The sequence below is a fragment of the Nicotiana tomentosiformis genome, chromosome 7 (assembly GCF_000390325.3).
Source record: "Nicotiana tomentosiformis chromosome 7, ASM39032v3, whole genome shotgun sequence".
Taxonomy (NCBI): Eukaryota; Viridiplantae; Streptophyta; class Magnoliopsida; order Solanales; family Solanaceae; genus Nicotiana; species Nicotiana tomentosiformis.
Genome location: NC_090818.1, coordinates 33,028,125 through 33,100,213, shown reverse-complemented (window position 1 = coordinate 33,100,213; position 72,089 = coordinate 33,028,125). Strand labels below are relative to the sequence as shown.

Genomic DNA, 72,089 nt, shown 5'->3' with positions numbered 1-72,089 from the left:
GAACAATTATATAATGATCCCTATAATGAACAATTTTCAAGGGAAAAGAAACAATTTCGAAGGCCCAAACCAACAACAATGGAGACCTCAAAACAATCAAGGCAATTGGAATTCTAACAATCAAGGCAATTGGAGCGGATAAAACATCAAGGGAATTGACATAACAACAACAATCAAGGAAATTGGATTGAAAATAACCAAGGAAATTAGGGGGTAACAATCAAAGGCGGATGGAACAACAATCAAGGAAACTGGGGGTTGGGTTTTCTGTCACGACCCAACTGGAGGGTCATGACTAGCACCCGGGCCATACTTGCCGAGCACCAACGTACATTTTATCTAACCTTCCTTATTATCTTTAAGGGCCGACAAGATCAATATAAATGGTAGACATGGATCATGAACATCCAACAATGAAAGATAATGTCATGAACATACATAACATGGGACGACAAGACTGTCAAGAAACTATATATAAGGTACGAGCTACCATGAGTCGACACCTGTCTATGAGCCTCTAAAAGAACATAAGTGCTACAACATTGCCGGAACAGGGCCCCGACATACCCATAATGTCTATAACAAAAATGCATACCAAGACCACGGCAAGTCCGGAGAAAGGATCTTGCCAATAACGCTGAACCGGATAGCCTACTGTGATGGGGGAGCTGCGTCTACCCGTCTATCAGGACCTGCAGCACGACATGCAGCGTCCACAAATAAAAAGGACGTCAGTACGAATAAAGTACTGAGTATGTAAGGCAGAATAGCATAAGTAAGAACAATAATGTAAACAGTGATAGGGAATATACAACCTGTGACATCTGGGTACCTCTGAGGGCTACTGACATGAAATACATGATACATACATATATATATACATAAACGTTTAAAACATATGCCTTTGTGGGCATCATCATCATCATATCGTACCCGGCCATAATAGGCTCGGTAAAACGTACCCGGCCATCATAGGGCTCGGTAGAATCGTACCCGGCCACGTGGAGCTCGGTAAAACCCAACTGATCAGTGGTTGCACAATAGGTGCCATACCCGGCCAACTATAGCGCGGCTCGGTAGAGTAAAATAGATACATATATATGATGCATGCTGGACTCATTGGAATCACATTTTGAACCTTTCGGAGTGACGTAAGGTCGGTATCCTTCGTACACGTTATTAGGATTAACTCTTCATCAAGAAACTTATAAGAATCAGGAACTACCAACAACATTGATAATATAAGAATAAGAGAAGTAACATCAATACCAATCGTTTCATAAGAAGGGCAGCAATGTAAGTACTGCTAGCTTCTAAGAGTAGAGTATCTTTGGGAGCTCGTTCATTACATTATGTACAATTGGAGTCGTGCAAAAGAATGAAGGGGATAGCCTCACATACCTTGTATATACTGCCCAACCTCAAGCTATGCAAATGTCACGACTCCTTAGTCTACAATAAGAGAAATGACACTATCATTATCGTTTAAGCGTCGTAACTATTATGTATCGACCGCAACCTATTTTACGATGAAACGGACAGCACCTCCCCTATTTATATGACTTCACACAAGTCAATACAATCACCAAACAGCCCAAACAACATCATTAATAATCATATTGAGCCTCCCAAAACAGTCCACCAACCAACAACATTACTACCAAGCCTTTCGATATATATTTCACAAGTTCTAGCTTCAACGACTTAGCCGCAACTTGGATAATCTTAAATATATATATAGAGTAAGAGGTTCCTTACCTTTAAACAGAAATAAAAACTCCAATTTGACCTTAATTTTCCACGAAATATCTCTCCAATTCTGCCACAAGAACAAGGAAGCGAAACTAGCTATCAATTCGGGTTTTTCGGCACTAGAATTACTTTAGAAGACTTGAAATCACCTAGGGTTGATATTAAAAACTTGAAGGAGTATTTACAGAACATAAAACACTTAAAACAACCTCCCACACGAGCTGGAACAACACAAAAATCAGCAACAACAAGAAGAACAAGAAACTTACTAGCGCCACGGGATTCTCGACACTTGATTTGTGTTGTTTGCCCTTTGTTTGGGTCTTGGATCATGAGAGAACCTTGAGAGAGTGTTTTTAGGGTTCTAAGGTCTGAATATACTGAAATATAATGACTTAAAACGGGGTTGAGGTATCTTATATATATCCATATTTCTTAAACCGCCTATGTGGGTCCCATAGAGAGCTGCTTGCGCACTCTCACGAAAATGCGAATATCTCTCTATTTCGAGATCGTATCGATGAACGGTTTAATGCGTTGGAAACTAGACTCATAGATCTTCAATTTGATAGGTAGATCACCCCATAATTACAAGCACATTGGGAGTAAAATGCAGTAACATTTGACCTAAAGTTTAAGTAAAATTATAAACCTAAGTTGCGACAACTTTTATCGACTTTTATTTCATAACTCGCTTGACTTCAAGACTTATGATACGGATATTATATGATTCAAATACATTAAAACATGACCTCTTGGGACAATTAATCACCTCTAGTGTTACCCGAAAATACGGGTTACAACATTCTTGATTAGCTTAACTTCAAATACTTGTTAACCACTCTTATACACCCTTGTATCGTTTAAGACCAATAGGATTAACTTATTATCATCTCAAAGATAATCTCTTCTTGGATTTACGTCGACTACCTTACGGCGTGATCTATGATATGTGAATTTGGGTTGTAACATCCTCTCCCCCTTAGGAACATTCGTCCTCGAATGTAAGGGTTTATGGGGTGTCTAACTCATCGTGGATTCCGACGGAGATTTCCGGCTGAGTTTCCCTTATAAAATGGACACTAGCCAAACTTGCAAGCAGTTAAACCCAACCTATGGCCATACAAGACTATACAAAGCATTATGGATATGTACATTATCTGCATATCACCATTTTGTATTAAAAAAAGAGTATTCACAAGCTATTGCTTACCTCATAGAGCCGTTCCACCTTATAATGCGTCCTTCTTTCCCCCGGCATCCTCGTTATCTTCACTCTGGAATAGGTAAGGGTATTTAGACTTCATCTCCTCTTCTGCTTCCCATGTCATTTCTTCTATATTCTTGTTCCTCCATAATACTTTCACGGAAGCTACATCCTTTGTTCTCAGCTTGCGGACTTGTCGATCTAATATAGCCACTGGCAGTTCATCATATGATAGATCCTTTGTAACTTGTACATCTTTGATAGGGACAACCCGAGAAGGGTCTCCAATACATTTCCTCAACATAGATACATGGAATACCGGGTGGACAAATTCCAATTCAGATGGCAATTCTAACTCGTAAGCAACCTGTCCAATTCGTCGAAGAATTTTGTACGGCCCAATATACCGCGGACTCAACTTACCCTTTTTCCCAAAACGCATAACACCCTTCATCGGCGAGATCTTCAGGAAAACCCAATCACCAACCTCAAATTCCAGATCACGACGTCGGACATCGGAATAAGATTTTTGCCTGCTTTGTGCCGTCCTCAGCCGCTCTTGTATCAGTTTCACCTTCTCAATGGCTTGGTAAATCAAATCTGGCCCATATAATTCTGTCTCACCGACTTCGAACCATCCAACTGGTGATCTACATCTCCTCCCGTACAGTGCCTCATACGGGGCCATTTTAATACTGGAATGGTAGCTATTATTGTAGGCAAATTCTATAAGTGCCAGATGGTCATCCCAATTCCCCTTAAAATCTAGAACACATGCTCGTAGCATATCTTCCAGCGTCTGGATGGTACGTTCAGCCTGTCCGTCAGTCTGCGGATGGAATGCAGTGCTGAGATTTACTTGTGTGCCTAAACCCTTCTGAAAAGACCTCCAAAAGTTAGCTGTAAATTGAGCTCCTCGGTCTGATATAATAGATACCGGCACACCATGAAGCCTAACAATCTCCTTAATATACAACTTCGCATAATCTTCAGCCGTGTAAGTTGTCTTAACTGGTAGAAAATGGGCAGATTTTGTAAGTCGATCAACTATCACCCAGATGGAGTCAAACTTATGATAAGAGCGAGGTAATCCAATAATGAAGTCCATATTAATCACCTCCCATTTGTAGGTCGGAATCTCTATATTCTGAATCAATCCACTGGGTTTCTGATGCTCGATCTTTACTTGTTGATAATTAGGACACTGGGCTACAAATTCTGCAATAGACTTCTTCATGTTATCCCACCAATACTGCTCCTTAACGTCATGATACATCTTTGTCGAGCCAGGATGGATAGAATATCGGGACTGGTGAATCTCAATCATAATCTTCTCTCGCAACCCTGCCACACTAGGTACACATAATCGGCCCTGGTATCTTAGTGTCCCATCTCCTCCGATCTTGAAAGCTGTAATCTTACACTGCTGAATTCCCTCTCTCAATCTTACTAAGGTAGGATCTTCATATTGCCGTGCTTTTACCTCGGCTACCAAAGATGATTCTGCTGTATTCTGTACAGTAACACCTCCGTCATCAGAGTCCAACAATCTGATTCTCATATTGGCCAGCTGGTGAAGCTCTTTGGTCAACCCTTGTCTACCTGCCTCAATATGTATTAAGCTTCCCATTGACTTACGGCTGAGAGCGTCTGCCACAACATTGGCTTTACCAGGATGGTACAATATCTCGACGTCATAGTCTTTCAGTAATTCAAGCCACCTACACTGCCTCAAATTCAACTCCTTCTGCTTGAAGATGTATTGTAAACTTTTGTGATCTGTGTAGATGTCAACATGGACGCCGTATAAGTAGTGCCGCCATATCTTCAAAGCATATATTACTGTAGCCAATTCCAAATCATGAGTCGGGTAATTCTTTTCATGCTTCTTCAATTGTCGTGATGCATAAGCAATCACCTTCCCACGTTGCATCAATACGCACCCCAAACCTATACCTGAGGCATCACAATATACCACATAACCTTCTGTTCCTTCTGGGAGAGTGAGCACTGGCGCAGATGTCAATCGATTCTTTAGCTCCTGAAAACTATGTTCACAAGAATCAGACCACTGGAACTTGGTAGCTTTCTGTGTTAACTTAGTCAATGGTGCTGATATAGAGGAAAACCCTTCTACAAACCGCCTATAATATCCTGCTAGCCCCAGGAAGCTGCGGACTTCTGACGGTGTTGTAGGTCTCGGCCAATTCTTCACTGCATCGATCTTCTGAGTGTCGACACTAATACCCGCATCAGATATCACATGGCCAAGGAATGCTACTGAGTTCAGCAAGAATTCACATTTAGAGAGCTTAGCATATAACTTATGATCCTGAAGGGTCTGGGCATAAGCCTGAATACGGGAAATATCCATGCCCTCTACCAAGGAGGTTGTTGTGCACTCATTTATCAGATGTGGTCACCCTATCACTCATCTCGGCCACCATATGGGGAGTATACCTTGATAAAGAATCAAACTATATACTATACTCTCATGCACTCATATTACCCTGTCGAAGGTTCAAGAACTTATCAGCTCTAGCTCATCGTATCTCAGCTGGTAAGTAGTGATGAAGAAAGGCCTCAGAAAATTCCTTCCACACGGCTGGAGGAGCGTTCGGACCCCTAGATCTCTCCCAACTATCATACCATAAAATCGCTAAATCCCATAACCGATAAGAAGCCAACTCTACTGCCTCTGTATCACTAGCATGCATAACACGCAATGTACAATGAACCTGATCAATAAATGTTTGCGGGTCCTCCTTGGGGCTTGATCCGGTAAACACTGGAGGGTCTAGATTAATAAAATCACGAACTCCTGCACTAACCGGTTTATCAGCAGCACCGGTATTCTGCCTCTAAGCCTGAGCAGCTACTAAGCTACTCAACAACTGCACTGCACTGCGCATATCATGGTCTGTAGTGCCAGACGGAGGAACTGGATGTACTGGGTGCCTCCTAATATCCTCTGGAGGAGACAGAGAGGTATGAGACGGCATCTCACTCTGAGGCTCACTTTGGCCTGCTATGGCTGGAGGCACCTGAATGTTACCCTCTCCTACAGCTGTATCAAGCCGTTTACTAATCGCTTGCTTCCTAGTCGAAGGCATCGCTAAAAGAAAACAAGGTGAATATTAGATATGAACACTTACGACTCAACTCTATGCACGATCTAGATTCAGGAAGAAGGTAACAACCCTAGATGTCACGTAGCCTCCTGATTATAAATGTGGCGCGCTACACATCCATAATCAAAACTCTACTAGACACGGCTCATAGACAACCCCTAGGACAGACTTGCTCTGATACCAAGTTTGTCACGACCCAACTGGAGGGTCATGACTAGCACCCGGGCCATACTTGCCGAGCACCAACGTACATTTTATCTAACCTTCCTTATTATCTTTAAGGGCCGACAAGATCAATATAAATGGTAGACATGGATCATGAACATCCAACAATGAAAGATAATGTCATGAACATACATAACATGGGACGACAAGACTGTCAAGAAACTATATATAAGGTACGAGCTACCATGAGTCGACACCTGTCTATGAGCCTCTAAAAGAACATAAGTGCTACAACATTGCCGGAACAGGGCCCCGACATACCCATAATGTCTATAACAAAAATGCATACCAAGACCACGGCAAGTCCGGAGAAAGGATCTTGCCAATAACGCTGAACCGGATAGCCTACTGTGATGGGGGAGCTGCGTCTACCCGTCTATCAGGACCTGCAGCACGACATGCAGCGTCCACAAATAAAAAGGACGTCAGTACGAATAAAGTACTGAGTATGTAAGGCAGAATAGCATAAGTAAGAACAATAATGTAAACAGTGATAGGGAATATACAACCTGTGACATCTGGGTACCTCTGAGGGCTACTGACATGAAATACATGATACATACATATATATATACATAAACGTTTAAAACATATGCCTTTGTGGGCATCATCATCATCATATCGTACCCGGCCATAATAGGCTCGGTAAAACGTACCCGGCCATCATAGGGCTCGGTAGAATCGTACCCGGCCACGTGGAGCTCGGTAAAACCCAACTGATCAGTGGTTGCACAATAGGTGCCATACCCGGCCAACTATAGCGCGGCTCGGTAGAGTAAAATAGATACATATATATGATGCATGCTGGACTCATTGGAATCACATTTTGAACCTTTCGGAGTGACGTAAGGTCGGTATCCTTCGTACACGTTATTAGGATTAACTCTTCATCAAGAAACTTATAAGAATCAGGAACTACCAACAACATTGATAATATAAGAATAAGAGAAGTAACATCAATACCAATCGTTTCATAAGAAGGGCAGCAATGTAAGTACTGCTAGCTTCTAAGAGTAGAGTATCTTTGGGAGCTCGTTCATTACATTATGTACAATTGGAGTCGTGCAAAAGAATGAAGGGGATAGCCTCACATACCTTGTATATACTGCCCAACCTCAAGCTATGCAAATGTCACGACTCCTTAGTCTACAATAAGAGAAATGACACTATCATTATCGTTTAAGCGTCGTAACTATTATGTATCGACCGCAACCTATTTTACGATGAAACGGACAGCACCTCCCCTATTTATATGACTTCACACAAGTCAATACAATCACCAAACAGCCCAAACAACATCATTAATAATCATATTGAGCCTCCCAAAACAGTCCACCAACCAACAACATTACTACCAAACCTTTCGATATATATTTCACAAGTTCTAGCTTCAACGACTTAGCCGCAACTTGGATAATCTTAAATATATATATAGAGTAAGAGGTTCCTTACCTTTAAACAGAAATAAAAACTCCAATTTGACCTTAATTTTCCACGAAATATCTCTCCAATTCTGCCACAAGAACAAGGAAGCGAAACTAGCTATCAATTCGGGTTTTTCGGCACTAGAATTACTTTAGAAGACTTGAAATCACCTAGGGTTGATATTAAAAACTTGAAGGAGTATTTACAGAACATAAAACACTTAAAACAACCTCCCACACGAGCTGGAACAACACAAAAATCAGCAACAACAAGAAGAACAAGAAACTTACTAGCGCCACGGGATTCCCGACACTTGATTTGTGTTGTTTGCCCTTTGTTTGGGTCTTGGATCATGAGAGAACCTTGAGAGAGTGTTTTTAGGGTTCTAAGGTCTGAATATACTGAAAAATAATGACTTAAAACGGGGTTGAGGTATCTTATATATATCCATATTTCTTAAACCGCCTATGTGGGCCCCATAGAGAGCTGCTTGCGCACTCTCACGAAAATGCGAATATCTCTCTATTCCGAGATCGTATCGATGAACGGTTTAATGCGTTGGAAACTAGACTTATAGATCTTCAATTTGATAGGTAGATCACCCCATAATTCCAAGCACATTGGGATTAAAATGCAGTAACATTTGACCTAAAGTTTAAGTAAAATTATAAACCTAAGTTGCGACAACTTTTATCGACTTTTATTTCATAACTCGCTTGACTTCAAGACTTATGATACGGATATTATATGATTCAAATACATTAAAACATGACCTCTTGGGACAATTAATCACCTCTAGTGTTACCCGAAAATACGGGTTACAACATCCTTGATTAGCTTAACTTCAAATACTTGTTAACCACTCTTATACACCCTTGTATCGTTTAAGACCAATAGGATTAACTTATTATCATCTCAAAGATAATCTCTTCTTGGATTTACGTCGACTACCTTACGGCGTGATCTATGATATGCGAATTTGGGTTGTAACATTTTCAAAGGCCTATGATGTATCAACAACCGAGCAACCCGCCTCCTTATCCTTCCCATAGTTCAAGTTCTTCAAACAATGAGATGGGGCATATTGAAAATATGTTCAAGAAAATAATGGAAAAGAATGCCGATTCAGATGCCCAACTTGCCTCACACAACACATCAATCCGCAACCTAGAAGTTAAAATGGGGAAAATCTCTCAAGCACTAAATTCTCGTACTAAGGGGGTACTACCAAGTGACCCGGTAGTTAACCCAAAGGGTCGAAAAAACACGGTACATGCCATGGCCATTACCACAAGAAATGGAAGAGGTGGGAATGCACCCACCTCAACTCAAAGGCAACTTGTTGATGATGAGCAAGTGATACAAGAAGAGGAGCTCCCAACAATGTGGTGCAACCTAATGATGAAGTTTGTATTGATATTGATGATAGTATGGAAGAGACTCAAGAGGAGGTGAACTCATATAGGGAACACATTATTGACATACCGAAGCCGGTAGTGCAAAAGGCTAAGGCACCATTGCCTAAGCCTCCACCTACATACCCTCAAAGACTTGCCAAGCAAAATGGTGAAAATCAATTCAAGAAGTTCATTCAAATGATGAAGAGTCTCTCAATCAATGTGCCACTAGTTGAAGCTTTGGAACAAATGCTCGGTTATGCAAAGTTTATGAGTGATCTTATGACAAAGAAGTGTTCAATGAATTTTGAAACCATCAAAGTCATTCATCAAGTTAGTGCGATTGTGCACTTAATGGCTCCTAAGTTGGAGGATCCCGGTGCTTTCACGATTCCTTGTACAATTGAAAATGCCGAGTTTGCTAAAGCTCTTTGTGATCTTGGGGCAAGTATCAATTTGATGCCCTATTCGGTTTTCAAGAATTTGGGAATTGGGCAACCAAGACCCATCTCTATGAGATTGTAAATGGTCGATCGTACCATGAAGAGGCCTATGGGTGTGATTGAAGATGTCTTAGTTCGTGTTGATGAATTCATTCTTCCGGCATATTTTGTCATTCTAGAATGTGAGGTTGATTATGAAGTGCATATTATTCTTGGTAGACCTTTTCTTGCTACGAGGAAGGTTCTTTGTGATGTTGAAGCCGGAGAACTTACATTCCGGGTTTGTGATAAAAAAAGTGGTATTCCATGTGTGTAAGTCCATGCGAAAACCAAATAGCAATGAGGTGTGTTCTTTTGTGAACTTGGTGACCGGTGTTATTGTTGATGAAACACGTGCTACAATCAATGTTGGTGATATGTTGGAGGCCATCTTGCTCAACTTTGGTGATGATGAGATGGATGGCTTCAAAGAATGTGTGAACTCTTTGCAAGGAATAGGGTCGTACAACTATGCACCTCGAAAATTATCCTTGGATCTTGAAAATAGGACAACTCCTCCTAAAAGTCCTTCTATTGAAGAGACTCCTACCTTAGCGTTGAAGCCATTTCCTTTACATCTTCAGTATGAATTTCTTGGTCCTTGTTCTACTTTACTGATTATTCTTTCCTTTTGTTTGACTAATGTGCAGGTAGATTCCACATTGGCAATGTTACAAAAGAAGAAGAAGGCGATTAGGTGGACTTTGGCAGATATTCAGGGTATAAGCCACACCTTTTGCATGCATAAGATCAAGTTGCAGGATGGCTCTAAACCATCTATTGAACATCAAAGAAGACTAAATGAGGCTACGCAAGATGTTTTCAAGAAGGAGATTATCAAGTGGTTGGATATCGGGGTTGTCTATCCCATATCCGATAGTTTGTGGACATCTCCGGTTCAATGTGTCCCAAAGAAAGGGGCATGATCAACAAAGTCACAAGGAAGGATCACTTTCCACTTTCTTTCTTAGATCAAATGCTCGATAGATTGGCCGACCATGCTTTCTATTGCTTTCTTGATGGGTATTCGTGCTAGAACTAAATTCTTATTGCTCCAGAACATCTAGAGAGTATAACCTTCACATCTTCCTATGGTACTTTCGCCTTTAAGCGGATGTCATTTGGTTTGTGCAATGCACCAATGACTTTTCAAAGGATAGCTATCTTCACCGACATGGTGGAGGACTACCTTGAAGTTTTCATGGATGACTTCTCGGTGGTTGGAGATTCTTTTGATGATTGTCTTGCAAATTTGGATAAAGTGTTGGCTAGATGTGAAGAAACCAATTTGGTGCTCAATTGGGAGAAATGCCATTTCATGGTCGAGGAAGGCATTGTCCTTGGCCACAAAATCCCAAAGAATGAAATTGAAGTTGACAAAGCAATGATTGAGGTGATTTCTAAACTTCCACCTCCAACTTCGGTGAAGGGTGTGCGGAGTATCTTAGGCCACGCGGGTTTTTACCAGCGCTTCATCAAAGATTTCTCTAAGGTGGTGAATCTGTTGTACAAGCTTCTTAAGAAGGATGCTAAGTTCAACTTCAATGATGATTGCATGAGAGCTTTTGAATTGTTGAAGTTCAAGTTGACAACTACTCCTATCATCACTGCTCCAACTTGGAGTGTACCATTTGAACTTATGTGTGATGCAAGTAACGTAGCGGTTTGGTCTATTTTGGGGCAACACATCAACAAGATTTTTCATCCGGTCTACTACGCTAGTAATACAATGAATAGACCCCAAGTCAATTATACTGTTACGGATAAAGAGCTCCTCGCCATTATGTTTGCAATTGAGAAGTTCTGCCCGTACTTGATGGGTGCAAAAGTCATTGTCCATATGGATCATGCGGCGCTTCATTATCTTATGAGAAAAAAAGACTCCAAAGCTCGGTTGATGAGATGGGTGCTCTTGTTGCAAGAGTTTGATATTGACATCCAAGATAGAAAAGGTAGTGAAAACCAAGTGGTGGATAATTTGTCTCATTTGGAGGAGGGGGAGGCCGCATGATGGCCTTGAAATCAATGACTTATTTCCCGATGAGGGACTCATTTCCAGATGAGGAACTCTTGGCAATTTCAATGAAAGATGTGTTGTGGTTTGCGGATCTAGCAAATTTCCTTGTGTGTGGAATCATTCCAGATGAGTTCTCTTCAAACCAGTGGAAGAAGCTCAAACGGGATTGTCTAGATTATTATTGGGATGAACCATACCGCTTTCGGATTTGTACGGATAGGGTGATTATAAGATGTGTAATGGAAGAAGAGCAAGGTGAAATTCTTGGGGCTTTCCATTCTTCGCCATATGGTGGTCATCATGGTGGAGCAAGAACGGCGGCCAAAGTACTTAGTTACGGGTTCAAATGGCCTACTCTTTACAAGGATGCAAGTGAGTTAGTGAAAAGATGTAATAAATGTCAACGGGCCGGTGGAACTTCAAAGAAAAATGAAATGCCTCTCACTATCATTTTGGACATTGATATTTTTCATGTGTGGGGTATTGACTTTATTGGCCTTTTTGTGAGTTCTTGTGGAAACACCTACATCTTGGTCGCGGTTGATTATGTGTCCAAATGGGTTGAGGTTGTTGCTTTACCCAACAATGAGGCGAGAAGTGTGGTGGCTTTCTTGAAAAAGAATATTTTCACAAGGTTTGGTACTCCACGTGCAATTAAAAGCGATGGGGGTCACAATTTTGCAATAAGGCTTTCGACACTTTACTTAGAATGTATGGTGTTACTCACAAAGTCACGACTCCTTATCATCCATAAGCGAGCGGGCAAGTGGAAGTCTCCAATTGAGAAATAAAGAGTGTCTTTTCCAAAACGATGAATGCTAATCAGATGGATTATTCCAAGAATCTTGATAATGCATTATGAGCTTATCGGACGGCTTACAAAACACCTATCTGAATGTCTCCATACCGGTTGGTGTTCGGAAAAGCTTGTCATCTTCCGATGGAACTAGAGCGCATGCCATATGGTCTCTAAAGAAGTTGAATCTTGATTGGGACGTAGCCGCTAACTTGAGGGTTGTGCACTTGAATGAATTGGATGAGTTCCAGTACCATACTTATACATGTTCATCCTTGTACAAAGACAAGATGAAATATCTTCATGACAAATACACTAGGAATAAAGAGTTCAAGGTAGGATATCTTGTATTGTTGTTTAACTCAAGGTTGAGGATGTTTCCCGTGAAGCTAAAGTCTAAATGGAGCGGTCCTTTTGAAATTTTAGGTGTGACACCTTTTGGTGTATTAGACTTGAAGAACAAAAATAATGAGGTATTCCGAGTCAATGGTCATCGGGTGAAATACTACTTGGGAAAAGTTGGAGATAGCCACGTCAAATCAGGTGCTTCTTGGGAGGCAACCTATGTTTCTTTTCTTTTTTAATTTGTAGTTAGGTGTTATTTTTTTTGTTCTGACCTGATTTTAAGTGTGCTACAGGGGTGAGTGTGACTTTCAAGAATTGTGGACGAAATTATGGCTACGCGTTCTAAGGAATGCGGAACTCATTTTAATTGTGCGAAAAGCATTTTTGTTGGTGCTATATCAAAAGAGCATTGCGGCCGCACATTTATCTTGCAGACCGCACAATTGAGATGTTGAAAACACCAACTCTATGAAGTTTTTGCCTGTCAGTGTAAAGGTCGATCTGCGACCGCACATGAAATATGCGGCCGCACATGAAAAGCTGAGATGAGGTCCCCAGGTAATAGAGTGCGGACCGCACATGAAAATGTGCGGCCGCACTCATCCTTTCCCCTTAGCAAACTACTAGTATAAATAGAGAAACGGGACCCATTCTACGTTTTGTTTCACTCTCTAAGAAAAATTATGTTATGTTGAAATTTCTTGGAAATTTCATCTGTCCACACACACAGCCACTTTGATCGTTCACTCATTACATTCACATCATCTGGTATGCTTCAATTTCATGTTACTTTTTGTTTTAGTTTAATTTGTAGATTTTTAGTTCTTTTAGGCCATTTGTCATTAGAGTTCAATTGTGTGTCCATATGGGGTAAATTTGAACAGGGTTAACTTGATACATTCTCTATGGGGATTGGGATAGTGGAATTTCGTGTTTTTATAGTGTTGCCATGTCTAATTGTGTGAGAATTTGAAAAACCTAAGTAGACAAAATTGATCTGTACGTAATTTTTGAATTATGCGATCGCACTTCAATTTGTGCGGTTCGCAGATGTTAAATTTAGGGCAACTTAGTAAAGAAGGGATCTATGGCTGCAAGTTAAAATGTGCGGACCGTAGAATATCCATCGCGGACGCAAAATTACAGATTTACTGTCATCAGAGAGTCCTTACCTTTAGACTCCAATGTGCGGCCGCAAGTTTAATTCTGTGAATCACAGAAATCCTGTTGCGGCCGCACATTAGCCAATTCTATGTCATCAGAGGGTTGGAATTTTTTGGCTTCAGAGGTGCGGCCCAAGTCAAATAGTGCAGACCACACTTCACTTCTGTGGCCGCCCAATAAAAATGTGTGATCTGCAATTCCCCATCTACGGCCGCAAGAAGCATTGTGCGAACTGTAGATCACTTTCCTCTACAAGCATGATTCAACTGTATCTCCCACTGAGTTTTATAGTTTCTCCTTTAATCACATATGTCCTATATATGTTTGAACATCGAATTGCAACTAACAATAGTCTTTGCTTACTACATATAATGGTTTGATCTAGAGGACGAGGCAACACAACAAAAGGGAGAGGTGAACCTTCTCGGGGTCGAAGCAAGAGTGCCTTAACCCTTGGCCAACCAAAGACAATAAGAAAGAAAGCAACAGTCATGAAAGGGAGAGGTATAGACCTCTCCGAGACTAGCTCATATGCCCCGTCTAGGGAAGTGTCAAAGGGCAACTCAGCCTCTATTCAGGAGCAGCCGGCCATACAGTCGAGGCCGCAAGGGAGATACCATATCAGGGACGAGTCATCTTCATCCCACAACACTTTTGAGGGATCGGAGAGTGCTAGTCATGCTTCTGAACCATCAGCTACACCAGTCCCTGAGGCATAGGATAAACCAGTTCATGAGTTCCCCGATGATGGCAGAGGGTTACAGCTTCCGGCCTTGAAAGATCAAAGAAGAAAGAGGTTTGGAAGGACCGTTTTGATAGCCTAGCTGCCTTCACCAGCTTTCGTATGTGGTGGCCAGTGAGGTCTCTAACTCTTGATCGACAGTTTCTATTGAGGGATTTGGAGAGGTACAACCCAACCACTTTGAGATAGTTCAAGGAACACAACGGGTGGATGTGGTTCACCCAGAGTGTAGTGGATTTCAAAAAATACCTTGTCTATGAATTCTATGCCAATGTGGCTCGTATAAAAAAGGGGACGAAGATGACCAAAGTACACAACCTCAAGGTGAGGTTTGATCAGCATATGCTAAACGCATACTTGGGATTTGAAGATGTTGAACTGAAGGAGTATTTGGAGAAGTGTGCACTGGGGGGACGAAGTCCGGCCTTGGTTACTTGAGATTCTAGCACCACTAGGGCCACCACAACTACGGATTACCGCTAGTGTTCCTATTAAGAGGAACGCTTTAAGTTTTGAGGCAAAGGGTGGCAGACGTTTATGTGCAGCAGGTTGGATCCGTGATAGAAAGAAACCCTCCTTCATATTCCTCATGCAGTTCTTGTAGCATCTGTTATGACCTGGTACCCAATCAATGTGGGTTTTATGATGTCGGCCAACATCTAAGTGATCACACGGTATGATGAATCGTCCTACCCATATCCCAACACTATTACATAATATCTCACCGATGCAAAGGTAGAGCTAAGGGATTTTGACACAGAGGTGAAGCCGAAGAAGACTTTTACTTGGTACTCACTGATGGATGCGAGCAACCCGAAGAAGAAAGTTCAGCCTCCTACCACCACTGGCCAGTCTGATGAGCCAGTAATGGTAGCTACTGAGGCAGTTCATGTACCATCCACTTCGGCTGAGCCTTCCTCCATTGTCGCAGCTATGCCTCCGACATCATCCACAACCCCTACCACAGCTCATGCCACAGCTCCCACCATAACTTTAAGGCTAGTGCACATGCCTATTGTCCCACTATCTACGCTACGAGTCTGCCAGACACTGGCGAGTCTCAACAACTGGATGTAGACAGCTACTACAAAGTTGTCTAGCTTGTCCAGTACTGTTGCAGTGCAATCCACTTCTCAGGCACCTCAGGCTCATTCTACCATTGATGAGACCCTAAAGAAGATTTTGGAGAACCAGAAGACAATCATGAACACCTTGGTACAACAAGTAAAGGGGTGCACAGACTTGTTCCGGTGATTGAAGAGCTGAGAAAGGAAGTAAAGAAGATGAGGAAGTCCCAATCCAGCAAGAAGTCAGTGGATAAGCACCGGAGAGAGGTGCACAGACTTGCTATAACCGGAGACCTTCCCTTTCACATACTACCTGACTTGCACCAGTTTGCCCCAAATCCTTCAGCCCTATATTCACCGGTAGCACCAGCTGGCCAGTTTGAAGAGCCAGACCTTGCTGTCGATACTGGTGAAGCAGTGCGTGAGATGTTTGCCAACCCAGCCACACCTAGAGTCGAGGATGATGAGATCTAGTTGGCTGATCCGGAGGGCGATGGCATTTTTGGGGACACAGAGATGTCCAAGGAGCCATAGGGAGTTTTCTTCACCCTGTCCTCTTTTACTCTTATTTTTCTAAGCATTGTCAACAATGCTTACTTTTATTCGGAGGGTGGTGGAGTTTATTTGACACATTTGGTACACTTTGATACATTTGGCCTGTAATAATTTGATGATACTTTTTTCTTTTTTGTACATGTATTTAACTATCTTTTCTCTCTTACTATGTAAATTCATTCTATCTTGAGTAGTTTTGCTCATTAGCTTCTTTATCTTTATTTTTTGTTTATTAGCTTCTTTATGTTTTCAATATTAGTTCTTCTTTTGTTAATAGCTTCTTTTTATGCTTTAGTAGATAATAAGCATTTGGTTTTCTTAACGCCGCGATTTTTTCCAAAGGTAGTTGTTATGTGAACCGGGTGACTCATCCCAACGGTGGATGTCGTGATAACTTTCTTAAGGGAATGAGTCTATTTTTTGTGTTTAGGTAATAATATTAGTAGTAATAAATAAAAATACCTAATTAAGTCATACTCGAAGAGTCAACCATGCTTCAATTGGTACCAACACACTTAACTATGTGTTTATGGTTAGAGACAAGGATTTTGAAAGAAATAGCGCTAGTTAGTAACTTTTTGACTCTTGAGTTGACTTTAGCAATCATCGAGTGGTTTAGTTGGACCATAGTGATCTTTATACTTGAATGTGGTCATTGTGGGACCTCAACTCTATCCTCTTTTACAATCTAGTTGCATGAGGGGTGAAATGAATTGTTGCTAGTCCAAGTATATGTGCGAAGGGTCTAGAACTTGCCCCGAATGTATTTCAAGGCGAAATCCTAAGTTTTTCTTGGTTTGAGAAGTGATTGTAGGCTCTCATTGGCCTATTTTAGCATTCTATTGCCACCCAATGTCGGTATCCCTAGTCAACCCCTTTGAGCCTCCAGCCTTTCTCATTTGATAACCATGTGATAAGCCATTACCCGTTTTGTCGTGACCCTCTCTTGGCACTCGGACTTTCCTTAATACTCTTGTGAAACAAGTGGCTTAAAATGTAAGTTTGGGGGAGAGATGAGGAATTTAAAAAAGGTATCAAGGCACAAAAAGAGAAAAGAAATGATCTCTATGAAAAGAGAAGGCAAGAAAAAACAACAACAAAAAGAAAAATATAAAACGTGAATAAGTGGAAGGGTTGATGGATTCAAAAAGAAGTAATAATCCCAAACATTGGGAAATCAAAAGGGGAGAAAAAGAATGAAATGATCAAGAAAGAGTGATTCTCTAGTCCCCAATGAAAAGAAAGTGCCTCTAAGAATTAGCAATTGTGAGCCGAGAAATGAAAGATGGAGTGCTTACGAAAAAGTGTAACCACTTACCCATATGGTATCCTACCCTAACCCAAAAGCCTTCATTACATCCTGAAAGAAGCCCTACTTAGTTTCAAACCGAGTGAGCTTACATTAGTGGTGATCTACATGAGGGGCAAGCCTGTGGTACTTGAAGCCGTACTTGTGACATTCTCTTGTGAGAGATGAGTGAACTTTTCATGAATCTTCGGATTGAGTGCTAACTTCTTAAGTGAGCTTGGCAAATGGAAAGTATAGGAGGAAGAGTTTGGAGTCCACCATGACCTACATGATAGAACAATAGTCCTTGATGAGTAAAGTCAATTCTTGAAGCTCAAATGTCACATTAGAACTATATGTGCATGAATATTTGACTTGTCGCCTTATTGATAATGCATGAGTAGTGTGGGTAATTGTTGGTCCCAACTGATGTGTGAATGACTCACCTTTGACTCGCTGAAATGACCCTTAACTTTAGGAGGTGGGAACTAATTTATTTGTTTGAGGAAAAGCAAAGACTTAAGTTTTGGGGAGTTGCTAAATGGGGATTTTGACTGCTTATTAGCACCTTGTTGCTTTAGTTTTAGTTCGAAAGTATTAATTTGTGTTCTCGAAACTAATGAAATTGTGCAGATTGCATGAATGTTGGAAGTTTGGTCTACCATGATGAAATCCGAATAAAAAAGGAGTGTTCGCAGTATAAGGAATAAAAGGGCGCAGAGGTAAAGAAGTGTGGTCTGCAGAAGAAATTGCAGATCGCAGAATTCCATCTCCGGCCACAAACCAAGCAACAGAACCCAACAGGATTTTGACCAATGTGCGGACCACACATGAATTGGCTTTCACTGACAAAAATTCAATGTTCAGATAATATGCAAAAAGACCAAGTCCTGACGCCTTGCTGAAGTGCGGACATCACAAAATATTGTGCGACCGCGGAAGTTGCTTCGCAACTGCAATCCAGAAATGTGCGGCTGCAAAAACCACTCTCCTATCAGCTGAAGAAGTCTGTGGACCGCACATGGAATTGTGCGGCCGCAATGGGCATTTTTGTCAATGAATTCCCGCCCTCTATAAATAGACGAGTTTCACAATTTTAGGTCACATTTCAAAGTAGAAAGTTGTTGTAGTCGTTACCTTTTGTCATTTTAGGAAGTGTTTGATTATTTTAGTGTTTAAACATTATGCTTCATCAATTAAATCTTTGATTATGGGTTTTATCTGCATTTCTTCTTTATTTTCTTCATTACCCACTATGAGTAGCTAGATTTTTACTAGGGTTGTGACCCAACCATAGTGTGTAAACCTTATGAGTATTTAATTTAATGATTGTTTATGACTAGGTGTTGATTATTTAGCCTAGTTCATGCTTCAATTTTAGAATTAATGGTAACAAATACTGATTCATGCTTTTTTTACTTAGTCTCTACTTGAGAAAGAGACCTAGTTTAGAATAACTTGGCTAATAAGGAATTGGGTTAATTGAGAGTTCGATTAGCCTAATTAAGGGTTCAAACTAGAGATAGTAAGAACCCGAATTGAGCTCATATTAATTATTTTGTTTGATACCCATTTGAACTTGATAAAGCCAAATTGGATAAAATCACTCTTTGAACGAGAGGTATTGAGTGGGTAATGTAGAATTGAGAGCTATAATACACCCCAATCAACAAAACAAGTATTAACGTATTTAACTCATTAGGCGAACACCTAGGTCATGGTCACATCTCTAGGCTTTTAAACTATTTGGAAAAATACCAAAATCAATCGTTCATTTCTAGTTTATTTTCCTTAGCTCACAATTGTTAGAGTAATAGTAGAAGTAGAAATCTCAACTCATTGTGGAAGTGTAAATTTAGTTAGTCCATTCACTTTCTTCAAGTATATACACCTAACACCCCCGTATAACTCCCTGTGGATTCGACCCTGACTCATAGTTTGGTAATTTATATTGCATACGACCGTATCATATCTCTTATTGAGGTATGTTGTGGACGTCATCAACAACACTTAGACTCTCATTTTTATTCTCAAATATCCTTACCTTCTCGACCAGTACGGCATGCTCCTATTTCACTAACAAAGCCTCCCTTTGATCTGTTTTCAGCTCAGCTTGGAGAATGGAGAGGTCTTTGATAGCCTCGTCTCTTTGCTCGCTGAGAGCCTTGTACATGTCCTTCTGCCAAACTTTCTCTTTGAGCTCGAACTCGAGCTGGCTTACTTCCATCCGATACCGAAGGAAGCTTTCATGATTAAGCACCAAGACCTGAAAAACAAAGTGATGAGATCATGAAGAAACACTACGGTTAAATGACCTACACGAAGGTCACAAAGAAAGAGAAGCATACCCGATTCAGCACCTGTTGTGCCTCGTTAAAAAGGATCAGTGCCCTCACATCGTTTATCTTCGCCTGATCCTCTTCGGTCACCAAGGAGCGCGGATAACTAGCCACGCTAAGTAGTTTGGACAGTACCTAGGTATCTGGCGGGATCCTAAATATGACCATTCTTCTACGGTCGGGATCCACGCTCAGAGAGGGAACTGCTTCACTAGCTTCCGGGATCTCTAGGTGACCGAACTCGGAGTAATCCTCCAATGCGTTGATGTCCATGCCCTCAAATAACAAGTTGAGGGCCTTGTCAGTGGCCCGCGATGTCTCGTTTGGTTTCTCTTTAATGGCCTGAGCCTCGTCGAATAAAGACTCTTTGTGGGACGAAAATCTCGTGATGTCAATGACACCGGCGGCTTCACTCGGAGCAGGAGTAGCTTCTCGGGAAGCCATAGCCATTGGTTTTCCTTTGGATTCCTGAGCCAAAGAGGGGTCGACCTCTCGATCACTTCCACCGGTCACCGCCCGCTCTTCTTCATCAACAGCCAGCCCATGGGCGATGAACTTCAGGTCGTCATCTACAGGATAGATCCTGAGCCGATAAAGATATTCGGGGTCCGGGACCCTAGCCTGGGTACTCTTCTTGTTACGCTTTCGAGCCCGAACCGCTACCATCTTCTTCTTGGCCTCGGCGTCGAGGGAACCCGAAGACTTCCTCTTTATTCTCTTTTTCTCTTCCTTCTTCGTAGTAGCCTCAGGTTGTCCCGAAGCGGGGGGTTTATCGAGTGAGGATGAAGCCTCGTCCTCATCCAATGCCCGGAGCTAAGTGGTCTTGGGCAAACTTATGAAAGAAAGAGAGGGACTTAGTGAAAATGACAATTGAATATGAGAGTAAACTTGGTCGGGGAGAGCACTCACCATGGGAACGGCCCCCCCACTTGCCCTTCGAGAATTTGCGCCATTCGTGTTTGAAATACGATAGCTGTGTGCAGATCCCCTCGACCTACTCTTTGAAGTGGGGAACTACGTTGGGGACTCGGGCAACCGTTGCACGATGATAGAACCAGGCAATGAAAAAGAAAGACAAAAATCCAAAAGAAATTCTAAATACTCAAAAAGTAGAGGAACTTACGGTCTAGGTTCCACTTTTCAGGGAATGGCAGGAACTCGGAGGGAATGAGATCCTCGGTTTTTACCCGAACGAATCTCCCCTACCAGCCTCGATCCCTATCTTTGTCAATGCTCGAGAATAGAGCTTTCTTTGCCCGACGAACGAGCTTGATTAATCCCTCTCAAAAGATTCGGGGACTGTATAGACAAAGCAGGTGGTCGATGGTGAATCGGGGTGCCTTAGTGTTATTAACAAAGTGGTGGAGGAAGATCAAGATCCTCCAAAAGGATGGGTGAATATGCCCGAGGCAGACCTCGTACCTTTTGCAAATGTCAAGCACTATGGGATCCACCGGGACAAGTGTGAAGTGATATGTGTAAACACTTAAATACCCCTCCACATGTGTGGTGATGTCCTCATCAGGACCGGGGATGACCACTTCTTTGCCTTCTCATTTGCAGTCCTCCCGAAGCGTAGGGAGCGTGTCCTCGGTGATGGAGCATGTGTACCTCCATACCTCCTCGCCTCGATCCCCTTGACTAGAAGCTTTTTCGACCTTGAAGTCATTTTCTATAGAGCAACCTCCATGAATGAAGTTCTTTAGAGGAAGTTTCGGGGCCACTTCCGGTACGACCACCTCAGCATCTGTGGTCGGGTCTGTTGAGGCACGTATTTTGATGTCTTCCCATCGAGTTCTGGGAAATATGAATATATGAATGCAAGTATGAAGATTTAAAGGTGAGGATGAAGAGTTGAAGATCAAACTTAAAAGTTCAAGGATGAAGTATGAAGATGGGAAGATGAAGATATGAAGAACAATGTATGAAGATTTGAAGGGGTTAAAGGCAAGTGAAAAGTTCGGGGGTAAATTGAGGATTTCTGGAATCGAAAAGTAAAAAAGGACCGAAGCTTTTATAGAGAAGAGGTAATTAATGTGTCACGTTTCACATTCGAGGACGGGCAACCGTCGGCTAACACGTGTCCGAAGTTAGAACGACGCGACTGATAGGATGTTTCACTGACCCGTCGACCCGGTTGTAGCATACGGTAGAAGGAATCGGGATCAATTAATCACTTCTCGTCGCTTCGATAAATCTACTCTCCAAAAAGTGAGGGGACTATATGTGTGCGGGTAAAATCGGGGACAATGTTACCCCCGATTCCCCAATGAAGAAACGAGAGGGAAGCACGGTCCAACACAACTTCAAGCGAAGCCGAAGTTTCCCTCGTGTAGGAGCTCAGGAGGGATGAACGATGCATTTGGGATCGGGTACGGCTAAATGACGGATCCAGACCAAGTACAGTTTCGAGACCACGGAAAAAAGTTAAACAGTTGAGCATGACAAGTAGGGAGCCGTAATATTCGCCCTCAACCGAATATTACGGCGGAAATCTCGTCTGATATCAATTACGGGTCGTCATTTACCGGAAATAAAAGATTTTTACCTTATTTAGACTTGTGCTAGAATTGAAATTCTCCTGGTATAAAAAGGGGAGAATTTTTTATTTTAACATACTGTTGACACGCATATCAAAGCAATAAAAGTTTATTTTTGTCTTCTAGCTATTATTCAAAGTGTTCTTCAGTTACTCTCTTCTTTAATTGCAACCGAGCCCATATCGAGGGTTCGATCGAGGCCGGGTTTTAGTGTTCAACTTAAGACCAGGCTTGATTGTTCCATTACGATTGGTTTGATCGTTCATTCTCTCTTTAATTTAATTATTTGTTGTTCTCAAATCGTTTGTATTGAACTAAATTACGTATCATTTAAACCGCGTACAAATCTAATTACTCATTTTTAAGGGTAAACAAAGCAAATACAACACACTAGATGTCAAGCCAGCGCAATTGAAGAGAAGATAATTTGCTTATAAGTAATCAATCTCAATAATAATTCTTTCACCGAAATGGAAGGCAGGAGGTGTTAGAGTAGTAAGGATCAACTTCCCACATTTCAACCATGTGGGGTACTCGATTACTATTATTACAACAGACCACATGAGGCACTGTTAGAACTGGCTGCACTGTTTCTTCAGCAGGTTTTTCTTCTTTCTTTTCAGGACCAACGCTCACCATCTTAGCATATCCCACCTTTTTCCTAAGTATGTTCACCAGCTTTACTGGATCTATTCCCTCTCCAATCACTGTCAGCTCGTTCTTTTCTACTTCTATACTTACTTTCTCCACCCCTGCAACGTTAAATATATGAATAAATGAACATGTCAATTTACCATTTAATTAATTTTATGCATGGTTATTAAACTTTATCCATTAAATCGATTTTTATCCACTATCACAGTAAAGTTATTAATATAATTTTATAATAGTAGAGTTACAAAATTACGATTGAACTTTATTCACTATAATGATAAACCTACTTGCGAAGATATTTTTATTGTTACAACAGGTAAAGTTTGTGATGTTACTGCTATAATGAATAAAGTCTACATTAATGTGATAAAAAAATGTAATTTGGTGAGTGCTTACGTGAAATTAATTAATTCATCTAACATTTTAAGATTTTAAATGATGCGATTGTCACACCCTTTAAAAATACAAAGCAAATATTAGTACTTGTACGTTTTAGCTAACTAAATAATGCTCAACATATACTTTTTCAGGTTAAGTTAAGGTCTTCCTTTGCTTTAGATGCTTAAGAATTGAATAATGTTCGATAATTAATTACCTGATAAAGTTGCTGCAATGGACATGACTTTATTTTTGCATGTAGCGTCTTGAACCAGACAAGGTACCAAACAACCTAAAACAAACTTCTCCATACTGGGACGAGACTTGCATCCATTGACAGACACATTAAGAACCACCTTTTGCTGCATTATATTAACAAGAAAATAGCAGTACAACATTATCAGTAATTCTATAAGAATTAAGCTGCAATTTTATTGTGCATTTGATTTTTTGGATGCTAAAGAAATGATTATAAATGTACAGTACCTTCATTGTTCCTCTGTTGTTGAAACTTCGACACTTAACAAGGTTGTTAGGTTACAATTTTGATTGATCTTGTCCTCGTATTTATACTTAAATCACGTTGAAAAGCTTACACTAAACGTTTCTAGGAAATATTCAGACAGCCTCCACGGCATTACATCATAAATGAAGGTGTCTATTATGACACTTAATTCCGACCTGTAAATAGCCCCTCCATTCTGACATCTCTCAGGGTCGTTTGGTTGGAAAGATGTTATTTCGAGATTAGTTATTTTATTTTTTTATGGGAATAAAAAAAATACTATAATCACTGAATTAATTATACCGCAATTTTCTACCAATCAAACATGAAATAAATTCATCTTAAATTTAGTCCCGAGATTAATTATTTCATATCTTTCGTACCAAACGAGCCCTTAGTTAATTTGTAAAGTTGGAGTATATATATTTTTACCCTCTTGTCCTTTTCCTTTTCTATCTTTTCTATATATTTTTTCTCGTGAACACGACCTTTTCGAGTTTTGATGGTTGGGTATAGAAGAGATGATCATCGCTAATTAGCCGAAATCAAAAGTCAAGCAAGTCAACCAATTCACATTTAACTACTAGTTCTTCCGTCCACTTTTACTTGTCCATTATATTAAATATATATTTTTAATTTTTCTTGTCAATTCTATTAAATCAAGAGAAGATCATATTTTTTTATATTTTATCCGTATCATTAATTACTTATTTCACTAACTATTTCTCAAAATTTCTCAAAATACTATCTTTATTGTGGGTACTATGATAAATTATTTCTTAAGAATTTGCAGTTCATTATAAACAAATAAAAGTAAAGTGGGAAAGTAGTTATGAGTCACCTTCTAATCATTAGGTTAACTTAAGGGCAAAGCTTCCCCCACCTGATCTTGTTCAGACTCCAAGTCACTAAACGCTTTGTATTCTTTCAAGTCTTTGCGTTTAGTATTCCACTGTAGCGGTGTTCAATTGTCAACGGAATTTAAGAAGCAAAAAAAAAACATTTGAAATTGATAATCTTAAATATGGATAGAATTTTGTGATTATAAAAGTATGTCATTAAGAGTAAAATAAAATTTTAAAATTAAATATTTAAAAATATAAAATGTATCGTTCTACTGTTAGCGACTTGATTGTGGTGTTATCTTATCAATTTCCTCTGAAGTCATGATAAAACTACCAAGAATACATAGGAATCCCTTGAACTATCACTTTTGACGTTTGAACTTTGAGGGGGTCTTAATAAATCAGCTTGAAATTAAATTATTAGCTCCCAAATCCCACCTTTATTAGTACTTTATTTTCCCTAGTTAATTTGGTGGTGGTTTGACGATGGTTTGGTGGTGGCCAGTGGAAGTGGGGGTATAATATTGGTATTGAGCACTCTCCACTTCCAACCAAAGGTTGTGAGTTCAAGTCACCCCAAGAGCAAGGTAGGAGTTTTTGGAGGGAGGGGTCGAGGGTCTATCGGAAACAGTCTTTCTACCTCAGGGTAGGGGTAAAGTCTGCATACACACTACCATTCACAGACCCTACTAGTAGGATTATATTGTTATTGTTGTTGTTGTTGTTGGAGTATGGTGACTATTGTGGAGGAGCTTTGACATGATCTATGGATAAAAAGAAAGTATAAAATGAAAACATAAATAAAACGAAAAAATAGAAAGTGACCGAATCTTACACGTAGCGAGAAACAATTGGTGCGTGATTTGCACTTTTTTTCTTATAACTATATTGGCAAAGAAAAGGGAAATTATACTACTTTGAAATTATTTAAGGGGATAATAGGACCTTTTCAAAGTTTTCAGTGTCTTTTTAGAAGGAAAAAAACATAGTTTAAGGGGGACTTAATGTATTTTCCCTAAAACTACACACTGGTCACTTGTTTTTTTTTCCTTTCTTTGCTTCTAGTCCTGTCGAACATAAATACTATAATAGAACTGACAACCAGCATGTTTGACTTTTTCAAGTTGAAGTTATTTACTTTAGGCCAATTTTTTTATATTAAATAGAAAATAGAGGAGGACGACCAAGGGCATCATGGTCATTTCAAATATATTACTGCACTATTTGCTTGTATACTAGGCTCAAAAGCTTGGTTGTGTGTGGACCCTACTTCCCATTTAACCTTTACTATCTTCTTTAAATGCACCACTTGATTATTGTTATTAATATTTTTTCAATAAGTACTTTTACCTAAAAATAATTATCTTTTTGGTAATTTTATAATTCAAGCGTTCATTTGATTAAAACTATGGTAACATACATTTATATATAACAATTATAATATCTCCTTGAGAAACATTATTTCATTTGCTTATTTATGGACTATTTCAGGTAAAGAAGATCTTTTAATATAAAACTTGACGATAATTTATGTAGATTTATATTCAGATGTTCTTATATTATTATAAATTGATATCATTTTATACAAGTTCTTATTAAATTTCAATTGGAATACTTTATAAAATTAGGAAAAAATACTTAAAAATAAAATATAATTTCAAGTCCCTTTTTTATTATAGAATATTGATGTTCAAATTGTATAATAAAGATTTCCTTTCTAAAACATGATCTGAGAATAATCTAAATTAAAATTTAAGACAATTAATTTGGGAAATTATTTTCTTTCAAAAATTATTATATATTAGGAAGCATGAGAAGTATCATTATGCAGGATTATATTTCTCCCTCTATGATCGAAGTTAGTTGGGTACTTCCTTTATTCAATAAGAATTTAATATTATATAAATTTGAAAATACATAAATATACAATTACCTAATTTTACAAAGGCTCAACAAATAATTATGGTGAAGAACCCCTAAATAGTATGTCAAACATATCAAAAGAAACTAAAATAAACTATAATGCTTCAATTTAAGGTCAATTCAATTAGTATTTAGAGCGATTGAGAGAATAATTTATTTTTAATAAATTATTTAGATATGTAATTAAACTATAATAAAATATAAATTTTCTTGTTAAAAATTCTTAATAATTAAAAATCACAATTATTATTTCAAAGAACTAAAAACTACCTTTTCGTCAACTATTTTGGAATACAATTAATATATTTTATTATTCAAATTTGGTTAGTATAAAAAGAAAAAGTAATACATTAACACAACTGAAAATATTAAAAGAGTAAAACTATAATTTTTCAATTTAAATAATGAGAAAATACATCATGACTTATTTTTCAATTGACTTTTTAATCATTATTTTATAACCAATTTTATAACTAATTTTAACCAATTTTTCAATTGACTTTTTAATCATTATTTTATAACCAATTGACTTGTTTTTAAAATAAAAAAGTATAGAACCTACGTAGAGACACTCTAAATTGTACTTGAAGTATTGTACAATCTTGTATAATAAAGTATGAATAGGTAATCGTGATTCTATTCATTATTACACAAAACCCTATTTCCTTTCTTCTTTTCCTAAAGGTATACAAAATGTGTAATTAACAATAAACCAATTAATACAACGTTCGACTTCGTTTTGTGTTCCAAGTGGAAAAGGGGAAAAAGAAAGTGGAATCTTGTACCTTGGTATACTATTTTCAGAACAAGCCTAATAAATCTGGATCATTGCAAAGCAAATTCTCTCTCAGTGTTTGTATCCCATGTAGGCTTAAAAATTTTAACGGATCAAACTCATATAAATTTTGGATTAAATTCTAAATTTAATATACTATAAGACGAGTCAATCGTTGCTCTTGAAAACCCAAGGCTTATCAAGAATTTCTTGGAGGCTACTCTACCATAACTCTATGTCACACATATAAAAAAAGTGTACATATTTTTTTGAAAAAATATCTCAAAAATTTCATAAACTCATGGAATATTCAAAAAGAGATCAAGATGTGATCGGACATTTCTTGACGATCAAATACTTCAACAAGATCCACAACATCCTCTGAAAATCAAATGTATCCCCTAAAGGTTCCAATCATTCTATGTTCGAAAAACATGTTGCTTAAGCTCTTGAATTATAGGGAACAATTCGGAAAGAAAAATCAATGGAACAAAGATAATTGTTCTCACAGTTGATTAATTAATTACTTTTCTTTGTGATTGCAGTTTGTTTTAGTATGTCTGAAAATTTATTGCAAGCATCCCCAATTCCCATAATATTGGGCATTTCATATTTTCTGGAGTAGCAGTCTGCCATCTACCTTTTTGACACGAATTATCTAGGCTATTTCTTATAATTTAAAAAGGTTACCAGAGAATTGATTAAGATGACAAGTTGTACGGAAACGACAATTCATTATCACTTATAAAATCTTATTTTTGTATGATAATTATGTTAGTAATCTGTAATACTATAATATAATATTACGAAACAGTAAATTTTTGTAACATAAAACAGAAACAAGGAGAGTATCTGAAACCGGAATCAGTAAATATATTTCGGAATAAAATCGAGCCCACTAAATGCACAGTGTGTCCTTAAAAAAATTATTTTCCTTAAGTACCCGAGGTGTTGGAATATTATCCTCCAAAGATAAAACGATTTAACTTACCAGAGAATCGGTACCAAAAATGCCGGTAAAACAGCGAACCACTTGAAGGTTATAAACCACACTGGAATTTAATTGTGAAGAAGAAGAAGAAGAAGAAGAAGAAGAAGAAGTTCAGAAAATTTTGTAAGGAAAGATTCTGGGATCAAGGCATATTTATAGCCATTTTCTGGCACTATTTCTGAAAAGTTTGCAACCTTTCAGAAACAACCATAGCTGTTGGAACATGTGGGAACGATTCCCATTAAAATATTTTGGGAAATTAAATTAAAATAATCCGAGAAAGAAACGGACCGGATCACGTCGCGGGTCCAAGGTTATTTCGGGTTGAATTTTCGTTAATTAATTAAATAATTGAAAGAAATATTGTCCAAAAAGACTAATCGATCAATCGACCTGAGGCCGAAGCCGAGTGAGCGACGACGACGATGGCGCGAGGCTTACTTTCTTCCCAACCCATTTAACACCAAGAGAAGTGTTTTCTCAATATAAGTACATTCATTTATCTTTCCACCACCAATGAGGAACACTTGCTCTTTCCAAAATAAAAGGGAGTTCACTTTCACCCCTCCATTTTCCATTCACCAATCTTTTAATCCCAACAATCCCCCACATGAATGGGGAATGACTATAAGACAAAGGAATACACGGACGAGTGTGTGATTTACATGCAAGGACTAATTGTATCTGGATAAGTAGGTTTCCCTTTGAAATTTTCGTAGTGAACTTATATCGGATATACTCGGTCAATGGGTAGATTTGATATCTTTGAACCGTCGAGCTTTGTTGTATACCTAGACAACATAAGTCACACAATCAACCCTTAACCATCTATGGTTCTCACGGTTGTGTTCGTTTCAGCCATGGGCACTGCCTGATTTTATGAGTGCTTAGAGAACGGGCCTTTACTTTCATTCCCCTTGAAGCGGCTTACACTTTACACTCACATAATTGATTTCTAAATGTGTAATCCTATAGACACATTATCTGGTCATTTCCTTACAGACTTAGCAAATCATTAAAAAGCTTAAGCTTTATTGACTCATCAAAAAAACCTTAATGATTTACCCTGATTTCTGAACAGTGTCTTCATCACGAGAATGGGTTGAGTTATTTGACAATATTGAACCGTCATTCATAACTTTGTTTGATCTCTTTGAACCTAGCTCTTGGAATCTCCAGTCTGCTAGGTAGAGTTACCGCCATGATGACTTATCCTAGTCCTTAATCCAATTCCCTTCGGTGATTTTTCAACTGCCTCACTAGATAGGACTTTTGTGAGTGGATCTGATACGTTATCTCTTGACTTTACGTAGCCAATCGTGATAATACCACGAGTGAGTAGTTGTCTAACGGTATTGTGTCTCCTTCGTATGTGACGAGATTTTCTGTTATACATAACGTTTTCTGCCCTTCCTATTGTCACTTGACTATCACAATGTATACTTATAGGTTCCAAAGGTTTGGGGCAAAATGGAATATCTTCCAAGACATTCCTGAGCCATTCAGCTTCTTCATCGGCCTTGTCTAAAGCTATGAATTCGATTCCATTGTAAAACAGGCGATGCACGTTTGTTTGGATGATTTTCAAGACACTGCTCCACCCCCAATTGTAAAAATATATCCACTCGTGGATTTAACTTCAGATGATCCGGTGATCCAATTTGCATCACTATAACCCTCAATCATAGAGGGATATTTGTTATAATGCAAAGCATTGTCTTGGGTATATTTCAGATACCCCAAAACTCGTTTCATTTAAATCCAATGTATTTGATTGGGATTACTTGTAAACCGACTCAGTTTGCTAATAGCACATGTTATATCTGGTTGCGTACAATTCATGATATACATCAAACTTTTTAATACTCTTGCATAGTCCAGTTGTGAGTCACTTTCACCTTCATTCTTTTGAAGTGCATAACTCACGTCAATTGCAGTCTTGGCAATCTTGAAATCCAAATACTTGAACTTGTCAATTACTTTTTCAATGTGGTGAGACTATGATAATGTTAGACCTTGTGGAGTCTTGTGAATTATGATTCCTAAGATCACATCAGCAACTCCTGAGTCTTTTATTTGCTAGCCAGCATTCGCTTAGTAGCATTTATATCTGCCATATCTTTGCTCATTATCAACATGTCATCAACATATAAACAAACAATAATTGTTGAATTTTCACGCGACTTCTTCTCGGCTATTTTGTTATCTTCCTCAATCTTGAGACAAATCACAAGATCTTCCAAATTTATTTATTTGCGCGCGTGCTTTAGATAGTTTTTGAAATCTCTCCACGAAGGAGGCAACGTTTCAATCATTGCAGCCACTTGAAATATTTCATTCACTGCCATACCTTCAGTAATAAAGTCGTGAAAAATAAGTTGAAGCTCTTGAAATTGGGTTCCAATGGTTTTGTTGTCTATCATTTTATAGTCTAGAAACTTGGCAACCACAAACTTTTTTAAGCATGCATCTTCAGTCTTGTACTTCTTCTCAAGTGCGTCCCATTATTCTTTCGAAGTATTCATAGCACTGTATACATTGTACAAGTCATCCTCCAAAACATTTAAGATGTAGCCTTTGCAAAGAAAATCTGCCTGCTTCCATGCCTCAACAATCATAAAATTTCTCATTGTCTGGCATGTCGACGACAGACACTGGAGGGTCTTCACTGGTAAACTTCTGCATACCAAGTGTGGTAAGCCAAAAGAACACCCTTTGCTGCCATCTTTTGATGTTGGCTCCAGAAAATATCCTCGATTTTTCGGCCAGTGGTACAACACTTCGGCTTGACGAGGCTATCGTCGTTGCCACAACAGTCGTAGAATAATTTTCATTATCAATTGTCATTTCTCACTGTCCAGAACAAAAGAGTTCTATTAATGGCAGAAAATAAAACAGTAAACAGTATTGTAGTTAATGATAAACTTTACGTTTAATATACACAACCGAAGTTTTGTATATACTGTTTCATAATAAAATGATAAAAATTTTATGTTCTTCAAATCGTTTCTGAATTTTAATACTCCGATGAAATTTTTATATCTTCAAATCAGAAATAGAAAAAATCAGGCGGAGTAGAAAACCACAAAGGTTTTAATCTCCAAATCAGAATATAGATTACAATATATTAATAATTTTCTTAAGATTGTTAGTAATCTGTAATAATATAATATAATATTACGAAATAGTAAATTTCTATAACATAAAATAGAAACAAGAAAAAACAGAAATAGGGAGAAACTGGAGATTATCAAAAACTAGAATCAGTAAATATATTTCGGAATAAAATCGAGCACATTGAATGCACAGTGTGTCCTTAAGAAAATTATTTCCCTCAAGTAACCGAGGTGTTGGAATATTATCCTCCCAGGATAGAACGATTTAACTCACCAGAGTATCGATACTAAAAACGTCGGTGAAACAGCGAACCACTTGAAGGTTGTAAACCACACAATGATTTAATTATGAAGAAGAAGAAGAAGAAGAAGTTCAGAAAATTTCATAAGGAAAGATTCTCAGATCAAGACATATTTATAGTCATTTTCTGTCATTGTTTCTGAAAGGTTACAAATTTTTCAGAAATAGCCATAGCTGTTGGAACAGGTGAGAACGATTCCCATGTAAAATATTCCGGAAATAATTGAAAGAAATTTTATCCAAAAAGATTAATCAATCAATCTTTGACCAAATCTGAAGCCAAGCAAGCGACGATGACGGCGCAAGGCTTACTTTCTTTCCAACCCATTTAACACCAAGAGAAGTATTTTCTCAATATAAGCACATTCACTTTTTTTTTCGCCACCAATGAGGGACACTTGCTCTTTCTAAAGCAACAGGGAGCTCACTTTCTCTTCACTTTCATTCCTCCATTTCCCATTCACCAATCTTTTAATCCCAACAAATTACCACTTGGGTTTTTTCCTGCGGCAAAAGCAAGGTAGGTTACCATCGAACCTTGGTCTTGCTTTAGTACTTCACTGTAAAGCGCTTCACATACATGACCCAGCCTAATAAGCAAAGAACTTGTATTAAGTTGGATTATGATCGAGTGAAATGAAGTGTCAAATACACCAAAACAGATTTAAATTAAATCATTACATCATTTCGTACAGATACATTGTTGTGAACATGGAAGGGGAGCCTTGGCGTAATTGGTAAAGTTGTTACCATGTGACCAGAAAGTCACGGGTTCAAGCCGTGGACACAGCCTCTTGCAGAATTAGAGGATAAAGCTGCGTACAATAGACTTTTGTGCTCCGGCCCTTCCCCGGACCCCATACATAGCGGGAGTCTAGTACACCGGGCTGCCCTTTTTTAGGTGTTATTTAGGTTAATTCTTCTTCTTGTTTTCATTGTTGTGAATATGAGTGTACAAAGAAAACTGATAAACCGCGCCAAATAGATAATCCGAGTCAAATCGGAAAGAAAACTCAATCATGATTTGGTTTGGTATTGGAAAAAAAATGACTATAATTGGTTTGGTTTCAACTAAAAAAAAATCAAATCGAAACCAAACCAACCCGACATTACATTTATACAAATTTTAAAAATATTTATTGTAATATAATTTATAAATATTTCTTAAATGTTTCATAGATTTATCTTTAAACACATTATTTCAAGTTTGGACTTAACATTATTGAATGGTCCAATAAGTTTTATAGCCCATAAAAGTAGTAATTCAAATAAACTTCAAATCAATACTAATGCTAACAAAGGAAATTCAATTCAACACTAAAAATGAAAATAGTGTTGTATATCTATTTTTTTAGTTTTGTATTGAATAATAATAAAAATGCATAACTTAGTTTATTTTTTCTTTAGTGTTTAGTTCTGTAAATAATAGTATTAGTTGTACTTATTTTAGCATGACCTATATAGTACTTTAGATTATGTTAATATTTATTATGTCGTATTAGGTAGTAATATTTTCTTTATGGATTTTATTATCTTTATTATTGAATATTTTAGTACAATGCTATGACTCATCTCATATTATTGTGTTATTTTCTTGAAAAATACATTATATAGTTGTATCCTACTAGAATTAAAGAAATATTTGGAGCACAACTTATATATTTTGTGCTATGGAGACGTACCAAGGAAATAATCCGAAAAGCCGGAAAAATAAACCCAAAAAAAATCGAGATTGAAAAACCCGACTTTGTTGGCTTGGTTAGGTTTATAGATTTAAAAATCTGACAACATTGGTTTGATTTGGTAAATAAAAAATCTCAACCAACCCGACTTATATACACCCTTAGTTGTGAACATGCAAGATGGGCCAAATCAAGATGAAGTAATTGGGCCTGGAGAGGATTTAGAGAAAACTACTCTCTATAACCCCTCAAAATTTTAATAGCTCATGTTTTTCCCTCATTGATACGAAATGGCCCTCTGGCCCAAACATATTATATCTAATAGCACGAAATGTCTATTTAGTATATATTTTGTATAGTGACAGTCTATTTTGTATATATTTTGTATAATGACAATCTATTGTATATAAATTATATAGTGGTGATCTATTTAATATATTTTTGTATAGTGACAGTCTATTGTATATAAATTGTATAGTGGTGATCTATTTAATATATTTTTGTATAGTGACAGTCTATTTTGTATATATATTTTGTATAGTGACACTTAAAAAATACACTGCCACTCTTACAAAATATATACAAAATAGACTGTTACTATATAATGTATATACAATAGACTTGTTATTCCAAACTTAATTTAAGTGCGTTACTATTTTTGTTATTCGATTTTCAGAGCAAAATCTGAAATCACTTTGCATAGTTCTAGGATAAATCTGAAACAACGCCTTAGCATCACTGTATCGGTCGGCGCGATACATAGCACCGATGATAGCATTACACGTGAATACAGTCGACAATGTTTTTGAGAAAACGGCGTGACGAGCAACGTCAGTTGCGGATTCCAAATCCCCGGCGCGGATGAGAGACTGAACGTTACTGTGAAGGTTAATTAAGTCGGTGGCCGGTCAGTGCCGACGTGGTATCGGGAAGGCGGGAAAGAGGGTCGTCAGGTGAAGGAGATCCCCTCGGGAGTGGATCACGACGGAGAGCGTTGATTGGTGGTTCAATACGGAGGCGGTGCTTGCGACGACGACGTTCGGCATCGGCTTCTTCGGCTGAGAAAAATGCATATGATCGCTTAGGGAGAAGGAAGTTAGGGTTTTGAGGAAGTGGTGGTTGTGGTGTTGGGTGAGGATGAATGGATGGTATGATTTGAATTATGACAGCGGCAGAGAAACGGCGAAGAGAGCGGAGGAGGATGCCATAGAGAGGGGGAAGAATGGCAGTGGTCTCGGGCTAGCCCTTTAATTAGTTTTGGGATGTTAATTGTATGATTTATTTTGTGGCTACCTATTGTCATTAGTTTTTCCCGGATGGCTACACAAATGAATGAAACTGCAGTTATTGGACTATGTGAAATTGCGTTTATTGGACTATGTGTGGGATCCAAGTTGATAAAAGAGATCCCAAAAAATAATAGACAACAAATATATATATATATATATATAAATACTTTATACATAGTCAATATGTACTTTTTTAATATTTGGCTAAGCGCTATAATTATTTTTGGGTGATCGGTAAAATGTGTTGTCGAAAGGCTATTGGACAATTCTAAGAGGAAAATTAAATATAGTTCTCTGTAGTATGAAGAGGTTATGTGAATTGTGAAGAGAATTTTGTGTCCTACTCATCACCATTCCGTCTGGTATCTCATCCTCTTCTTTGCTACTATTTTATTCCTTAGTTTCTCCATTGTAATTTCTCTATTTTAATTTCGTTAAATACAATCAATCTTCCCTGTTGTCGACTATAGAACATTAGATATGGTGAACCTGAAGACTTGTCGTAGTACTAGCACTAAAACAATTCTATCCAATAACTAGGAATACAAGCCCAAAGTTTTTCGAGGAAATTCACCTGTAAACTTGTCATATGTTTTAAAAAAGTAAATAAGAAGCAAATTTTCAATTGCTTACTATATCTTTCCTTATCAAACAGGAGATATTACTATTATGTTTTCTTCTTTTTTCCTTATCAATTGCTTACTATATCTTTCCATATATTGAGACTTTCTAAGTCACTATCTAATAGTCCTGACATTAAGACCCCGTTCGAGTAATGCAAAGATTTTTTTGGTTTCCGCTCAGTGTTTGGATTGGGGTCCAATTGATTCGAATTCGCGCCGCATAAGACCTATTAAAGGAAGAAGAGCTCCCTATCAGAATATTTTCCATACTCATGATTCAAGCTCGAGACTTTTAATTAAACATGGAAGATACCATACATCCCACCACAACCTTTTGGTAGTGAGAGATTTCGTTTACCATATATGCTCACTGCTTTTACTTTGGGAAAAAAAGTCAACAAGCCAAAAGTTTCGAATGGATAACAACAACCCAGTGAATTCCTGCAAGTGGGATTTGGGAAAGATAATGTGCACGTAAACCTTATCCCTATCCCGGAGAGTAGAGATGTTTCCGAGAGACCCTCGACTCAAGAAGACGGAAAAAAAATATATCAGTACTATAAATATAAATCATAGGAACAAGTTTCGAATAGACAAATCTGTCTATAACACGAGTCCTGCAAAGATGAAGATTACTACTCTCTCTGCCTCACTTTATGCCTCATTTTATTTGACACTTACTATTTGAGGAGTCAAAGCAAAAAACATTACCACGATTTTCTGGAAAAAAAAAATTCTAACCATGCTGACTTATTCATAATATTTTGTTTGAAAAAACTTGTAGAATTTATGCCCAAAATCACACTGAAAATTAAACATTTTGACCCTTACCTTTCAAATAAAATGTGACAGAGGGAGAACTTTTTGTTCTTAACCAAATGAAAACTGGGAAAGCACCACCAGTAAGTACGGTGCTAGCAATATAGCCGTTCTGTTTGGATAACTTTGAGCTCATTTATCCTTAGTTAACACTTGACAGACTCACTTAACGAAGATTAATAATTCTCATAATTTACGTTTTTCTTGTCGTTGTAATACCGGAACATTAGCTGCAAAAGATATAAAGTAGTAGTAACAGTTCAATTATACGTCTTATGGTTTAGTACATGTATATATAGTTTCATTAATAATCCCTCCTTTTTTGAAAATAAAAAAAGAAAATCTAAGCCATCACCAAAATGAAAAGCAAGAGGTGTTAGAGTAGTAAGGATCTCTAACTTCCCACATTTCAACTACTCTATTAGTATTACAATTGAATACAGGCACTGGAACTGGAACTGGCTCCCCTGCAGGTTTTTCTTCTTTCTTTTCAGGAGGTTTTTCTTCTTTCTTTTCAGGACCAACGCTCACGATCTGAGCAAATCCCACCTTTTTTCTAAGTATGTTCACCAGCTTTACTGGATCTATTCCCTCTCCGATCACTGTCAGCTCATTCTTTTCTACTTCTATACTTACTTTCTCCACCCCTACAATGTTTATTATACATGTTATATTTAAACCGTAAACAATACAAAACAAACAAATAAATAAATAGCGAGCAGTAATAATTTCCTTCTTAAACTTACTAATCTGATAATATATTAATCTAAGAAAAGAAAATCCAATTCTCCTTTTTGGGTAAAGGTTTACTTAAGAACTTCAAGTGCTCCAGTAGATGATGGACTAAGCTATTGATCATAAAGGACGAAATTATGAAGTAAATGCAACGTGTCAATTGCTTAGCGCATTTAGGGATCCGACGGCCAACTGAACTGAAGAGGCCTAGCTTGATACGAGATATGCTATTTCGGTTTGTAATAAATAAATAAATAAAGAAAAAATGGTCAAATATACTCATGTACTTTCGAAAAATATTTAAATATACCCTTTGTTATACTATGAGTCCAAATATACCTCTGTCGCTATACTTTGTGTTCAAATATACCCCTCATTTAAACGGAAGGACACGTGTCATCGTCCCATTCGCCAATTCTAAATATCTCATAATTAATTAAAAAGACTCATACTCATAACCATACCCATTACCCATACCCGAAAAGCAATTTTCTAAACTAATTTTTTTGTAAAAACTGAAAAAAACTGAATTTCTTTTTTACTAAAAACTGGAAAAAAAAAACGAAAATATTTTTTTTTTCAGTTTTTACAAAAAAAGTTGCTTTAAAAAAACTGAAAAATATTTTCTAAAGCAATTTTTTTTTGTAAAAACTGAAAAAAAAACTAAAAAGCAATTTTCTAAAGCAATGTTTTTGTAAAAACAGGAAAAAAAAAAGATTCAACAAAATATTTTTGTTTTTTTAAAACTAATGCACCTGTAGTCCACTGCTTTAGGAAAGTCTTTTTTTTCAGTTTTTACAAAAAAATATTTTTTAGTTTTTTTAAAGCAATTTTTGTGTAAAAACTGAAAAAACAGATTTTGTAAAATATTTTCATTTTTTAAAAATTAATGCACCTGTAGTCTACTGCTTTAGGAAAGTCATTTTTTTCAGTTTTTACAAAAAAATATTATTCAGTTTTTTTAAAAGCAATATTTTAGTAAAAACTGAAGATTTTTTTTTTTTAGTTTTTAGTAAAAATAATTTCAGTTTTTTCTAGTTTTTTAAAAAACATTGCTTTAGAAATTATTTTTTGGGTATGGGTAATGGGTATGGTTATGGGTATGGGTCTTTCTAATTAATTAGAAGATATTTAGAATTGGCCAACAGGACGATGACACGTGTCCCTCCGTTTAAATGAGGGGTATATTTGAACTCAAAGTATAACGACAAGGTATATTTGGACTCATAGTATAACGAAGGATATATTTAAATATTTTTCGAAATTACTTAGGTATATTTGACCCTTTTTTCCATAAATAAATGTGCCTGTCTTAACATCTTAAGAATTTAGATGATCAGCTGGTCACACCCTTGACAATACGAAGCCCATATTACTACTTATTAGTTTTAGCTAACTAAATGCTCAGCATGTACATGAGAAAAGTTTAAGGTTTTACTATGCTTTTGGTGCTAAAGAGCCCAATAATGTTGTTAATTAGTTACCTGATAAAGTTGTTGCAATGGACATGACTTTATTTTTGCATGTAGCAGCTTCTTGAACCAGGAAAGGTACCAAACAACCTAAAACAAACTTCTTCAGACTGGGACGAGGCTGACATCCATTGACAGACACATTAAGAACCACCTTTTGCTGCATTATATTAAGAAAAATAGAAATAACAAATTATCAGTAACTCTACTAATTAAGCTACAACTTTGTTGTGCATGTGTTGGACGCAAACACTATAAATATATAGTACCTTCATCTTCCCTTGTTCCTCAAAACTTCAGTTTTGGACTGTCTTCGAAACTTCAAGGTTGCGAGGCTAAATTAATAGTGTACGTGTTCGACACTTGAAGATGTGTGGTTACAATTAAGTTTTGAGTGATCTAATTCTCCTTATCCTTAAATAGCGTGGAAAAACCTTATACTACTTGTTTTCTAGGAATGTTTAGACAGCCGCCACGACATTACATTAAGGAAGTTGAATGATCGCTGTCTAGTATATTATCAGTTAAATATTCCTAACTAATGTTAATTTGTCTCATTAGCAGGACAATAAAATAGTTGTATGTGAAATTAAAAGAAGCAAAATATTTCTAATATGACACTTCCTAGCTGTAAAGAGCCCCCCACCCCAAATGCTGACTTCTCGTAGTTAATTTGTAAAGTTGGAGTATACTTTTTACCCTCGTGTCCTTTTCTTTCTAAACTTTCTCGTGTACACGACCTTTTCGAGAGTTGATGGTTGTTTGTAGAAGAGATTCTCAGTTTCTCACCATTAATTTTTAATACATTAACATAAAGTATAACTTTGAACCCCCACAAACTTAAGATGACAAAAATGATCATCTTTAATTAGCCCAAATAATAAGTCAAGCAAGTCAAACTATTCAACGTTAGTATCAGTTAGAGTCGAGAGTAGGGACATTCTGACTTAAAGACCAAACTCCCGCACCGTGTCTTGTTCAGAGTTCGAGTCAGTAAACGCTTTGTATTCTTTCAAGTCTTTGACGTTTAATACCCACTGAATTTATTATGTTAGCTTCCTTGAAGTTGTGATAAAACTACAGGCTAGTCATCACTTGTTTTCTTTATTTGCCCTAGTCCTGTGGAACATAAATACTACTCCTTCCTTAACAATTTAGGTGGCGCAGTTCTAATTCTGAGAGTTAAACAAGTTTTTCTTTAACCACAAATTTTTTGTCTTTTGGATATATTTCAAATTGTTTATTATTGTAACATATAATATTTTTTATGTAATTTCCAAATATATAGATTTTGTTTCATAAAACTTTAAAAAAATTATGTCTAAATTCACGATTTAAATTAAGAAGTTTAAATATCAAAATTCGACATCCGCCAGATAAATCGGGACTAATTAGAACTGACAACCAACATGTTTGACTTCTTCAAGTTTGAAATTTAATTACTAGCAAAAGCTTTAGGCCGAATATATACTGTATCTAATTACCCGTAATACTCAAAGTTCGACTTCATTCTGTTTTCCAAGTGGAAACGGACAAAAATAAAGTGGAATGTTGTACGTGCAAATGGATTAGAACAAGCATAATAGGTGAAAAAAAGAAAAGAACTTGCATAATAAATATGGATTATTGCAAAGCAAATTACCTCTAATTTCCAAAGGCTCATACAAGAAAATAGATTGAAAACAGATATAGTATTCCCCCACCCCCATATTGGTCATTTCATATTTCGCTAGAGTAACAATTTGCTGTCTTCAATTGTGACACGAATTATCTAAGCCATTTCTGACAATATAAAAGGATTGCTAGAGAATCGATTTAACAGAACCAATCGTATTGACATTTCAAAAATGTTGTATTGAAATACCAGTTAGCTGTAAAATCTTGTTTTTGTATGATACTTCAATTAACACGGGGGTTTTCCTATGGCAAAGGCCAAGATTACCATCAAACCTTGGTCTAGCTCTGGTACTTTCAACGTATATTTTTCAAGCACTTCACATACGCGATCAACCTAATACGCAACGAACTTGTATTGAGCTGGACTATCTAGATGTTATGAGAAATGAAGTGTCAAAATACACCAAGTAAAACAGAGAAATTAGATGCTCATTAAATCGTTCCGTACAGACAAACAAGCACAATATGAGTATCCATCACATGAAAATAGAGATAAGAACAGCAAATCTAAAATTCCCACGATTTCCCAATCACTAGTTCTCAAGTATGTACTCGAACCAGCAAGGTATCCTGTGATGTACATAGGATAGAAACAAGAGTCCAAACGAGTTGGAAAAACAAGCAAAACATTACCAGCGAGCTGGTGGAGTCAGTTTATTTTCGAACATCCACTGAGGATGACTCAGACACATAGAAATGGAAACTACATACCATGGAAATATTAGAGAGCTCAAACGAATTCTGTTACCAATTCAGGGAGAAACATCAGCACATGCTTTCATATATCGTTTCCAGCCAAGCTACTCACAGGATCTAGAACATGAGGAATCTTTGCCGGATTCAAACACTTCCACAACCTCAAACGCTATAGATATATAGAAGAAAAAAAAGGCAAGGAGAGAGGGCATGCAGCGGCGTATGGGTTCCAAGGGCTTCTTTTATCGTGCTGTGGAACAGCATCACTCCAACGCTATCAATCCTCGATCAATGTTAATTTGGAAGAGTCATAACAACAACAGGCTCACACCAAAGGCAGCTAAGAGATGGCCGGCATCAAGAAACACTTGGGAAGGATAACCGGTCTCGCAGTGTGTCAAAAATTGATGAAGCTGCTGCATTTTGAGCAAAAGTCTGCTTCAACCTCCCAAGTAATTCATTATCTTTAGCCTGAGAAGCAGCATCGGCAGCTTCCTTGGCCATTCCAATTCGGGCATAAGCCTGTTAATGAATTCACAGATCCCATAAGCAAGAAAAATCACTTTAATTGATGCAGCAAATGCATCTTTACTGTTGATTATGTAACCCAACATCTTTTCACCCTCATCATCAATTCATTCTCCTCTCTTCCTTTTTCATGGAAGAACTGGGTGTTGAGGTGGGAAATGCATTTATGACACTACATGCACTCAAATCAACCAGGTGGTCTATGTTAAAGAGTGAATGGAGTAATCATTCTCTCTTCATTATCGCTACCGCCCTGTTGATTGAAATAAGCTCACGCAACTCCCTATGTTTTAAAAAACAATGCATATCTTGGTAAACCCATTCTGATATCTGAATCTGTCTCATACTAGCTTTTTGCAACGATCAGACAAAAGTACTTCCTTTTATATTAGTCGAAACATCTGTTGGTTTCGACTTCAAAACTCAGCCGATAATGACCAAATGTGGGTAAAGTTCAAAACTCAAACTTAAACTACGTGAGACTATGTGATATGTTTAACATGTCTATAGACCAAATGTAGGAAATCTCAGAACATATAAAATATTACCTCTGCTCTTTCGCGAGGATCAGTCAGCTTTGGTATGTACTTTAGCGCTTCACCTTTCTCATCTGCATCAACACATGCCTCGACAAATGGGCGGTAACCTAGAAGAGAAAAAAGAGAAAAAGGGATGACTATAAGAGATCCATTACCCTTCATTAGCATGTAATATATGGTCACAAAGGACTACTTGGAATGCTATCTACAAACATGTCCACGGTGCCCCTTTCACTGGCAGTCACAAGAAGCAGAAATACATTTCACATGGCTACAAGAGAAGAGAGCTAGTTCAACATGGCTACAACAAACCTAGTTTAACCAAGAAACATGATCAACCATACCAAGCAATTAAGTGTAGTTAATTACAGAAATTAACTTATTCAGCCTCAAGAACTAAGCTAGCCAAGCCTGTAGCTATTACATTAGGTATGGTCATGGAGGGCACTCTACAGAAGAGGATCTTCCAGAAACAACCTCTCTACCGTCATAAGGTAGGGGTAAGGTCTGCGTACACTTTACCCTCCCCAGACCCCACTTGTGGGATTTCACTGGGTTTGTTGTTGTTATGGTCATGGAGGGCACTGCCATAAAGGAGGGGTTAATACTTAAAAAGAAAAAAAATTGAAGATATCAAAAAGAGCAGCAGTACACACAGCAGTCATATAGGGATAAGCCACCTCTGCAGATGCCTTATGGTGTATAGTGAACCTCTATTAATGTGTAGGGCACAATTGCAGAAACTCCCAGATCAGGTGACATAACGTACATATGACATTTTCTAATTCAAGTGTGAACTTTCAACCTAATTTCCTGCTCCTTGAAATGTAAAACCATTGTAAACCTATTTGAATTAAACTATCAATTTCCTAAATACAATTTATCACAACAATAAAGAGAAGATAAGTTAAAATTAATAATATCTCGATTATAATACAAATACCACAGTGAAAATGCATATAGAAATATTTAATTGAAATAATAGGGAAAGTCACAGACTCACAGATCCCTTCCTGTTAAGCTACTGAGGAAACTTACCAATTGGTGGCCTTTTCTCCTTTGAAAACTTCTCCAAGGCATCCCAATCCCTAATAGTTGCCAGAGCAAAAACTTTGAGCCAATACCATCGCTTTTCCGAAACCTGAATCATCCAAGAAAATTATAATCAAGGGCACTTTAAATTGAATAAAGCCAAAAGTTTAACCCACATGTACTTAAAAAGAGGGTACAGAAATCACTAATAAAAGAGAGAATAGAAATATATCGTCACTGTGAGCCAAACGAGAAGGTAGAGACCTTAAATTCTGTTTTGACTTTTGCGGCAGCACGATGGTTCCCCAGCACAATGCATGTACGAATTGTATCACTTATACTTGAATCCACAAAGATGGCCTGTTTTGTAGTCACCTCCAACTCATGTTGCATCCTGTATCCGTATATGAGTAATAAGACGAGCAAACGACATTTAAAGAGAAGTTAAGCAGAAATAAACAGTAACAAGAGAGAGAGAAGAGAGGGAGGGAGATGCATTCTGAGTTCACATTTTTGGGCAAGTAACCTGTTAGATTTGTTCGCACTTTTTACAAAATTTTATAAGAGTACCCATAAATATCACATAAACTGAAAAGGTTGCAGAAAGAAAAAGCTATTCTGGAAGTGTGTCGCTCTAATTTTCAAAGAGCATCATTGCAACTACAAAACATATCATGGCCCATAAACAAACATTTATTTCTTGCTGAGGAGTGGTTGACGAAACTCAGAACTTAAATGACTTGGTTATTCTATAAAAGCCTGGACTACTATCCTTGGCTGCAAAAACAAAAAATTTAAAAAAAAAAAGGATAGACTTTAGGCGGTGGTTCTCGCTTAATGAGACTTGGAAGGATGTATATCATCTTCTGATCTATTGCGAAGTCACCTCTAAACTCAGATATTTATGTAGAATTCCAGAGCCACCATTCTGGTACCTTGACATAAACTAGATGTAAGTTCTACAAATTTATGCAGAAAAACTCATCCCTCAAATAGAAATTTATGGGAAGAAAGCACTAAAGATAACCTCGGGAAGTCATGATACACCCCATCTAAGAAAAGTAGGGATCAATTGAGTACATAAGAGACGAGGCACATATATAGTGGATAATATAAAAGATAAGAATGTTATTTGACTCGTTGTAGTAACCATTCTGAAACTATCATCTAATTTTAGCATTGCATGTTTTGATTGCAACTAGCGCACTTGACAAATATAATAGAAAAGGGCTTTTCTCATTGATTTAGAATTTTATCAGGAGCCTACATATAAATCATAATGCACACTCAGCATCACTCTCAGCAGAAGAAAATGGACCATCAACTCAAGACAATAAGCAGGAAGTGAAATGGAAAAGCTAGAGCAAACAAAAGAAATAAATGAAGAGAGCTCCAATGAAAATAATGACTTGATAACTAAGACGAAAGGCAAAGGCACCTTAACAATTTTGCATGCTCTTCAGCAGCTTTTGATTCAAAAACATACTCCTTTGTTTCTGCAAAAAGGTGCTGGGACTTCTCAATGAGTTTTATTCTTGGACCATGAAGTGGAGATCCTTTGCTAGCCATTGGATTTTTAGACAATTCCCATGAATCTTTCCATAATAGGAAAGCTACATCCTACAAGATTGAAACTTTGTCACATAAAGAAAGTTGAATAGAGGGAAAAGTGGAGAATCACCATGAACTGTAAAATATTAGCATTTAGCAGCAAATTTTTCATGTCTTGCAAATTAAGCTAAAAACAAGATCTTACAGAAGGACTACAGAGCGATTACGACAGGCTTCCAAAAGTAGGATCAGATTCACATCGACACACAATGTAGTTCTATCCCAGAAGGCAAATTGAAATATTGTTAGTTCCTTGAATATTCTTTTACCAAATTCCATCTACTTATAAATATAAATGGAGGGATAAGAGCGACAATATGTGCTAAAGAACATAAGTAAGATGACATGCTAGACATCAAAATTATTTCCTTCTATTTATTAATGAAACAGTACAAGGAAAACTAAAATAAGGGAGAAATCCAAAAAAGATCAACAGATAAAAAAACTAATCACTTCATTTACACAAAACTTCCAATCGAACAGCAAAACAGTCAAACACATATTAAATATCACTAGGATGAGATTCAATATGGGATACAGAATTCTACATTTCTAAGTATAAGTTGTAGTCTCACACAAACCAACCTGAAGTTGTCCAGTAGATAGGAAAAAGTCCTTCAGAAATTCGTGCTTGTAATGCCTTGAGATTGGGAAAAAGAAACAAAATTCAGCAGGCTAAACAAACTACTCTTGAAGTGATTAAGAAATTAAAAGTTTCCATACCGTGCATAATTAACAAACAAATCACGAGCTAGAGGTCTGGCCTGTATTGTCCCGAAGAACTCCAAAGCTGGTCTCTGAAAAGCAAAAGCACGAGGTTATTAATAACGATTGATAACAACTGAACTATCTAGGCATTTTAGAAAAAACAACGTTCAGGTATATATTTCACAAGAAAGTCCACTTGAGACATCTTTATATACCTTCTGCCAGATATGGAAAAGGACAAGATAAACCAGATCAGTATCACCACTTTCAGTAGCCTTCATCAGAGCAGTATCTTCTTGTCCAATGCTTAGCAATAGAGGAACCTAAGGGATAACATAGTACACCATAAGCTAACTTAAGCTAACCATGTTGTAGAAATCCAATTAACAGATGAAAAGCAAGCCAAGAACAAAGAAGTCTTCCTCAGATGACAACTTTTGTCATTGGGGGATAAGGAAGTACTAGGCTCCACCAGAAGAAAGAGGATATTAGCGGGAAGACAAAGAGCATCAAAAAAATTAAAGAACCTGCTTAGATGAACGTGGCTCATGTTCAACAAGCATGGCAGCTAACTTTCGACGACCATTCTTATCCGCATGAGCAGCAACTGCAGCATAAGAGATCCCCTTGCATATTTTCAGCTGACATACCAAAAATTTACATGAGAGTTTGCACTACAATAATGGATGTTGGACATCTTGTTCAAAACACAAACCTTATCAAGTAACATTTCTAGAAGAGTGGCATCAGGGATTGCCGCCGATGCTGTGATCTTTGTACTTGTCCAATGCATGACTACAACTTCCTATACACAAAGTACAAACAGAATAATATAAGCTAACATTTTGATAAGGAAAACAATATAAGCTAACATGCAAAAGCTTCAGAATCAATCCGGATACATCAACTCTTCCCCCTTTGACTTTTGGAAGTTCACTTTGAGTCTGTCTTTTTTATTCAAAGCTACCAAGTTTGGGGAAAATCCCTCTTAAAATTCAATAAAATTGAGGGAAGACAGTACATTAGACACAATGAACATTTTAATGACAGATTGACCTCTTATATGGTATCCGAAGAACAAGCAACATGTCACATAAACTGATATGTTTTTTTCCGATAAGCGCATAACATTTCATGAGCAACTCATGTCTGAACTCCATTATAGAAGTAGTAATGACGTGCGGATGTATATTCTTAATTGGACCACATCTAAAAGAAGGAAGTTTGTTAGAGATAAAAAAAATTCAAAAACAGCATACCTGATTCATGCCAAGATATTCTGATATTTGTAGCGCAAGAAGGTGGCGATGAGCATTAATAAGACGAGCAATCAGAACAGCAGGCGTAAGCAACTGCCAGGAAAAATGTCAGAAATTGATTCAGACAGAGAGTCTAGAGTGACTTAGGCACAATTCCACTTAAAAACCAGCGAGTATGGAGTACCTTATACTGCTGAATACTGAGAGGAATTCCAATATCTGGGTAACGTACAGCATTTAGGACTCGTAAGGTTTTGCACATCTCTTGAATGTGGTCCCGTTGAAAATGGCTGCCAAAGCCAACTGGATATCATTAACAAGAGAAGAAATCAGAATAGAAATGATCTCTTGATAAAATCGACTTTCCAGCAGCTACACAAATGATAGGCGAACGTCTATATATAAACAAATAATCAAGGCCCATTGTCCCATTAGTTTGATCCATTTTGACATAGTGCTTATTCAGCATTCAAGTTGCGGACAAAGCAAAGTTCTGGCACTTCCTCGTGATAACAAATTATTTGAGAAGTGACCTCTGGTTTAGTGATTGGTCTTAAAGTAGGCAAGTGCATAATTAAAGCCCCAATTCTCCTCCCCTTCCCCTCCAGACCCTTGACCCTTCATCTCTTGTACTCAAAGGAAGAAAAAGATGGAAAATCCCCAAAAAGAAAAAGAAAAAAAAAAACACAAACAAACAAATCCCTTTCCTTACTTACGTCCTCTCCACACTTGGGATCACATTCTAGTCCTTAAGCTTCATTGAGGACTTTGTACTGATAAAGTATCAAACATGGACCCAATTGTGGCATCCTTGTTCTGGCAAGTACCCAAACAGAAACATATTGTTGCTTTTTCAACAATCCCATGACAGATGGAGCACAATCCCCACATCATCCCATTAACAAACAGAATATAGATTGCTGGTATTTACGTTTCCCCCTTATCTAGCCCATGATACAAAAACCCGAAGTAACAAGTGAGATGGTATCAAGCAGCACGTATTGATGAAATGTTGTTTATGATATAACACAAACCCAGTTTATAACTGCCAAAATATCATCTATCTTCAAGAAACCAACAACCTCTAGATCAGATGCATATTTTTTCTCAAAGGAACAATCAATAGTTTATGTAGACATTTTTTCCTTTTACTAGTGTCTCTCTGGGTATAGGTTACAGAAAACACAGCATTACCAGGTTAATATAACTTGGAAGTTTCCACCATAGCTTGTTTATCAAAAACGTTTCCATCACCGCTTAACTTGTTTCATGAATAACAGCAAGAAAGTAAATTGTCAGAGCGAAGAAATGCCTTATCCTTTGATTCCTCTCATAGTCAAGGAACCATACATTAATATCAACTGAATACCACAGCTGCAATTGTGGCAAAGCAGGCACAGCAAGCACTGCGTCCTCTAAAGGAATTTAGACAAGGAAAGAGCCTATATTTCTACACGAACAAAGAAGCAGTTCGTTTTGCCACTCCCCTCATCATATGAAATCAGCATTACATATATACAGCATTAGAATTTGCATATGTACCCACACCAGAGGCAAAAAGTAAAATGGAACTTTTCTTTTTCTGAGGAAGTAGTAAAATAGAAATTATATTATCAAAAATATCATCTCTACAATTAAGCCAACAGACCAACCTGCAAAAGGCTTGTCCGTAGTTTGCTGCTCTTAAAAGCATCCGTTGCTGTGAAACATCAAACTCATGACCTGCTGCATCAATACATGCTTCAACAGCCTCGGGCAACGAAGACCGTATCAGCCTCAGATTCTCATCAGCCTGGTGAATGATTAGGTGATTAAAATTTTCCCAGAAGCTGAACTTCAAAACAATTTTTCTCTACTATTAGCTGTCACAAGACTAGTTTTTGTTAAGTTATTGTGTCTTGTAACTATTTTACTCAGCACAATCTTTGTGCTAAAGACTACTTCAATACAACAACAACAACAACAAACCCAGTGAGAATCCCACAAGTGGGGTCTGGGGAAGGTAGGATGTATGCAGACCTTACCCCTACCTTTGTGAAGGTAGAGAGATGTTTCCGATAGATGCTCAGCACAACTAAAGGCTACTTCATTAATATATTAAAATTTGTTACCTTCTTCACAAAAAAAAAAAAACAATTCTTCTCTAGCATGTAAACTCAAGCATGGGCATCTGACATAAAAAGTTGAAACAATAGTGTCCCATAGAAGAAAAGACTAAAAGGAAGAGCCTTAGAAACTGATTCAAGAGAAAGAGGACATGCCAAAGGTTATGTTTAACATTCCTCTTAAGTTCAAGTTTCTCTTTCTCTCAGCCTTCAACTTCCACCAGAAAAAACAGTTCACTAGCAAAAGCATTCATCGAACTGAGGAAAAACATTGGAATGATGAGAAATTCAAGGTTTAAATTCCAATTTACTGGCTTACATAATATGAACCTTTACATAAAAGATAAAACAACAGAAACTGATGTTTACACAGTGTATCCCTTTTTTCAGGGAAAAAGGCCGAGAGAAAAAAAGAAGCTTTTCTGAACATCAATGACACAAGCACAAGTGTGTACACATAAGTTCTCAACCCATTTTGTGATGAATAGATCAATCTTCATCCAGCAGTAGATGGATGATCTCCCAGTCTAGAATACCTAAGATGATCCCATGAAAGGTAGATATCCCTCATTCCATCGTCCCTAGTCAGACCTCTTCCTTTCTACTACACTAAAAAGAATGTACAAAGTGCCATGTAGACCAAAGGATGTGAGTCATTTGACATCTAGTCACTTACCAAAAAATTTAAAAGAAAACTGGTATGTTGTCTTTAATAATTCACATATCTGAATGATCATTACATACCACTGCCTTTTGATGGCTGCAAGCACTGCTGGTTGAATTTACAAGGTTTTAGTCCAGAGTGGAGGCAACAAAACTTAATTAACAGAAAAAATAGCATTCATGCAACATCCTTGCACTTTAATAAAGAGCAGAGATGGAGAAGCAAGAACCCATCAATTCTCAATACTAGTGCATACCAGGTCTTAGAACAAATGACAGACCTTTATTATTGGAATTCAGCAAAGATAAAGAAAAGACTTTAACATCACAGTTGTTGCAATTACTCAAGAAATCTAAATGTGAGCTTATTTAAGTGCAAGGCCAAACTTATTTTTCCTCATTATAGATTATCTACTTCAATATCTGTATCAAAAGTTAGCTGACATGTAACCTGAGTTTTGAATCATTTACGTTCATGTCACAGGAACCTAGAATGTGTTTGGTATTAGGTTAATGTTTTCTATGAAAAATATGTCAATTGAAAATGTTACTCAAAAACACTGCTTTATGTCATTGTATGATATTGGGTTAGGAATATAGAAGGAGGTAATTGTAGTAAAGAATGTGGGAAATGATGTAGCATGGCAGAGTATTTATAGTAGGAATTGATATGCTTGTAGAGAGAATTGACTTTATCCAAAAGACGTTAAGGATTTTTCATTGTTTCTGCTATCCTCGTCAAACAGGGTTATCAATTACAATGTCCTAAGGGTATGCATCCCAGGGTACATATGCAGGTATGGAAACAAGTCTGGATGCAGAAGTAGATACATATTTGTTAGAAGAGGTAAATATGTGCACAAATGGACAAGTCTAATGATGCTCATTTTATGGAAATATTTCGAGATTGAAATAGGCAGTTGGGTCCTCGTCATTTCATAGAGTAAATACCAAAAGATATAGCCTACCTTGGCACTCCGCCTGTCAAAATGATCTAAGGCATCATAAAGCAAAGCAGCTGGTAGTGTGCTACCAATCTGAAATATGGAGACAGTTGAATCTGGAACACGATGAAGAAATTCCATGCTCATGTTGGAGAGTATTCTAACCCCGTCACATTCAGGGATAAGGAGAACTGGTTCATCATAAAAATAGCTGACAGGATCTCCAGGACCCACCATTAGAAGCTTATCATCCCAGTAGAGTAGTACACTGTCCAATCCACACCATGCTAGCTGCTCAGGGGGTAGGGCTGACTAGAAATACAAAAGCAGTAGCATGGTAAGCAAAGATTCACTGTTTTGTTTTTTGGATAAGTTGGTAAAGAAATATTCATCGATCCAGATGAACTAAAAATTCCAAAAGATGAAAATAAAGGGTGGCACACACATGTGATATAAAATCCAACTAAAATAGCCAGAAATCATTTTTTACATGTGAAAAGCAACAAATCAGATCTAACTGATGCTCAAACAAGTTATATGTGCATGGTAACTTGCTTGAATTATTCTATCTAACAATAATGTGGTAAGACATCACGAAAAATCATTCTAGTTAGCCACTTAACATAATACAGAGCAAGTAGAATTTACTTAAAAGAATGCAGAAATGGCAAGTTAGAGCATTGGGAATGAAATAACCTTCTCAAAAGTATAGTCGAAAATAGTGCTGGAGAAGTCCGTAGAGATAACAAGAAGCCTGTCATCATGTGTAAAAGCTGCCAAAAGCTTCCCATTCTGAGAAACCACCATTTTCTGTAGAGGCCCAATTCCAAGCCCAACTTGCTGAACACCATCCTCTTCCACTAGCAACACGTGATCAGCAACACCCATCAGTACCTCCACATTCCCAGACATAGTATACTGCGGCTCGATCACAGCCGTACATAACGGAAAATCCTCCAAACCAGTATCCGCCAATTTGATTGGTTTCGGGTTGTTGAAATCGGGTATGCAGTAAACCTGAAACGCCTCGTTAATACAAACGACACCGTTTCCCCAGAAGATGCATTCAACTACGCTATGAGTAAAACAGTCAGCGCCTAATGTGAGCTGAGAATTCGGTTCAATAGGCTCGGCGTGGATATTGTAACGGTAAATGGTGCCGTCCTGAGTGATGCAAACTAGGGTTTGATCGTCAGTCCATGACATGCCGATGAGTCGGCCGCCGGGATTCTTCCAGACAGTTTCGGAGATCTGAACGCCGGCAGAATTGAAGATACGGAGCTTCCGAAGGGCGGATTCGGCGTAGAGTTGGACGATCTTAGCGTCGTCACGGATGACAGCGATTGGACCGCCGAAAGGAGCGCAGGCGACTTTGTTGCGCGTGAGGTCCACGTGCTTCCATTGCATCTGGTAAAGTTCTGGTTTCCGGTAGTAGCGATTGTGGAGGAGCTGCCATTCTGCGGCCACTGTGACTGCCGCCATTGGGAGATTGGAAGCTAAAGTTTAACTTCTGATCAAAGATATCGTCAGATCAGAAACATTACTGAAAAAATGTTTTAGCAGCAGGTCGGGTCGGGTCGGGGCAGCTCCGCTCCATGTTTACCTTTTATTATTTTTTATTTTTTTTTCTTTTTTTGTCAACTGCCGCATGTTTTCTTTGTTTTGTCGTTTTTTTTAGAGCTATTATTCCTTTTCTGTATTTTAAATTCTTTTTGGGTGGAAGTGGCCAATGAATAATTGAGAGTGGAAGATAGAAAATGGAAGAGTTTTATGTTGAATTAAATTAAAGCAATACAAAACGGTCAATATGCTCCTATATTGTTCGAAATTGAGTAACTTTATTTTCCGTCAATTTTTTTTTTCTAATCTATTTCTTGATGTTTAGATAATGAATCTCATTTTTTTTCCTTGACCTCTACTGATGCTTCAACCATAGAAAATTTTAAATCATTGTTAAAAGTTGAAGGATAAATTGAATATCTTTATATTAAGAATTTGAACACGCAGAATTTATTCATATCGCGTTAAGGTTTGTTCATAGTAAAGATAAATATTAAAATTTGTTATGAGCAAAGGTAAGAATGAATCAAAAGTTTAACTAATGATAAAATTAAACAATTCCAACTAGTACATGAACAAATTAGACATTTTTTGTTTAAAACTATGCACATAATTGATGTGTACAATCGCTTGGGGTATAATTCAACCTTCTATATTTTATTGTTATCTCTAGTTTTCTTTTTTGTTTTAAGAAAATAGGTGACATAGCGTATGTGAATAAGGTGAAGAAAAGGAGTGGAAGAAATTTGAGCCCCATCATTAGGCAACAACTTAATATGATGATTAAAACTTGTAAATGCATGAATATGGTGCACTGATTAATAGATGGTCCCTTCAACTTCCTTGGCTGCAAAATTCAAGACAAATTCGACCCCCCCCCCCCCCCACACACACACACACCAAATACCCCCTTGAATTATGGTGGTTTCATTTTTTTTATTCCTCAAAAATAATATTTATAAAAAATATAACTAAGTGTCAATCAAAATTCAAGTATTTTTCTCGAAGTTAATCGGTTGTAAAGTCTTAAAAAAGGACTAATGGTGGATGGATCCTACATTTTTGGAAGACCAAACATTAGGAACTCCTTAAAACATAGTCACAAATTTATCAAAAAAGTATGCAAGAGATCAACTGTAATCTCATACTACAAAAAGCATCGATTGTATGAAATTGACTTTCTAGGCATTTGTACGAGTCGATATGAGCTGATATTTCTTGATGGGTTGCTTTGGGCATTGCCCAAATCAGCCCACCAATAAAATATATATTGTCCGACTCGTTAAATTTTGGATTAATTGAAGGTGTGATACGTCTTTAGGTCAATTTTGACATCCTCACTCGTGCGATACAAGGTAATCCACTTTTTGGTCATCTCTTGTAGCCTTAGTTTTTAACTACTAAAATAATACATAAAAACTTAAAAAAAGATATGAAAAATTAAGTCCAAAAAAGGGAATTAGGCACCTATGTATCTTTTCACTGTTTCTATCTGTTTTTTTATTTTTTTGTGTGTGTGTGTATGTGCAGAATATGAATTATTTGAATTAGGCATCCATGTTTTTTGCTTATTGTTTTCGATTTTAATTTCTTCTTTGTTCTCCATTTTCTGAGTTTATAGAACACCTGTTATTCCTTTAATTTTGTTTCCAAAAGGTGCTTTTTGCTTCTTTTTTTTTTTAAGCGTCATTCGCTTATAATTGATGTGAAAGAAAACATTTTATTGGTAGCAACTGGGAGAGATACATATGGTAAGATGCATCAGAGCAATGCAAGTTATTGAAATTCTCTTATGTATATAGGTAAGAATCCAAAACCAAGAATGTAACCAGTATGCTCATAAAATGTAAAAAAGGGCAGCTCACAAGTATCTATTGTACGCGGTCTTACCTCACATTTTTGCAAGAGGCTGTTTTCACGGCTCGAACCCGTGACCTCCTGGTCATTTACCAGTAACGCCAAAGCTCCATTCACTATCATAAAATGTAAAATTATTGATTTTCACGTTCAATACCACATTGACACCACGAACTTCGGTGACACAACCGTCTCAACCTCAATGCAAGGTTGAGATTCGATTCAGATAACACCTTGTGTCTAACTAATGTCTTAAGTGTAATTGGACGTAATTGATGCTACAATATAAAGTGGTTGAAGCTCTCTAACTTGCAATGATTCCTTTTGGTTAGGGTAATGATGAACTTTTCTTCTCATTCACTATATTGATATTTCTTGATTTGACATATTTATCCTATGAACACATAATGAAATTTTAGCTCTAGAATGTGCAAACTGTGGTACCTTCTCTTCACTACCAAAAAGGAAAGTCATTGCACTGGTGGTTAAATCAACCGTTATTTTTTACCTATGGAACTTTGTTAACGAGACTATGCTTTTTCTCCATTGCGTACTTGGTTATTGGTCGCAATCAAAGGCGCTTTCGACTTTGGGAATCACTTCTCCCTGTTGGCCTAAGCTTCTATTATTCGTGTTAATGAGAACTGCTTTCTTCCTTTCCAGGGTTTGCTTTACCTATTTGTTAATTCACTATATTTAAGGTAATTTTGCCTTAATAACGGTGGTGTCGAGACAATTGCGCACAACTTGACTAATCACCCTTGTTGCTACCTTCCACCAGCGTAGATATCGGATAATCTATCTATCACGATTTAGACAGAGGGCAGCCCGGTACACTAAGCTTCCGCTATGCGCGGGGTTCGGGGAAGGGCCAGACCACAAGGGTTTATTGTCCGTAGTCTTACCATGTATTTCTGCAAGAGGCTGCTTCCACGGCTCGAACCCATACACTACTAGAAATTCGATAAAAACAGACCAAAAAAACCGACCAACGTTGGTCAGTAATGACCAATAACCGATCAAAACGCGACCATTTACGTGTGGATGGTATTTTAGGGGTCGGAAAGCCATACCGACCAAAGTTGGTCGGAAATTACCGACCAACTTTGGTCGGTCAATTAAATTCAAAAAAAGAAATATTGCAAAAAAAAAACGATCAAAGTTGGTCGATTTTTTCCGAACAAGTATGGTCGGTATTTTAATTATGTAATCAAAAGATTCAACATCTGGGAATCGAACTGGGGTTTGTATTGTGGCAGGATACTATTCTACCACTAGACCATTGGTGCATTTTGTTTTAAGACTATCTTTTATTTGATTTATACTTTTTAATTGTATTTTCGCACGAAAATAACCGACCAAAGTTGGTCAGTTTTATTAAAAAGTAAAATTACCGACCAAAGTTAGTCGGTTTTTTTAAATGACCGGCCGAATTAACCGACCAATTTTGGTTAGTTTTTTTAATATTAATTTTTATTTATTTTAATTGAAAAACCGACCAACATTGAAAAACCGACCAAAGTTGGTCAGTTTCTTGAAAAATAAATTTCGCGGGACTCAAAAATAGTTTCCCGCATTTTTGCGCCAAAGAAAACCGATCGAAGTTGGTCGGTTTCGTAAAAAAAAAATACAAAATAAAATATTTTGAAAAACCAACCAACTTTGATCGGTTTTTTGACCGACCAAAGTTGGTCGGTCGACCTTGGTCGGTTTTTGCCGAATTTCTAGTAGTGATAATCTTCTCGTCACATGACAGCAACTTTATCAGTTACGCCAAAGCTCCCCTTCAAATATCACAATATCACCTCACGTCATTTGTCTTAACTGAATCTGAACCTTAGGTTCACATGGTCCATTTTAACATCATTGACCATTAGACCACACCCTCCTTAAGTACTTCTCAATTACTAATCTTATTCAAGTGAGAAACTACCTAAGCTTTTGATTGCAATTTGCTTTTAACGTTATCAAACCAAGGTGGACGGTTGTGCTTGGATTTCATGTGACATGTTAACCACTTTGGGTAAATTGGCATCATTGGCTCCCATGTGCCAACTCCTGCTCTATAGGGACCTCCTAGTCACTTCATATTCTAACCCAAGATTGGAGACTTAAACATTTGCTTACTCTAAACTATAGTACATTGTTAGAAGGATTCTAATTTTCTTTAGACCAGTAACGCAAATCAGTCTCAAAAGGATGTAGCAAATACAGGTTATTGGCTGTGGTCCAAGGCTAATACCTCCAAGATATATGAAGCACGTAAGTAGGCCAAAACTATCATGATATATGATAATGGAGGGGCCATTACAATAAAGCTAATCAGCAATCACATTTGTAAAATCTACTGCATAAAGTTGCATGTCATGGTCCACCTGTCTTATACTTTTGTTCTTTTAAATTCTCACACGATATAATTCTCTTTGGCCAGCAAAAGGTGTCTATAATTGGCTGATAAATAAATTAGAGTACGTATTACGTGCGTTGCTAAATAAGCAAGTTCGGAGAATTTGTTTCAGAACAGAATAATATTTGTAGTTTACCAACTTAACAAATACTTTACTGTCTAATGTGTTTAAAGGGTTCGAGTTTTGTGCATTTCCAAAAGCAACCACCCAACATGGGAAAATGCTTAGTAATACTAGTGACTATGCTTCTGCTCAGTAGTGGGTAAGTAGAGACTAAAATTGTACATATATTTTGTCAACTATACTTGATATTTTTTTTGAAATTTGTCCTCCCACTCTGGCTATCTTCTGCTCTGAAATCCCACATTCTCTCCATTAAAAAGAAAAGCCTGTCGTAGAGTCCCCACCAGGTTGAAATCACAGCCTAACTCCCATTTCCCTACTATCTTTTCCTCAATATAAAAATGTGCACTATAAAACACTATGCCAAAGCATTGTTAATTTGTCAAAAGCTAGCATTTCACTTCGGCTTCTTAGAAAGGAAATACTTGTTTTTCTACAATGTCTTTACTCTTTAGACAAAGTGTGCTGTTTAATTTATGATAAAGTTTAATTGACCATTGCAGTTGAAGAGAAAGCAATGAACCTGAGCCTACAGCAGGTTATAACAAGTTAAGCTCAACAGCTTTTGGTGGTGCTGTCTCTTTTTCTTCTCAGTTGTTTCCTCTCTTCATCAACACAAAGTTTTGTAGCATTAACAACATAGGAGTATGAGTAGAAACACCATATTGCCCATGCAGAAGCTCATAGTTCACGTGGCGATTCTCATTTTTGCTCTTCTACCATTAGTCAGTTCAACTCAAAAGCACACAAAAAAGATTATTCATGAATGCAGTGATCACAAAGTCCTTGAGGTTATTCACCTTTGCATCTCCTATTCTTTGTCTTTCAATTTTCTTTTATCCTCTGGAAAGTATTATGGAAACTCAAACTTGACTCAAACCTTCTCAGTGAACAGTTTCAAGCTATTGTTCTGTAATTTCCCATATATTTGTAGGGCAGCAACTAATTATCTATCTCAAATTTCAGTTAAGTCCGAAGTTGTCATTCCAAATTATCCTACATGGATTTCTGCTATGGGCTTCTATGGGTTTCTTGATGCCTATTGCGATTCTTGTAATGAGAATGTCAAATAGACAGCAATGTGGAAGAAGACTAAAGCTTCTTTTCTATACCCATGCTTCTTTACAGGTAAAATTTCTTTAACTTTTGTTTCACTGTGAATGTGGAAAGGGTCATAAACTTCATTCCGTACTATTCTTTGCTTTGGCGCATAAGAATCAGCATCTCAACAGTTACTGAAAGTTATTATTACAAATTTGAACCTTGTCTATTGGATATATAGAAGTACCCCACTTTTCACCTTTAATTATACTGAAAGAGAGTAAGAGCTATGATTACAGATTTGCTAATAATTAAACTAGCCCATGGTTTGTTATTAAGTAATTGTAAGTTAATTTATCCTCAAGTTGATAGCAGTGATCAATGCTTGATGGTAGAGGAAAGACAGGATTAATAAAGGGTGTGTTTGGTATGAAAGCAAAATGTTTTCGTTGAAAATGAGTGATTTTATCACTTATTTTCCCTTGTTTGGTTGATGAGTGAAAGGCTTTTTCCGAAAAATATTTTTAGTGTTTGGTTAGAGAGTAGAAAATATTTTTTTAGAAAAATTATTTTTTATGCTACTCTCCTCACCCCTTCCCCCAAGTCTCCATGTTTCCTTGCTCTCCCCCTCCCCCAAAACCCCAAATACCCAACGTTTTCAAAACTCTATTTTCTTCAACAATTTAATTATTCTTCTAAAAATTTACACAACCCAAAGGAACTAATGTGTTGCTCTACTTTTAAACGCAAAACAACGTTGAAATTTATGCTCCATAACTATAAAGAAAATACTCTTTTTTCGTTGAAAAAGAAAGTACTCTTTATACCATGAAAATAAAGTAATCATTTTATTGAAATAAAAGAAAATACTTTTTTTACATCATGAAAAGAAAATACTCATATTGTTGAAATGAAAAAAAATACTTTTACTATGTCATGAAAAGAAAATATTTTTTTGTTGAAACGAAAGAAAATACTTTTTTTACATCATGAAAAGAAAATACTCATTTTGTTGAAATGAAATAAAATATTTTTTCTACATCATTAAAAGAATTTTTTTTTTGTTAAAATGAAAAAATACTTTTTATATCATGAAATAAAATACTCATTTGTTGAAATAAAAAAGAAATCTATTCATAACATGAAAAGAAAATACTATTAATAATATTTTTATTTAGGATGGAGGTGGGGGCGAGATAAGGGTGGGCGGTTGGGGTTGCTTTATGTTTTTACGCAAAAACAACGTTAAAATTTATGTTCCATAATTAAAAAGAAAATACTCTTTTTTGGAGTGTGGGGGTGGGTTGGTGGGGATGGGGAATAGGGTGGGGAAGGTTGAAAAAGAGTTTTGGAAAATGTTTTTCCTCTCTTGATAGGTAAAATATTTTCCTACAATTGAAGGAAAATGAGTTGATGAGTAAAATGTTTTCCAAAACATTTAAGCCAACCAAACATGAAAAAATTAGAAAATATTTTCCAAAAAATGTTTGTCTTCGTACCAAACACACCCAAAGTCTCTTATTTGAGTACTACAAATAGCTCTATCAATTTATTATTTAGAAATGAGCGCAATTCAAGTTAATTATGATGTTAGTTAAAACCGTTTATTTTGACATAGGATACTTGACAGCTGACTACTTCTATTTAGAAAGTCCACATAGATTTACATAATAATGTAGTGCATAATATTAACATCAATATTTCTTCTTATTTGGCAGATACTATCTGTTATCCTTGTAATAACAGCAACAACCTTGTCAGTAATAAACTTTGAGAACCTTTTCGACAATACTCACCAAAGGATTGGCTTAGCTCTATATGTTGCCATATGGCTGCCAATAGTCGCTGGGATTTTTCGGCCTGACAAGTAAAGCATACCATGATTTCCCCATGGAATTTTCTCTTCATTTAATTGAATAAAAGCTTTATGTGGGAAAGAGGGGTGTAGTTAATTAGTACTGTTTCTTGTTCTTCCTTTGCAGGAGAAGCAAAAGAAGGGGTGCATGGTTTTGTTTCCACTGGCTTATTGGAGTCACAGTTACTTTACTGGGAATCGTCAACATATATACAGGATTACAGGCCTATCACATGAAAACAATGAAAAGCACCAGTGTTTGGAACTGGCTTTTCAGTGCTGAGGTTGCTATTATCGCGTTCATCTATCTACTCCAAGAAAAATGGCACTATAAAAAGCAATCAGGAGTGATTTTAGGCAATGAATCAGTACGACCAACGGATCAACAAACATCTCCAACAGATGAGGAAAAGGAACTGTCACCCATGCCTTAATCAGAGCCATGTTAAGACTTCAGACAAACAAATGATTTGCGTTTTACTAACATTAAATTCTTTCCAATTTTGTTATGATCTCACCAACAAATATGAGAGTTTTGTGTAGGATACTAATGTAGAACATCATATACAGCAATTAATATGAGGAGTTTTGTGTCCACCTTTTTGCATTTGTTTAAATTTTGTAACTACCTCTGCATTGGTGATATGTGTGGAAATCTAATTGATGATTTTATCTGCATTTGATATGAAGTTACAGTAAACAGAACTGGCTTCACTATCGTGAGAGATTCAATCAATGAGTTAAGCATATCCAACTCCATCACAACATATGCAGCTAGTTCTAACCAGCTCTAGTTCTTGTGGTGACACCAACAATGAAAGACACTCAAGCGAGAGAAAATTGTCCATTCGATCACCTTTTGGTAGCAATGATCTGTTAATGTGCAACTCCCAATGACCACTCATCTCGAGAATAAACAGGCCTTTCACAAATTTATATAGTTTCACTATATTAGTAACAGAAACAGTGGATCTTTATACAAGTCATGGAAATAGCTGCACATAACCTGTCGCAATTGCAATTCCTAAAATGACAAGGGGTGGAAGGATGACAAATGCTCCAATTGTAGCAAAGAATACTGAGTCATTCCTCTGAGATACTTCGTTCAGATACGCTTGTCTTTTGATATTTCTCTTCTGTGAAACAGTTAAGAACTTGGCGCTAACCTTCTTCAGATTCTTACCCAAGGGAATGCTGAAGTCATCATCTCGATCTCCAACCAACTTTGCGAGCTGAGCACGAATTGTAGGTTTACTAGAGCTACTATCACTTTCGTAACCTGGCCAAGGATCAAGTCAACGATGGTCAGGAATAACTAAAGGGTAACTCAGGTCTCGATAATGAAAGGCAAAAGTAAGCAAAGATGGGCAAGTTTACTTGAAATCTTGCTATAACTTTTTGAGCAAATGGAAGGGATAATGAATGACCATAGAAGATGATACAGAGAACTGAATCCCCTCTAGAGCAGAATGCTTAATGGATTCTACGTGAAGCTGTCTCACACAGTAATAATTGCATAAAAAAGACTACAGATTGTGCAACTAGTGCCCTGTGTGTATGGAGGATGTAGAATTCCCAAATTATTAACTGCTAAATAGTATATATATCTGGGAAGTCTGGAGTATGTTCGTTAACACATTAGGAGTACAGTCAGAAATACCAAGGTCAGTCAAGGATAGGTACAAAAGCACCTCCATACGGCCTGGAAGACAATTCCTGCTCGTATATTTTGGGCGGTTTGAAGGAAAGGAATCGCAGATGCTTCGATGATCATAATCTAGATGCTTTTGCTTAATAGCTAGATGTATGCAAATGTTAAATTGCTGGTCTAAGTTGACTTTTGTAGATGATGCAAATTCTGATTTATGTACTTTCTTAGAGCAGTTTGATGAAATTCTCACATTACTTATCAGGAAAAAGACAAAGAACCAAAGGGGAGAACATATACCATTAACTGCTGAGCTGCTGGAAGTAAGCTGTTCCAAGAGATCTAGCTGCGTTCGAGCAGAAGATAATGACCCTGAATAAATAAATAAAAATCAGCAAAAGTTCAACAATTAAACAGAACAAATGTAGCTCATGCTGTCATATATCACACGGGATAACAGGAAATGGCACACCCTATGATTAGCTTAAAAATTCATATTAATCAATAATCAATCAGAGAGGCCAGCTTATCTCCATCTTCTAGATTGCGACAAAAACTTTCAGAACTCAGATGCCCTAAAGACTAGCAGTGGTTTACGATATGAATTTTAAAACAAAATAATACAGGAAGAAATGATATAAAGAACAATTAGTGAAGTCTAAGCACACCAGAGTAAGTGGGAAGCTCCTCCTCAGTGAATCTTCCATCTCCTTCTTCAGAAAGAGCAGCTCTTCTCAAGGAAGAAGCAGACCAAGCTTGATAGGAAAAAAGCTTAAAGGGATCATGTTTATGGGTAGGAATGAGAAAACAGATATGTTTTGGTTGCAGAGGCTGTACAGAGCTGAAATTCAAAGCCATTGTTGTGTAAGGCCATTTAGGTATGACTTATGAGGCTGCAATTTTTGCTTGTAAAAAATCCTTTATTATGATAGACACCTCAATTTAATTAAACAGGAGGCTGAAAATAGGTGCACCACAAAATTTAATTTTTTCTGTACATGCCCCTGTCCCGCTTTTGGATGGTTATTACATGTATCGTATTGTATTGTTTTAATGAATATAATATTTTTGAATAGATTATATTATTTATCGTTATTTAATAATAAGAAGAATAAATTTATAATATTATATTAAAAAACATGATATGAGATTGAATTATTATGTAAAAAGGTAGGTTAAAGGATAAAATAAGTTTATTTAATAATAAGAAACGGCAAAATGAGAGGAAAAAAGGAAGGTGACGATGCGATCACATCATATTGGTCGTTACATAAAGTGACATTTTTGGTTGTTATGTAACGATGGATTTAACAATACAATATAATAACATTTAAGTAATAATCAAAACAAATATTGTATTTAAAGTAACAATACGATACAATACAATAAATAACAACAATCCAAACATAATATTCTAATTTTGAAATTTATTTCCTTTTATTCCCACCATCCACACCCACACAAAAAAAGGAGACTACTGCTCCTAATTATCCATAGTTTCTTTGATGATATTTTTAAATATTTATAGTTATAAAATTTAACTGTTTTTACTTGGCTTTGAGTATGAAAATTTCATTTTAAAAATAATATATAAGAATTAAGAAAATTAAAAGTGATGGTTATTATACTCCAAAAACATCATTCTTTGAAAGAAATTACTTTTAGTCATTAGTTATCGCTAAGTTTTTATTTTGGTCCTTGTATTATCTGGTTAAGTATAACTTTTAACCTTTAATTAATTGACACGTGCACGATTTGTCCTTCCACCAATAAGATCAGTGGCGGATTCAGGATTTTAAGATTGTGGTACTTCATTTTTTTTAAACATAAAGTTTTTATCAATCGCATAGCATAAATGTAGAACTAAAAGTTAACGGGGAAACTACAATTAGTATTACTGTTATAAAAAAAATTGTCAGTCACAAATCATAACCATACTCAAACAATTTTTTACATTTTGAAAACTATATAAATAATATTGTCATTGCTTACACTTACAAATAGTGTACGCTCCACCTAGTAAACTAAACAATTATTTAAAATGCACCACTAATGTTGTTAAAACATTCATCGATGTGATTCTAAAAATTGTTCGAGTCATCAAGAAGGCTAATTTGGAGTCTTTTTGGAAACTGATTTTTCCTCCTTTTGCATCAATGAACTAGATAAAGTAAGGAAAAATAAAAATACTAAAACAAGAAAGGTGAGCAAAAACAATTGATAGCACTAAAGAGAAATTAAAAATATAAAAAGACCTAAATTGAGACAAATAAATCGCTACTAAAAAGCAATCTATTAATATATAAAGGAGAAGCAAATCCATGATATTATTGCAAGTGTCAAAACGAAATATCAACATGTGTCATGTTTTAGGACAAAACTCCAATAAATTTGGTGATTCAAAAAAAAATTAAAATAGAAAAAAACTTACAACAAATTTTATATAATTAACCAATTCAGTTATTCACATAATGGAGTCCTACGTTTTTGGACATATACTTTTTAAAACTGAAAACTAAAAAATATAATTACTCCAATTTCAAAAAATGGACTCCCACGGTTTTTTCATTTGTTTTTTTATTTAATTTATTATAAACCTAAAAAATTGTCAAAAATTTTTTGACATAGAATTTTACATAGAAATAGTAATAAAGAAAACAAAACACTCCAGGATCGTCTATTCAAAAAAATGGACTCCCACGTTTTTTTATTAATTTTTTATAAGTTATTATAAACCTAAAAATTCGACTAAAATATTTTTTTACAAAGAATTTTACATAAAAATAGGAAGAAAGGAAGAAAATAACACTTCACGATCGTCTTCCCAAACGTGGGCATCAAAACCTATCTCCATAATTTAGAAAATATCTCCTATGATAATAATGTCCCAAACATATGTTCCTCCTTTTATTTTATTTTCATTCCCTTCTTTCTATGCTTAAAATATAGAGCTTTGCAAATATGGTTACAATACTTCATGAAATCAGTCAAATTTCAAGTAACTCGATGCAATGGAATCTCAAAGTTAGAATCGTTCGAATGTGAAAAATCCCGAATTGTTTCAAGCCTGAAATACCATACTCCATAGATTTGATTTTACAAGATGCAAATATAACATATTCAACTTTACATAGTTCTAAAATTTCTCTTTTTTGCTGGTTTAATAATAAAATTTTCATAATAAACTATACTTGTCACACCTCCTTTTTCCCGATGGGGTAGGGGATAGGGAGTTTTTTCAATTTAAGTGACATTATTCGAAATAAAATTATTTATTTATTCAGAGTCGCCACTTGGAATAATTTATGGTGTCCCAAGTCACCGATTTATTTTAAAATCCCAAATCAAGGAAATTGACTCTATTTATGGTCCACGAACACAGAAGATCGGGTAAGAAATTCTGTTAATCCGGAAGAAGGTGTGAGGCACTCCCGAGTTCCGTGATTTTAGCATGGTCGCTTAACAATTAATACTTGGCCTAATTATCTGATTTTTTTAATTATTTTTTTTTACTTTTTAATTATCTGATTTATTACCTGTTTTAAACCTATTGTGTATTTTACCTTTGACCGCTTTTAATTATGTATTTAAATCGATTTTTAGTATTTATGGAGTTATTTCTTGAACAAGTTACGATGTCGTACACTTGTCGTTTGGTACACATTGCAAACCGCGCCACGTGAAACACACTGGCGATTTACAATATGTTTATTATTATTATTTGAAGTTATGGTAAAGTAGCGTGAAACGCGCACTCGAATTGGGATTTATGTATCGTGACCATGCCACGGGAACCGTACCCATGGCCACGATAATTTATTAATCGCACCTAAAGCAAGCTATGAAGTTTATGAATTATTTGTCTTAAACTAATTTGAGATTTGTAAAGCCATAAGAGTATGTCATTGTAGAAAAATATGAAATAGATTAAATTAATTATTCAAGAACTACAAAAAGGGGTCATTGTATGAAATTAATGTGCCTAGCAGATTTCAAGTTTTGGCCCAAAAATAAAATAACTTTTTTCATTAGCTTATAGTAACATCACAACTCCACTTCCTTCAACAACCCATGTGTCTAGGCCCAAACATTGGATCTTCACCAGTGACATAATTCTAGTTAAACTTGTTTAACAACTTAACTTTATACTTTAGACAATTAACAGCTTAATTTAAAACAAAGATGGAACTACTAAAGCTCATTTATTAACACATGAATGACTAAATAACCAAATAGAGACATAACATTGCTTGAGCTTCCATTTCAATAAGAATTTTTTTTTTTATAAACAATCACAACTCACTTATCAATTAGCAAATTTCATTAAACCATTCATGGATGAACCCTTTTTAAGAGAACATGCTAATGAACTAAAATAAATATACAAAGAGGAAGCTCAAAAATTGGCATGTTTAACAGAGAATAATTTCAATCATTCAAGATATAAATGAACACCAAAAGAAAAAGAAGCAACTCATATCATTAATCAAAACAAGATAAGAAGTGGACCTCAAAAGTTGAATCTGAAACTTTACGGTTTTACAACTTTGAATCTTAAACTCATTCATACCGCACGCAAGACCTTAAACGGAGCATCGAAACTCGTCGACGACCTCAAACTAAAAACCTCACTGTTTCGACTGGGTTTGAATGGTAGTTTATGGTATTAAAAGATTTTTTTCTATGGAGGTTTAAAGGTTGTTTTTGGGTGGTGAAGGTGCTGGTTTTTTCGAAAGAAAGACGAAAAAAATGACACAAGTAGAAATTCCCTTATCCTAAAAGAAGAAAATAAATTTCTCTCAATTCTCTCCTATCTTTTTTTTTTCCTCTCTCCCCCCTTTTCCCCCCTCACATTTCTCTTCTATTTATAGAATTTTTTTTGGAATTTTCACATTTTTTTTTAATTTTATTTTTAAATTTTATTTTTTAATTAAAAAGAATTTTCACTTCCCATTTTTCTTATTTTTTTAAAAAATAATTCCCCACTTTCCTTTACTTTTATTTTTTAATTTCTCATTTTTTTACTTTTAATATATTTAAAATCCCACTTTTTACTTTTCTTTTTTTATTTCCCCACTTATTTTACTTTTCTTTTTTTAATTTTCACTTACTTTTACTTTTATTAAAAAAATAAATCAGATACCCTTACTTTTATTTTTTAATTACAACTTTATTTTACTTTTCATTTTTTTAAATTTTCACATTCTTTTACTTTTATTTTTTTAATTTTTCACTTTCTTTTACCTTTTTATTAAATAATTTTCATCTACTTTTACTTTTACTTTTTATTTTTATATTTCTACTTTTACTATTTTTTTAATTTCCATCCTAAATTTACAATAACAAAAAAATAATAATAATAAATTTATTTATTTTCGGTTTTTTAATTCATTTTATTTAAAAATAAAGTTAAAAATAAAAATAAAAATAATACTAATAGTAATAATTGACCTTTTAAATTATTATTAATTTTTACCCTATATAAAAAAAATGTAACGAAGCTAAATATATATATATATATATATATATATATATATATATATATATATATATATTAAATTTCTGAAAATATTTACATAGTAGAAGGTGATAAAAATTCAAATATAGTCAAAAATTAGGTGCTCACAGTACTAATTAAACGATTATGTGTAGTACCAGTATTCTGTTTCTGAAAGTTTATCATCAAAAATTTTGTTACTAATTTTTTTAGGACAACATACAGAAAATTTGCTTATATGTGAAACGATTATGTGTAGTATAAGTATTTTTCTATCAGTTTCTAAAAGTTGGATTCACAATTGTGTTTCTCGACTGTCTAAGAAAATCGCCAGTAATTCAAATTCTATTTAAAATATTCTTTAATTGATATAGAACTCATTGTAGAAATTATTATAATTCATTTATACTGAATCTTTGTACTAAATAATATCCATTGTGTTCAGAATAGATTTCTGGCAGATATTAGATATGGTCGTCTCGGTTAAACGATTATCGGTAAGTTTGTTATTAAATTTGTTAGGACGAACATAATGAAACTTGTCTCATATATGAAACGATTATATGTAGTATAAGTATTTCTTTTTCTGTTTCCTAAAGTTGGCTTCACAATTGTGCACTAATTCCTATGCAATCTATTAGCAATATGATATATCCTAATAATGAATCTATTTTTTAGGGTGGTCTTGTATATGCCTCCGTTGGGAAGTATGATATTAAGTTTTTTAGGACCAAGATACAAGAACTCGGCTTATATATGAACTATTTTTTTATTGGACCAAACAACTTGAAATTAAAGACCACGACAAACAATCTGAGGCTAACATCTATTTATATATAATAGGAGAGGCAAAGACACCATATTGATTCTTTATTTCATATGAAAATCTTTAACTTGCATCCTTTTGATCAGCTAACAAATCAAAATGATGTCGATGAGGAAGAATTATTCGGTAATTCTACTCTTCCATTATTACCACGTTTTACAAAACTGTATAAATAACTTTTATATTTGTAGATGTCGGACGTATGAAGCTGTTCAGACCTACAAGCAAGGAGATAACAAAAGTGCCTTTATCAATGTTGAACTCGAAGATGATGAGTAAGTTATTCACTAATACAAACTATACTTTTACGGTAACTATTTATATTTTTTTATGGCAATGAATGATTACCTTGAAACATATTGGAGGAACAGAATTTCGGTAACCTTATGGGGTGAACTTGTTGAGTAGAAAAGAAGACCTAGAAATGGTTGGGGTGGGAGGAGGTTGGGGGAATGACATTTAACAGATTAAATAAAATAAAACTGCCACTTAATCATTTGCTTTTAGCGAAATCAACCCCTCATCGCCGTCATTGCGCGATTGAAGCACCCACTCTTAACAAAAGCAGCAAATCAAACATTTATTTCCTAGATGCTTTCTAACTAAATATATCAGTTTCTTAGTATATTTAATATACGTATATACACTTCAGGTCAAGTACAACCATGCATGAATGAGATCCTACAAAATTAACATTTAAATAAATTAACTACTAATTAACTTTCTATGTTTACGTCATATTTTGAATGTATATGTATAATGCATAATAACCATTTAGTCTCAATATAGCATATAATTTTCTATATATATGGACTAAAAGTACACGTTTTAATTAATTGAAGAGGTTAATGCGTTGGGTCGAATTTCAAGGAATGAAGTATGAAATTACCAATATCTGCAAAAATGTGAAATTTGTTTCTCCTTTTCTCTAACTTAAGGAATATCATATGAAGTAGTAATATAATTAGACAACTTTTGCTTCTCACACAACCAAAAGGTATATATAACATGTGATGTTAGCACCATCAAATTTTCTGTACTCAAAAGACTTACAAATTGACGAGCACGTGAAATTGGGAAATTGAAGGAAAACGAAATTTTCAATTTTGTATTAATGTGTGATGTTTAATCCATAATATGTTTTTGTTAATTTAGACGGCTACGCTGTGGAGTATGAACAAAATTTGTACTCACTGAAATTTATTAAAAGTAAAACATGCAACAGAATGTTTATTAAATTTAAAAAGATAAAAATTTTAAGACCTCTCCTTGAGTTTGCTCTAGTTATAAAAGTCTCCTCATAACTGACTAATTCGAAAATGAAAATTAATCTCCCTGTTTACCCGAAAAACGGATAAAGTTGAATTTGTACGTAGTTCTAAGGATATGTGATATAGTTTGATACAAATCGTAAGGACAAATAGAAATATCAAATATGGATTGCAAAGAATGCAAAATAAGCAAGGTTGGAAAGAAGATGATTGTTTAGACTAAGCAAAATGAATTAATTAATTAATAAAGCCTCAAAGAATAGTCCTTGAATATAGGAGAATATGGTGCTCGAATTACACTGTAAGCAAAAAACTGCCTTGTACAGAAATGTAGCCATCCTCTTTATAGTGGAGGATCCTACTTTAGATATAATTAAAAATATATAGTGGAGACTCCATGATAAATTAACTTTTTTCTTATTCCCGCCGAGATTCTCTTCCTTAGTGTATTTGCAACGGCTCTTGTCTGTGGGCTCGAGCTCGATCGGCCTCGGTGCCGGTCGGTAGTGCTTCTAGAGCTCGATACGAACTCGGGATCAAGTGATGATTCGGACTCGGTCTCGATTGGCCTCTGTCCCTTAAGCTCGAAATCATCTCATCATAGTTCGATCTGGACCCGAGCTCGATGATGACTTCGAACTCGGTGTTTGACCTATACTTGGAATTCGAAGCTTGTTTGTACCATCTTCGGAATCCATCTCGATATTACGAAGTCTTTCTTCGATCCATTATATTTCGACCTTGATCAATCGTACGAAGGCAAAAATCTATTTCGACCGTATACAGATAGTCCCTCGTTTCTCCGGAAGGATGTGGTGAGAAATAATATGATTCCTCAATGGCTCGATTGGATTATAAGCTGACGTTCAAATTGGGCTCGATCATGACGCTCGTGATAGTTGTCCCGTCGATTTAGTTTTTCAAGGCATTTAATGTATGTCAGATGGTGGTCGGCCACCGCTGACATTGAACTGCCATTGCTTTAACCTATAAATAAGCCTTCCTTTTACCATTTACCACTTTTACATCTTCAATCTTTCAAATTTCCCAAGTTCTTTTTCGTACCCTCTGAGTTTATTCGCAAATCTGTGATTCCTCTTTGAAAAAGCCCTTCTTCAAAATTACCAAATCTTTGTCACTTTCTTCTATTCTTGACCTTTAAATTCGAAAATGGCGAAAACATCACAAACCATTCCTAAGAAAAAGAAAGTTTCATCTGCACAGTCTGCCGCCGACGAAACACCGGTAGAGTCGCGGCCTGAGGAGTGCGTTCCTGGGGTGTGTGTTCTTACCTCTGATTTTAAGGTCGATAAAGGCTCGTCGGTTCCCGGCCGATGTGAGCCAGTATCGAGATACATATGTTCGATAATCGAGAGGCACCTCAAACAGCTGAAAAAAGATTACAATTGGGAGGGTAAAGAAATAATAATCCCTTCTTCTGACGAAGATATCACCACTTACGTGAAAGGGTTTTTAAGTGTGTATACTTACCCTTTCATGTTAGGTCCCCTCGATTCTATTATTATTAACTTCTGCCGTCAATACCAAATAACCCTAGGTCAGGTCCATCCTTCTTTTTGGCGGATCGTTATTTTGATTCGATACTTTGTGAACAAAATCGAGGGGATGCTGTTCACCCTCGACCATCTCATCCGATTGTACCGTCCTCGCCTTTTTCGATGGGGGTTAATAAAACTTCAGCGTCAAGCTACCAAGGCTCTGTTCTCGAGCCTTGACGAGGACAGGGATCAAGGCTGGATGGGCATGTTCGTTCGAGTAAGGACTTCGGACCTGATTCCTACTGAAAAGATGCCTTTTTCTGAGGAGTGGAATATGAAACGTAAGTGTGATTCTGTTGTTACTTCCTTCTATTTTGCCCTTTCATTTCTTTTCTCATCGATATTCCTCTTTCTGTGATGCAGCAGTTCCCTGGATGCCCGGAGCAGTTCCCGATCTCAAGAACTGGGTACGAGCTTTAGCTTCGACCTCCACATACTCCGAGCGCTCATGGCGTGATTTGTCAAAGGGCCGATGGGAGGCAAAAAATCACGGTAAGCCCCTTTCTCGTACCTTTTGGTAGTTCGAACGAGACGCTTTCCATATACTTTAATAAAAATTTCCATATGTAGGTGTAGGCAAAGATGCGATTTTGAGGCCCTCGTCCATCGAGGAAGAGGCTTCGGCCTCTGTCCCAAAGCCGGTGAAAGATAATAAGAGGATAAGAGCCTCCGTTCCCGAAGATCCAAAACCGAAGAAGAGGATGGCTTGTAAGCCGAACAAAAATACCATTCCTTTGACCGTAGAATCAATTATACGTCTAAGGGATGCAGACGAAGAAGAAGAAGAAGAAAACGATGGTCCCGCACTGGCGGTGGTGGTTCATAAGAAGAAGAAGACCACCGACGTTCCACAAGCAGCTGGATCGACGATGGTTTATAAGGCTCTACCTCGAACTAAGGATATATCGGAGAAAGATTCGGGCGGAGTCCCCTAGTTGTTGGAGATCGAAGATGCTTCCCATCGAAGCCAACAGATGGGGGATATGTCTGAAAGGGCTCTTCTCGAATCTCTTCGAACTGAAGAGAATGTTCCAAGTGATTCACTTGGGGCAGTAGCAATCGAAGACTCGCCCACCTTCCCTGCTTTTTCCGCAGGGGTGATTCGGGAAGCCCAAGCTGTGGGGGCTCTCGAACTAGACAGGCCTCATGATGGAGAGGATTCCTTTCATGACATGTTTACTGGTGTCGAGGACGTTGTCGGTACTAGTGATGGATCGGAACTTTTCCACGGGGTGCAGCAGGCTTTGAATCAGGTAAGCCTTAAATTATTTTGTTGGCATTACCTTTATGGTTGCTTTTCTTTCCTAACTTCGTACTTTCTTTGCAGGCCGCGGCAGTTCATCGAGAAGCATGTTCTCGGTCCCGAGCCGAGCTGCGTCGATATGAGGCAGATCTTCAATGGGTTACAGAGGAGAGGAACTCCCTTAAACTCCTCTTAGGGCAAAGGGGAGAGGAAATAAAAGACCTCCGAGCTGAGTTGGCCAAGGCTCACCAAGATCAGACCGATCTATTCGAGCAGGTAATGATACTTTTAAAAGCCTATGGGCTCGATACCATAATGATGGCTAATTTTTTGGTCTCACAGCTGCAGCAGAAAATTGAGATGATCGGAAAGCTCCATGAAGAAGTCGATGTGATAAAAGCAGAGTCTTTGAAGTGGAAATAAGGAATGGACCGCTTTGCTGCAGATAAAGAAGCTGCTCGAGCCTAATTATCATCGGCCGAAAATCAACTTCAAAAAATAAAGGAGAAAGGCTCGGTCCAAGCAAGAAGAATAAAGGAGCTTGAGGCTCGGTTGGCCTCTGAACTTGCCAAGGCCGAATCTGACGCCGAAAAGGCAAAGGCCGATGCAGATGCACCCGTGGCCATCTATCGGGCAGATGCTGAAGCTGCCCAGGTCCAAGCAAGAGAGGCAGACGAGACCGCCGATACTCGAGCACATTGGGTCGCTGAACTTGCTAAGTGCCGATCTCAAAAGGAGACCCTCGAGGAGATCCATGCTCGAGGTTTTGACCTCACTGAAGAGATTAAAAGGGCCAAAGAACTCGAAGCCGATGCTGAAGCTTTGGCTTCCGATGACGACGATGATAATAATGATGATG

At 36.7% G+C, this 72,089-nt stretch overlaps 5 protein-coding genes across 5 annotated transcripts; 1 reads left to right on the top strand and 4 right to left on the bottom strand.

Moving 5' to 3' along the window:
* Positions 1-22,898: 22,898 nt before the first annotated feature.
* On the bottom strand, positions 22,899-24,099 carry LOC104116028 (heavy metal-associated isoprenylated plant protein 47-like). Its single transcript, XM_009626799.4, has 3 exons — positions 23,991-24,099; positions 23,722-23,866; positions 22,899-23,224 (listed from the first exon to the last, which is right to left on the bottom strand). The coding sequence occupies exons 1-3, from the start codon at positions 23,994-23,996 to the stop codon at positions 22,935-22,937; spliced, it is 441 nt and encodes a 146-aa protein (XP_009625094.1). The 5' UTR covers positions 23,997-24,099; the 3' UTR covers positions 22,899-22,934.
* Positions 24,100-36,611: 12,512 nt separating this feature from the next.
* LOC104116030 (heavy metal-associated isoprenylated plant protein 47-like) lies at positions 36,612-38,980 on the bottom strand. Its single transcript, XM_009626800.4, has 3 exons — positions 38,850-38,980; positions 38,593-38,740; positions 36,612-37,020 (listed from the first exon to the last, which is right to left on the bottom strand). The coding sequence occupies exons 1-3, from the start codon at positions 38,853-38,855 to the stop codon at positions 36,725-36,727; spliced, it is 450 nt and encodes a 149-aa protein (XP_009625095.1). The 5' UTR covers positions 38,856-38,980; the 3' UTR covers positions 36,612-36,724.
* A 1,685-nt stretch (positions 38,981-40,665) lies between these two features.
* On the bottom strand, positions 40,666-51,885 carry LOC104116031 (protein VACUOLELESS1). Its single transcript, XM_009626801.4, has 15 exons — positions 51,039-51,885; positions 50,367-50,654; positions 48,283-48,422; positions 46,815-46,920; positions 46,631-46,723; positions 46,087-46,176; positions 45,899-46,012; positions 45,587-45,694; positions 45,387-45,460; positions 45,249-45,303; positions 44,491-44,672; positions 43,317-43,446; positions 43,059-43,161; positions 42,030-42,127; positions 40,666-41,475 (listed from the first exon to the last, which is right to left on the bottom strand). The coding sequence occupies exons 1-15, from the start codon at positions 51,822-51,824 to the stop codon at positions 41,311-41,313; spliced, it is 2,532 nt and encodes an 843-aa protein (XP_009625096.1). The 5' UTR covers positions 51,825-51,885; the 3' UTR covers positions 40,666-41,310.
* A 4,908-nt stretch (positions 51,886-56,793) lies between these two features.
* LOC104116032 (cytochrome b561 domain-containing protein At2g30890-like) lies at positions 56,794-59,783 on the top strand. Its single transcript, XM_009626802.4, has 4 exons — positions 56,794-57,081; positions 57,257-57,418; positions 59,050-59,198; positions 59,314-59,783. Exons 1-4 carry the CDS (start codon positions 56,938-56,940, stop codon positions 59,618-59,620), a joined length of 762 nt encoding a protein of 253 aa, XP_009625097.1. The 5' UTR covers positions 56,794-56,937; the 3' UTR covers positions 59,621-59,783.
* Positions 59,784-60,001: 218 nt separating this feature from the next.
* On the bottom strand, positions 60,002-61,768 carry LOC104103652 (uncharacterized). Its single transcript, XM_009611568.4, has 3 exons — positions 61,503-61,768; positions 61,135-61,206; positions 60,002-60,465 (listed from the first exon to the last, which is right to left on the bottom strand). Exons 1-3 carry the CDS (start codon positions 61,690-61,692, stop codon positions 60,170-60,172), a joined length of 558 nt encoding a protein of 185 aa, XP_009609863.2. The 5' UTR covers positions 61,693-61,768; the 3' UTR covers positions 60,002-60,169.
* Positions 61,769-72,089: the final 10,321 nt, after the last annotated feature.

What these genes read in the sequence shown, in the direction of transcription:
- LOC104116028 (XM_009626799.4), bottom strand. An exon ending in CATTGCAGCAACTTTATCAG is followed by an intron (nt 23,225 to 23,721) that starts GTAATTAATTAT and finishes TTAACGTTGCAG; the next exon opens with GGGTGGAGAAAGTAAGTATA.
- LOC104116030 (XM_009626800.4), bottom strand. An exon ending in CATTGCAACAACTTTATCAG is followed by an intron (nt 37,021 to 38,592) that starts GTAACTAATTAA and finishes TAAACATTGTAG; the next exon opens with GGGTGGAGAAAGTAAGTATA.
- LOC104116031 (XM_009626801.4), bottom strand. Translation starts at nt 51,824, where the DNA reads ATGGCGGCAGTCACAGTGGCCGCAGAATGGCAGCTCCTCCACAATCGC. An exon ending in AATATCTTGGCATGAATCAG is followed by an intron (nt 46,177 to 46,630) that starts GTATGCTGTTTT and finishes CTTTGTGTATAG; the next exon opens with GAAGTTGTAGTCATGCATTG. An exon ending in TTTTCCATATCTGGCAGAAG is followed by an intron (nt 45,461 to 45,586) that starts GTATATAAAGAT and finishes TTTGCTTTTCAG; the next exon opens with AGACCAGCTTTGGAGTTCTT.
- LOC104116032 (XM_009626802.4), top strand. Translation starts at nt 56,938, where the DNA reads ATGAGTAGAAACACCATATTGCCCATGCAGAAGCTCATAGTTCACGTG. An exon ending in ATACCCATGCTTCTTTACAG is followed by an intron (nt 57,419 to 59,049) that starts GTAAAATTTCTT and finishes CTTATTTGGCAG; the next exon opens with ATACTATCTGTTATCCTTGT. An exon ending in GGGATTTTTCGGCCTGACAA is followed by an intron (nt 59,199 to 59,313) that starts GTAAAGCATACC and finishes CTTCCTTTGCAG; the next exon opens with GAGAAGCAAAAGAAGGGGTG.
- LOC104103652 (XM_009611568.4), bottom strand. Translation starts at nt 61,692, where the DNA reads ATGGCTTTGAATTTCAGCTCTGTACAGCCTCTGCAACCAAAACATATC. An exon ending in GGAGCTTCCCACTTACTCTG is followed by an intron (nt 61,207 to 61,502) that starts GTGTGCTTAGAC and finishes TTATTTATTCAG; the next exon opens with GGTCATTATCTTCTGCTCGA. An exon ending in CAGCAGCTCAGCAGTTAATG is followed by an intron (nt 60,466 to 61,134) that starts GTATATGTTCTC and finishes ATCCTTGGCCAG; the next exon opens with GTTACGAAAGTGATAGTAGC.